Here is a 72,089-nt window from a genome sequence, read left to right as displayed (position 1 = left end):
TCTCGAAGATACAATTTCCCCGCGCCAACTGCACAGCCGGGTTCACATTTCAGTCTGTTAAGAGGAACCAACATAGTTGTCTCCACTGTTCTGCATAGGATTTGCTGGGATAACTATGAATGCTTCCCCAGGAGACAATGCAGTTGTGCAAACTGGGCAAACAAGAGGAAGAAGCTCCCTTTCGAGATATATGTAACTCGAATAATGACCTCTGTTGACCTGCTACACAGAATTAACCTTCCTTTCTAACTCTGAGAGTTGACTTCCCTATTGTTTTCATTGTCCCTCCTTGCTCCTTTAAAACATCTCTGTGCTGGAGGCCTTGGTGTCCAGGATCTCTTATTCTTCATGCAGTTTACTCTGGTTAAATTTCACAACTTCACACACATGCTATTTCTATCAAGAAAGGCAAGTAAGTGATGTCAGATTGAGAAAGCATGCTTTAAAGGTGCAAATATTGTATATTATAAATATGCACTAACATTTTGGAATAGTAACACTCCTGGAAGTGCATAAAATCCGGTGTACGGGGGTGGGGGGGTGGGAAGGAATGCGTGGAGTTTTCATTTGAAACATACAGCCATTTCTTTCCTAAGATTTCCTTTCTTCCAGATTTCTTAGTCTACAGTTCCTCATATGAAAATGTTCCTGCTACCTCATGGAAATATTTGCATCCTAAACAAATAATTTCTGAGATTCTTTAAGGCTAGGAGAGATACAGGCTACCTCTTTTATTTTTGAGGTTTTCAGAATATATTAGACATTCTTTTAACCCTAAAAGTAGATTTAAAAATTGTTTTGAAAGGTTACATTTCAATAATTGATGCCTTTAACACAAGAAAATTACAGCACAAAACAGTTGTGCTAGTTAGAAGATAATTAAAAGATTTAATTTTAAAGTCCAGTGTATACTAAAGGCCATATTGTTTTGTTATGAATCTCTTTCTCTGATGCAAGACTCTGGCCAGCAGAGTCTGCCTGTTGTGACCGACGATGAGAATAAATGCACAGGCGACAACAGATCTCAATTTTAAATTTGGATGAGGGTGTTTTCTTTTAATCTCAGCAGAATATTTTTGTGCAACCTCCTTATGAGGTGATGTCAAATGCCTAAATTCAAGGCCCTTCATAAATAGGGGGCCGGGGCCAGCTGGCTCTCTGACTTCCTCCTCTCCCTCACCACAGGCCAAGAATATTTAGTTAATAATTGAGGAAGTATATTACTATTTAGTAATACACAATGAATTAAAGACAATCATCATCAAGTCTTCTCCATTCCTGTTGTATAATCAAACCCTCTGAATAATCCTTGCTTGGTTTAAGTACAACAAAGGGCAGATTCTAAGGCCAGTTTCTCCCCCAACTGCTGAAGCTTCGGTTTTCCTAAGCTATTTTATAGGTGTCAGTTGGACCTGTCTTTTTTCAATCATATGCTCCTTATAAAGAAACTCAATTTATCCTGAGCTTTTGCTAAAAATGCTTATTAATATTTTGGGGTAACTCCCATTTAAACTGTTTATTTTCAGATTTAAATGGGAAAGCAATTTTCAAAAAAATATATATTTTATTGATTATGCTATTACAGTTGTTCCATTTTCCCCACTTTATTCCCCTCCACCCTGCACACCCCCTCCAACCTGTTCTCCCACTTTAGTTCATGTCCATGGGTCATACATATAAATTCTTTGGCTTCTATATTTCCTATACTATTCTTAACCTCCCCCTGTTTATTTTCTGCCTACCATTTATGCTAGTTATTCTCTACACCTTTTCCCCTCTTCCTCCCACCACTCCCCCACTGATAACCCTCCATATGATCTCCATTTCTGTGATTCTGTTCCTGTTCAAGTTGTTCGATTTATTTGTTTTTGTTTTTATAGGTTCAGTGGTTAATAGCTGTGAGTTTGTTGTCATTTTACTGTTCATATTTTTAATCTTCTTTTTCTTAGATAAGTCCCTTTAACATTTCCTGTAATAAGGGCTGGGTGATGATGAACTTCTTAAACTTGACCTTATCTGTCCTTCCATTCTAAAGCACTTTATCTGCCCTTCCATTCTAAATGAAAGCTTTGTTGGATAGAGCAATTTTGGATGTAGGTCCTTGCCTTTCATGACTTGGAATACTTCTTTCCAGCCCCTTCTTGCCTGTAAGGTCTCTTTGGAGAAATCAGCTGACAGTCTGATGGGAACTCCTTTGTAGGTAACTGTCTCCTTTTTTCTTGCTGCTTTTAAGATTCTCTCTTTATCTTTAATCTTGGCTAATGTAATTATGATAAGCTTTGGTGTATTCCTCCTTGGGTCCAACTCCTTTGGGACTCTCTGAGCTTCCTGGACTTCCTGAAAGCCTATTTCTTTTGCCAGATTAGGGAATTCTCCTTCATTATTTGTTCAAATAAGTTTTCAATTTATTGTTCTTCCTCTTCTCCTCTGGTACCACTATGATTCAGATGTTGAAACATTTAAAGATGTCCTGGAGGTTCCTAATCTTCTCATTTTTTTGAATTCTTGTTTCTTTCTTCCTTCTGCTTCAAACCATTGAGTTGAGTCCTGGTTTCCTTCCCATCACTGTTGGTTCCCCGTAGATTTTGCTTTATTTTACATAATGCAACCTTCACTGCTGCCCGGGTCCTTTTACACTGTTGAAGTACCCGGTGTGTTCCTGGAGCATCCTGATTACCAGTGTTTTGAACCATGTATCTGATAGGTTGGTTATCTCTTTGTTGCTTAGTTGTATTTTTCTGAAGTTTTGAACTGTTCTTTCATTTGGGCCCTTTTTTTTTTTTTGTCTTGGCGTGCCTGTTACATAGTAAGGGATGAAGCCTTAGTTGTTCACCAGGGTGGGGCAAGCCGTGTGGCTGAACTGTGACACTGTATGTGGGGGAGGAGTTTGAGAGGGAACAATGGTGCTTGCTCCTCTCTCTGCCAGATTTTAGTCCCTTCCCCCGCTTCCCCCCAAGCAAACTGGGCCCTTCTGGTGCTGATTCCCTGTGGGTGGGCTTGTGTACATTGTAGGACCCTGTGGGTCTCTCTAATGAACTCTCCTGTGAGGCTGGGAGCTTCTCCCAGCACCTCAACCCCCACAGGTGTTTTCAGTGAGAGGCTTTGAGGCTTTATTTCCCCGAATAGGGACCCTGGGTTGTGGGTCTGTCTCGCTCCCCAGTTGTTCCTCCTGGTTTATCTGCCCACGAGTGTAGGACATACCTCGCCCAGAGTCCTCTCCTGGAGGCTGCCCACCTCCACCCCTCCTGCCCGTTGGAATGAATGTTTCATCTTTAACTCCTTGGTTGTCAGACTTCCATACAGTTCAATTTTCTGTCAGTTCTGGTTGTTTTTTATTTTTAAATTTGTTGTTGTCCTTTTGGTTGTGCGAGGGGGCACAATGTGTCTACCTATGATGCCATCTTGGCTGAAATGGAAAATATATTTTTTGTTTATGTCATAGGATATACTATTACATGTATATACATTTACACAAACACATATATTTATAGCTGTAGAAATATCCTGAACTCCATGCCTGTGAACACAGACACTATCACTGTTAGCCAAAACATAACATACACATGTACACATGTATAAGCAAATGTCATTCACTCAAATTGATGCCCATAGCCTAGCGGCATATCCCCCATCCCTGGGCACGATGATGACAGGCAGAAGCATTGCACTGAGCATGCATAAGGCTAGTGAGACAATCAGATGGAGTGGGGAGCTCTCCTACCCCTCTCCAGGACCTGAATGGGGGTGGGGCCAGGGGAAGGCAGGCACATGTGCCATAGGGGGCAAGATGGCAGCAGGGGAGGTGCTGTAGTAAAGAAACCTGCCAGTCTAGCTTGAGGAAAAGAAGGGATTGGTTTGGGGCCAGACCCTCCCCAGAGTATGCAGAAGTTTGGGCTAAGAAAAGCACCTGGTCCAGCCCTCACAGGAACTACTATAAACCTGGGGGAAGGAAGGGCCATTTTCTTGCCCACTTTGCGAATGTACTGGCTGATGTGTTCACAGGACCTTCTGGCCCTGGAAGCCACGTGGCCAATGGTGGTGCTGGCCCCACACACGGGTCAGAGGAAGGAGCCTGAAGCTGGACAGCAATGGGGAACAAGCCAGGCTACCTGGATGATTGTGCAGCAGCTGCTTGTGGTTCCCAAAGGGTGGTATTCTAAATGGGAGAAGGAACTCGAGACATGCCTTTGGTTTTGGTGTGGCTGAAGGCGGTTGGGCTTTCCTCTGGTTTTCCAGAAGGGATGGGCTTTTGACACAAGAGTCCACCATTCTCCTAGATTGTGCAGCATTTGAATAAAGACTGCTTTCTTTTCTCACCAACCCGTGCCTCTGGAATTTGCCTACTGGTGGTGGCCAGCAGCTGAACTCCCACTCTGGTTCGGTAACAAAATGCCTCTGATTTGAAAACACCCTGTCTCAATTTTAGTAGCCCAGAAGAGATGCTCATCCATCTGCCTGTAGTTTGTAGCTGAAACCACCCTTTTGTGTAGACAGCTTGGCTGTTCCATGGTGTTGATGAAACTAGATATAGTTGGACTTAGATCATCAGTCATCTTGCTTTGGGAACTACTGGGTCAGTGGGTCACGGGAGAGAGAGGGTAGATGGTGCAGCAGAGGTCCCCAAAACAGCAACAGAAAAAGGTGTAGGGACTGGGGTCTTCCTGGAAGGCTGAGCAATCTCTCTATAACCTCCTCTGCTCCAGGCCAGCCAGGTGGTTCAGTGAAGAACGTTTAGGTGGCCTGAGTCCTAAGTTGAGCTTCTCTTTTTTGTAAAGGAGAAAGAGCCAAGTGGAGATGTAATTTCAGCAGAGATCGAAAAAGAGGGCAGAGAAAGGACTGTTTAGAGAATAAAAGGAATTGACAAATTTATTCCCTATTAAACACAGAAAAACAATTTTGAATGTCAACCTTCCCTTTCATACATTTAACAACTTATTAAGCAAGTAAGAACTATGTATTAATGTTTCTTTTAAAAGTTACACATTTTAAAGAATTTTTTTCTTCTCCCCAAAATACACTCCACTGAATTAATATGCCTATAAATTCCCCTGCATATAGACAGAAAGCCCAGGTGGCCTTATGTGACGTTTTTCTGAAAAAGAAAACTGAGTTGTCCTTTTAAAATAATCAGTTGGTAAGTTGAAAACAATGAAAACAAAATTAAATATAAGTGAAAAAAGATATTAGATCCTAAAGCTTGAACTTTATCTTCTCCCCTAATAACTTAAATGCTACTTCGTCTAGGTGGGTGTTACCACCTGGTACTACATTAATTCTGAATGACACAAACACAAGTTATTATTAGGAACATTAACTGTTCTTACTAAGTTGCAGAGCTGTTTTTGGTTGTCTGTTTGGTTTTGTAACTGGATATCTAGGTGGCAATTTTCTAGGGCTTTATGGCCAAGTGCTCTGATGCAAAATGAAGGGCTCAAGTTAGAATAAACTTCAAGATCTTTTCTTATTCTAAAATGACGATTATCGCTCATAAAAGTTGGAAAGTTTTATAGCAACATTTGCAACCCACCCTCCCCAAATTTCTTTTATTTCTCTTTAATAACAAATGAGGGATATATGCCTGAGAGAATTCGTGATTGTTTACTCAGACAAAGCTAGTCATCAGTGAAAGTTAGTGACTGTGTGGCAGAGAATAAAATGGCAGTTACTTGGCTTTCACTCCCAAACTTGAAATTAAAATAAGAAATAGTTCCTTTCAGAGTCTTTAAAAAAAATTTCACTAGTGTGAAACTTCAGTAGTTGCAAATGAAGGGTCTTTAGCTTTGCCACTTGGACTCTCTGAGAAGCAGGTGCTTGAGGCATGGTGGGAAAGGTTTCTTTCTGGGAAAATAAAAGCTGTGAGGACAAAGGGGAAGGAAGCTGGAATGGGCAGGGGAGCCAACCAATCCAGTCAGAGTTGACAGAGGTGAAGCACAGCTTGGAGGAAATATCTAGGCTTGGCCTCCTCCTGCTTCGGTCATTGCTGGGAGCTGCCCGGGAAACAGTGGGACCCCAGGGGAACTGTAAGCCAGCTGGAGGCTCAGCCATGTGTGCTGTTCCCTCTGGGTGACAAATGGTTTGGGACATCAGAGAACCTCCAGGGACTCCATGCCAGCCCCACTTTTATCATGTTTCTAGGGGAGCCTCCCGTTTCATTCTAAGACCCCTCAAATATCACCCATTTCCCTGACCTTCAGCATCTCCCACTCCCCAGGAAAAATCTAGGTTCTTCTCACTCTGTAAAATATCATATTCTTGGCTTGCCTAAAACCAAATGGGCGCCCATGTCTTTCCTATAGTAATTCTGGAAACTTATTGATATCTGCTATTTTGAGGGCTGCCTTTTTTTTGTAGGATAGATTCCTAAACATGGAATTTTTAGGTCCAAAATCAGTGTATTTTGAATTTGAATATATAGTTTCAACATTATGTCCCACATCCAAAAGTATGAGAATGTCTGACTTTTCACACTCTCCCCAGCCTGGAAGTTATCAATCTTATTAACATTTTCCAAGCAGAAGGACAAGAATTAAGTTTTGTTATTATTTTAATTTCCTTTTCCCTTGCTACTGGCCAAATTGAGCAACCCTTTGTATGTTTACGTGACATCTGTACTTACTTTGATCCACTGGGTGATTTGTCTTATTGATTTATAAAAGTTTTAGGTAAAATAAGGGATCTTAATTCCTTTTTATGTGTATATGCTGCAAATATTTTCTTTTAATCTACCACTCATCTTTCAATTGCCTGTCGGCCAACAAAGACACAGGACCCTGTCCCTCAGCTCTTATTCTTATGGGGGCACTGGATGGAAGACAGACAGGAATAATACAACTTGATAAAGTTATACATAGATAATATATCCAATAAATGCCAGAGGGGTAACTTCTCATATCTGCAACAGGAAAATTTGTTTTCACATTAAAAACACTTTTTAATGGGTAATGAACACAACGTAACTCCACAGAAGGCCGCTGGCATACTTTTATCATGAGGTCAGGCAACAAGATCACTGCTTGTAGATTTTGCCAGGGCTTGACCACTCTTAACCTCACTCAACTTTCCCACTTCTGACACGTCTCAACCTACCACTTCCAAATTCCACTTTTCTTCAGAGTGTTTCTACCCACCCTCCTGTTTTCAAAGGAATAGTATTTGGTAGTGATATGGAGATTTTGGATAGATCTCCATTGTGTCCTGAGACTCTGAATATACCCATTCGAGACATCTGAGAAACCTTAGTTGCTTCAAATAGTTGACTATGCAGAAAAGAAGTTTCAGACTTTAGTATATTAAAATAAGAGAGCCTGGTTTCCTGTTCAGCATTCAACTAATTTAACACATATTTGAACGTTATATCCATGTGTTCATGGAACTTACATCTTAACTGGGGGAGAGACATTAAATTGGTGAAAATATAAGGTTATATGTCTGATGATGATACACACTACAAAGAAAAATAAGGCTGCATAAGAGAAATGTTATGGGTTGAACTCTGTCCCTCAAAAGATGTTAGAAGTCTCAGTAACTGTGAATGTCACTTTATTTGGAAATAGGAACTTGGCAGATGATCAATCTATATGAAGTTATCAGGGTGGGTCCTAATACAATATGACTGGTATCTTTATTAAAAGGAGGAAATTGGGACACAGGGACAATGCCATGGAAAGATGAAGGCAGAGACCTAAGTGATGCTTCTACAAGCCAAGGAACACCAAAGATGGCCAGGAAACTAACCAGAAGCTGGGGAGAAGCATGGAACAGACTCTCCCTCACAGCCTTGAAATCAACTCTGCCAACACCTGATCGCAGACCTCTAGCGTCTAGAACTGTGAGACAATAAATTTCTGTTGGGTAAGCCACCCACCTGTGGTATTTTGCTAAGGATGCCCTAAAAAATAATGCAGAGAGGGAAAGTAAAATTTTAGATAGGGTGGTGAAGGAAGTTCACATACGGTTGGAGAACAAAGTCAAGCAGGTAACCTGGAAAAGCATGTATCAGGCAAAGGGGACAGCAAGTGCAAATACCTGCTGGTAGAAGCATGCTTGGCAAGTGTGGGGATCACCAAGGTCAGAGTTCCTAATACATAGCAAATGGGGGAAAGTGGAAGGGGATAAAGTTGGACAATGTAGGGACCTACTGGCCATATGTGACCAGTAAGCTTTTTCTTGGGGTGAGATGAGAAGCCACTGGGGAGGGCTGTGGGCAGAAAATGACATCACTATTGTCATAAGTAGTCTTCAGTTTTCCATTAGGCAGAAAACAAGTTCCAAGTTCCCAATTTATGGTTTTGTTTATGCATCTGTATTAGCCAGGACTCTTCAGGGTGAAAGGGCAGATATCCAACAGAAACTCTCCTAAACAAAAGAGGGAAGTTGTTAGCTCACATAACCCCAAAGCTCAAGGGTAGTCTAGGCAGAGCTGGGGATCGACATGGGGATCATACCATGAAGAATATCTCCTTTTCCCCGTCTTTCAGTTCTGCTTTCCTCTATGTTGACTTTATTTGTAGGCAGGCTTTTATTGTTATGTGGCCAAAGAACCCCTAGCAGCTCTAGACTTTCATGCTTCTTAGTATTAGAAGAAATCTCAGGGAAGATTCTTTCTCTCCTATCACCCACAGAATTCCCCTAAAGGCTGATGGTTGCTTTCCTCCGGTCATATGCCTAGGCCAACAGTAATCAATGGTGATCTCTAGAGATAATTATCTGGCTGACAGGGCCGGATCCTATTTCTATTTCTGTGGCCAACAGCAGGGCTGGATTACCCAGGTGGATGAGGAGAATTTAGTAAATGAGCTGTGTATGTCAGGGCCACCATGTCGTAGAGCTTTGGAACTCTAATTCGAGTTGTGGCCTATACGAATGGAACCTCCTGGAGCAGTGCACCACACAACCCTGGAGAGGCTTCCATGGCAGTCTTTGGTTCTGTAATCTGAGGAAGGCAGAAAGGGAGCTCTGTAGGCAAAAACAACAGGCATCTCTCAGTTTATCTAATTACAAAGCTAGTCAGCTATTACTTGAAGAAGGGACTTACTTTTTAAGACCATGACAAGGTCTTGGCTAAGCTTTTGTCTTCCTGGAACAAAATATTACTCATAAAATACAAATCTACCATAGATAAGTAAATACATTTATTTTATATTAGGGGGAAATATCCCTAATATAAATTTTGTAGTGGTTTAACATTTTTGTTTCTACAACTTCCTGATGGAAAAGAAGACTTTTTAAAAGGTTGGTACAAAATTTAAAGATAAGTTTTTGAAGTTCTATTCCAGCATTTGCTAAGCGAAGGACAGAGACCTGTGTGCACTGCCGGTGGGGAGTTAAAACTTGGACACTGTGGTCCAGGCCCTCGATCAGCCAGAGTCCCAACAGGAAACAAATGGAGCACACAGACGAGGCTAGTTTGACATTTTTATTAAGACAGAGGGACTGTCTTCAAAGGTGTGTGTAAGCATTTGGCGCTTCTCAATGAACTCTTTAAAAATTAAAAAAATAATTTCAATTACAGTTGACAAACAATATTATATTAGTTTGTGTACAACATAGTGATCAGACGTGTATATAACTTACAAAGTGGTTGCCCTAATAAGTCTAGCACTCATCTAACGCCACTGTTACGACAATATTAATGACTCTATTCCCTATGCCGTACTTCACATTCCCATGACTGAGTTTATATCTGGCAATTTGTACTTCTTAATCCCTTCCCCTTTTTCCACTCATTCCCACAAACTCTCTGCCATTCCCACAAACCCTCTCCCATCTGGCAACGATCAGTTTGTTCTCTGTATCTGAGTTTGTTTCTGTTTTGTTTGTTCATTTGCTCTGTTTTTTTAGATTGCAAAGTGAAATCACATGGTATTCATCTGTATCTGACTTATCTAGGTCCATCCACGTTGTCACATGTGACAAGATTTCATTCTTTTTTTGGCTGAGTAACATTCTATGACACATATGTGCCACTTCTTACCATTTTCTGTTGATGGACACTTAGGTTGCTTCCATATCTTGGCTGTGTAAACATGCAGCAGTGAACACAGGGGTGCCTATGGCTTTTCAAATTAGTGTTTTGGATTTCTCTGGATAAATGCTCAGAAGTAGATTTGCTGGGTCATGTGGTAGTTCTATTTTTAATTTTGTGAGGAACCTTCATACCGTTTTCTATAGTAGCTGCATCAGTCTGCATTCTCATCAGCAGTGTCCTCCTTCCTCCAGATCCTCTCCAACACTTGTTTGTGGATTCACTGATGACAGTCATTCTGACAGGAGTGAGGTGATATCTCATTGTGGTTTTAATTCCCATTTCTCTGATGATTGGTGATGTTGAACACCTTTTCATATGTCTATTGGCCATATGTATGTCCCGTTTGGAGAAATGTCCATTGGGGTTCTCTACCCACTTTTTAATAGATTTTTTTTGGTATTAAGTTGTATGTGTTCCTTAAATATTTGGGACATCACCCCTTATTGGATGCATCATTGGCAAATATCTTGTCCCACTTTGTAGGTTTTCTTTTCATTTTGTTGGTTTCTTTAGCTGTGCAGAAACTCTTTACTTTGATGTGTTCCATTTGTTTACTTTTTCTTTTGTTTCCTTTGCCCAAGGAGACATATCCAAAAAAAAAATTACTAAGAGTGATATCAAAGAGTTTACTGCCTATGTTCTCTTCTAGGAGTTTTATGGTTTTGAGTTTTACATTTAAGTCCTTAATCCATTTTGAGGTTACTTTTGTATATGGTATAAGAAAGTGATCCAGTTCCTTTTCTTTTTTTGCATGTATCTCTCTAGTTTTCCCAACATCATTTATTGAAGAGACTGTCTTTATCATATAGTATATTCTTGCTTCTTCTGTTATAGATTAATTGGCCTTGTAGATGTGGGCTTATTTCTGGGCCCTCTATTCTGTTCCATTGATCTATGAATCTCTTGTTGTGCCACTACCATGCTTTTTTTTTTTATTACTATAGCCTTGTAATATAGTTTGATATCAGATAGAGCGATACCTCCAATTTTGTTTTTCTTTCTCAATATTGCTTTGGCTATTTGGGGCCTTTTGTGGTTCCATATAAATTTTTGAATTATTTGTTCTAGTTATGTGAAAATGCCATTGGTATTGTGATAGGGATTGCATTGAATCTGTAGATTACTTTGGGTAGTATGGACATTTCAACAATGCTAATTCTTCCCATCCATGAACATGGTATATCCTTCCATTTTCACCTCTCATTAATCTTCTTTTTATTCATTAATTAACTTTCATGTAAGAAAGATATACCGAGCAACTACTAACTATACTATAAAGCCAGGGGATAAAAACAAGTATGAATGAAACTTGTTTTCCTTCCTCGAGGTGCTCCCAATCTAGTCGTGGGGGGGGCAGATAAGAAAACACCTGGGAACAAAGCAAGTGGGAGTGGGGAAAAGGAGTGTCCATTCCAGACATCTGAATGAAAACGTGTGTGTAAAGATATACATTAAGTACAGTGTATTGACTTGATTTCCAAACAGCTGTGTATGGTGCTCCAATGGAGGTACCAAAAGAGGAAAGAAGAGAAGGAACAGGAGGAGATGAAGAAAAAAGAAAAGAAAGAGAAGGAAATAATGACATCGTAAGCCCCTGGCTCCCTAACCATTTCCTCCTACAACACACACACAGTGGGTAAAGGGGTGATGCTCACAGATATGCTATGGCCTGCTGGACACTTGAACTAGGGGCTGTGTCTTAGATAAGATACTTGCAGTTTCTGGTATAATACTATAACTCCACCCTTTTTTCTTCCATATTAGCACAGGGATAACCTGGAATCATCTCTGATATACACATATAAAAGCTAACTATTTTCAAACTTTGGTTCTTTAATTCTGATTCAGAACAGTTTGTGCAGAGGTAACCCACCATAACCACATGACAATTATGGCAGGTCTTACTGGGTCTTGTGTAGGAGCCACCATCAATTTTCCTTCTTCACACATGTGATTTTGTGCAAGTATATAGAACATTTAGCAGTGATAGCCCCAGAATGGTTGATGGTCTATTTTCAGTAGGTGGTAGGGAACATACAAAGAAAAAAAAAAACTAAAGAAATGATAACTTCTGCATTGAAAAATTGGCAATAGAAGGCCACAGTGAGCCCTGGCTGGTGTGGCTCAGTGGACTGAGCACCGGCCTGTGAACCAAAGGGTCACTGGTTCGATTCCCAACCAGAGCACATGTCTGGGTTGCGAGCCAGGTTCCCAGTAGTGGGGTGCAATGAGAGGCAACCACACAGTGATGTTTTTCTCTCTTTCTTTTTCCCTTCCTTCCTCTCTCTAAAGGTAAATGAATAAAATCATTTATTCACTTGTTTTAAATGAATTAAAAAAACCCCACACACCACAGTGAAAGCCAAAGAGCAAAATAAATAAAACTGCAATTACACTAACAGAGTGAACACTTTGCCTCTTGTTTTTTCATGGAACTGTGTGGTAGACACCCTTTTAGCAAATGAAAACCTGCCACTTAACAGGTATTTGACACTGGACAATTTTATTAGTTTCTAGTGCTTAGTCCATAAAAACACATGGGCAGTATTAAATATTAAAAATCAATAGATAACTAACTTTTAGACCTAAATATATATAATTGAGTATATTTTTAAAAGAAGTAATTGAGGATAAGTACACTATATTGAAAAGTATGAGGCATTCAAGTTCCTCTTACTCATTGACAATAAGTTCTCTAAAATCAGGCACCTCTGAGGCTTGACTATTAGATGTGCAGTGGAAACTTTTCACAAGGGTAACTGTTCCTCTGAAGCTTGAATTTCTTCACGGTCTGACATTCTGCTGGGTCTGGTTTGCCCCTCCAACCAGGAAGATTGAAAGCTGATATAGCATCTTGTTGTTAATTAGCAGGTGCCCCTTCTGGACTCACAACCTTGCAAGCTCATGCCTCTCTGGGAAGAGAAGGGCCCCCTTCCTCAGTGACAGCCCCAAACCGGCCCACACCAGCCCCGCTCATCTGCCTGGCCTAGCATATTTGCATAGTGCATACACTGTACAACCAGGTGCCTTGTTTCTGGTGCCAAAAACCATGACTTTTAGAACAATGTACCAAACACTTTCCAATGCTGGGCTCTTGGCCAGGAACTGACAATAAAAAGAGGAGTAATATAGACTCTATGTTTGGAGTCTGGGAGCACGGCCGTGTAAACAGACTGCCACAGTAAGACCCTATAAAGCGATCAAAGAGAAGCACACAGATTGCTATAGGAGCACACATAAGGACTATTCATTTTTCTTGGATGGGGCTGTGGTCAAGGAAAATTCAGAAGGAAAGAGGCATTTGAATTGGGGTCCATAGGGTGGCTAGAAATTAATAAAGTGGGAAAAGGGTGTTGGTATTTTTGGTGACAAGGACGAGCTCAAGTCTCTTCCCATACCCCCAACCATGGGAAAGCCTTGGGTTGAAGCTTCACCACTTTGATCTAGCCTTGGGTCCCACCTTTTATCCTGAGTTTGTCGTTCTATATCTCTTTTTGCTTTTGAAGCCACCCAGACAAGCTCAGCAGAGGGGTTTGTGTAAGGAATGTAGTACACAGTGTTCTCTTGCCAGGACTGTCCCCTGCGCAGCTCTCTCGGGAGTCTGTGGAGGCAGTAGGTGGCTGGTCAAAGGCCAGGCATTTGGGAGCCTGGCCAAATCGTCTCCTTGAAGATACAGCACGCAGGACATTCCAGGAAGTGAGAGCAGCACAATCCCACAGTATATTGTTTGCCAGATGAAAATATCCTTATTGCCAAACATAGACAATTTGCTATAGGTGTGACTTTTGGTTATGCAATAGAATTGTGAATCAGAATGTAATGTTTGAAAGACCTAGACTGCTTATTTCCCTGGAAGGACTCAGTAAGTTTTGCCCCAAAAAGCTGTTCCAAGACCACAGACTACATTCCTAACTCTAGTGAACCTTTTCCCTTGTTGGCGTGTCCTACTGGTTGCCAAAATAAGAAGGGACCATGTGCATAATAGCATAGCTCCACACAAGCAACTGCCGCTCAGAAAAACAACTCAGTGTGTGTCCTTTGGGCAGGGAATCAGACAGGGAGAACTGTGGTACTCAGGCTGCAGCCGGATCGCGGCAGGTGGGGGAGCTGGAGGTAATGATGGAGCTGTTTATAGAGTTTGTGGAGGACTCCAAGCTTCACTGAGCACTGCTGTTCTGCACAGCATCTACGACAACAACAAACCTGCTGATTGTGTTTTTACCCATTAGTTTCACACTAGCCATTCCAGGCCACACACTCATAAACCAGGTTCTCCTTTGATGACCCTGTGTTGACACAAAAGGTGGTGGTGAGTTACCCAGCACCAGCCCTCAGAAACTGCCTGAGGGCCTTCATTGCAACAATCTGATAACCACAGAAAGTACTGAGGAGTACCTCCCTGCCCTTGTTTGTGATCTTCCCGTGCCTGAAACCCTCTTGCTGAGTTCCCAGTGACTGGGGGATGGAACAGCCTGGCCTGCATCAGTACCAGGAAGAAGTCATTAAAGAGAACCTGAGACAAACCCAAGGACACTTTGTAAACATGAAAAGAACATTTCTACAAAGTAGGCAGGCACGTTAAAACACGTCAGGTCAAAGAATAAAGACCAAGGGCAGCCAGAGAAAGTCGAGGGCTGTGTCAGCCCGTATTTAAGGATCCCGCCAAAGTGGGATTGCATGTTGGTCATTGGGAAAGTATCCCATACCAAAACATCCTCAGTCGCCCTATGAAGACTTCAGATTCTTCACATTCTCTCGGAATGTGAGAAAGATAGCATCATTCCACCAGTTGCCTGCGCCATAATCTGAGAACCATCGCTTCTTTCTTTTTTCATTACCTTCCTCCCACCTCACTATCAATCCATCAGCAAGTCACCTCCAAATTATCTGTTGATCCAGCCTCCTTTTTATCTCTTCCATCACCCCAGGCCAAGCCACAACAACTCTTGCAGAGGCAACCTCAGTAGCCTACCTACTGGTTTCTACATACTCTCTCTGGCTCCCCTCTACCTCTGACTTCTGGGTGAAGGAGGCCTTTCTAAGCATTAATAAATGCAAAAATTATAACAGAAGAAGTTCTATAAGTTTGATAACATAAGAGCTTAAAACTTTAAATGTAAAAAAAAAATAACCATACATATTCCTTAGCAGTATGAGTGACAGGGCTAGGGATGAGAGAACTTTTACTCTTTACAATATCTATTTTTGTATTATTTAATGTGTTCAGTGAGTATGCACATACTTAGAAATTTAAAATGACACAATGTTATAAACAAGCAAAAGTAAAGAACAAACTGGAATATTTAATACAAATATGACAGACTTAATATATAAAACCTCACATAGATTAAAAAGAAAAAGACCATCAAAAGTATTACATATCCATAAAATACGTAAGGAAAATTTATACTTTGAAACAAACTACTAGGTTTTTAAGAAAAAAAAGATTTCACTAGTAATCAAATAAATAAAAATTAAAAGTGAGAAAATTATTTTTTGTCTATCAAGTAGCAAAACATTTTTAAAAATTTGATAAATCTGTTACTTTTCATCCACAGTCATGGGAGTACATAAGAATTTTGGCAATGTTACATATTTTAAAAGTTTACAGTCTTTAATGATTTTATTTCTAGGAATTTATCATAAGGCAATAATCACAGTTATGAACAAAGATTTCAACTATACTGGTTCATCTAAGAATTGTTTATAAAAAGCCCTGACCTGTGTGGCTCAATTGGTTGGGTGTAGTTCCTCAAAGTGAAGGGTTGCTGGTTCAATTCCCAGGCAGGGCACATGTCTGGGTTGTGGTCCCAGTCTTCATTTGGAGCATGTTTGAGAGGCAACCAATTGATATTTCTCTCCCTTTCTTTCTCCCTCCTTTCCCCTTTCTCTAAAAATAAATAAAATCTTTTAAAAAATTATTATTTATAAAGTCAAAACTTGGAGACAATATAAGAATGAATAACAAGGGCACTGTTAAATTGATAGTGTCATATCTATCAATAAGATGATTTATAATTTCAAAAATGTTTATGAAGGCTTAATATACTACAAATATATATTTTCACAGTTAAGTATAAATTTACCATAATTCCAATGAAAATACTTCCAACATTTTTAATAGAAAAACTGATCCTAAAAGTCAAATGAAAAAATAAACAAGGATAGCCAGGAAAACTCTGGGAGGGGAAAAGAACAAGGAGAAAGTCCTGGGACCACCAAATATATATATTTGAAAAGATGTTTTAAACTCACAATACTTAAAAGAATGTGGCACTATGTCACTGAGAGACAGAGGGAACAGTGTAGACACAAAAGACATACATGAGTTTATCTGGTGAAAAGGAAGCATCTCAAATCAAAAGGGAAAAGGTAAACTAATGAGTAAATGATGGTAAGACACTAGATAAAGATAAAGAAAAAAGTTGGATCCATGACTTTGTAACATTTATGTCCTCCAAAAAAAAGTAAAAATTGAAACTATAGAAGAACACAGAAGTACTAGGAGAAAGCTAAGTAGAATAACTTTAAAAAAAATTTTAAAATGAGTCAGCCTTTCAAATGATGACTCAAATTCCAAAAGCTGTAGGTGTAATTAATAAGCTTGACTATTTAAAAATATATTACAAAATTTCTGTTGTACATGGCAAGATTCCACAAGGAAAGTCAAAGCAAAAACAAACTGTAAAAGGGTTATGACATAGAGCTCAAAGGGCTAATTTCCCTTCTGTATGTGGAGCTCCTAAAAATTAACATGGGAGACATGCAACCTATAGAAAAATGGGCAAAGCTATGAAAAGACAGCTTACAGCAAAGTACATAAGATGATTCTAAAACTATGAAATGATGCTCATCTTCACTAGTAAGAGAAATGCAAATTAAGACTATACCGGAATACCATTTTTACTTATCCAATTGACAAAAACCCCAAAACTTGGTAACACAGCCTTTTGGCGAGACGGCACAGAACTGAGTTCTCTCATAATAGCTGGTAGGAGTGCAAAAGACCACAAACCTTATAAAGGAACTTAGCGGCATCTATCAAAATTATAAATTCATGTACCCTTTGACATATAAATTCTATTCTGGGAATTTATTTATACATTTGCATGCAAAAAATAATGTACAATGCCAACAATTTAAGCACAGGTTGTCAGAGCAAATGATGGAATAAAACTCAATGCCTGCCAATATAAGACTGGTTAAATTGACTAGTATCTAGCTATATAAAAGAAGGAATGGTAAAACACTATGAACTCAGATGGAAATATTTATAAGAGAAATTACCAGGAAGGAAAACCATAGTGCAGGATAACATGAACAATACACTATCTTTTATGTAAAAAGGTGGGGAGAGAGTAGAATTTATATTCATATTTGCATATATATGCATACAGGAAGAAAAGGATACTGTATTAGTTAGTTATGGCCATAGCACAAATTACTCCAAACCTTAATGGGTTAAAACAAATAATACTTATTATGTCATATGGTTTTCGAGGGTCAGGAATCTGGAAGTGGCTTTGCTGGGTGGCTCTGGCTGAAGGTGCCTCGTGAAGCTGCAGTGAAGTTGTCAGCTAGGGCTGCAGTCACGCTGAAGGGCTAGAACGTCCACTTCCAAGCTCACCCACGTAACTATTAGCAGGAGGCTTCTGTTCCTTGCCATATGGGCCTCTCTGTAGGGCTGCTCAGATGACATGGCAGCTGGCTTCCCACAGAGCAAGCGATGGGGGTGGGTAGGGAGAGCAATAGATGTGGATGGAGAGAGACAGCTAGATATCCCACGATGGCGAGTGCAGACCTTATAACCTAATCTCAGAAGTGGAGTATCACCACTTAGGCTGGACTCTATTTGTTAGAAGCGAATCCAGGTCATGCCCATGGGGAAGGGAATGAAAACCAATCTTTTGAAGGAAGGAGTATCATGGAATTTGTGGACGTATTTTAAAACTACCACAGATAACATACTAACTAATGATAGTGGTTACCTAGAGTTTGTAGTGGAGTAAGGGGATGGGCAGATGAGGAATGGGTAGAAGAAAACTTTTCACTTGTATCTCTAATTGTGGTAAAATACACATAAAACTTACCATCTTAACCGCTTCTAAGTGTACAGTTCTGTGATCAAAACCAACTCCATGTCCCATGCCCCAGATTTCATTTCATTTTTGTTTCATGCTGTGACCTTTGACTTACCTCATTGTCCTTAGCAAGCATATCAAAGCCTTCTAGCCCTGGCTGGTGTAGCTCAGTGGATTGAGCACAGGCCTGTGAAGCAAAGGGTTGCTGGTTCAATTCCCATTCAGGGCAGATGCCTGGGTGGAAGGCCAGGTCCCCAGTAGGGGGACACATGAGAGGCAACCGCACATTGATATTTCTCTCCCACTCTTTCTCCTTCCCTTCCCCCATCTCTAAAAATAAATAAATTAAATTAAATTTAAAAAACCCCAAAACTTAAAAAAAGCCTTCTAGTTGATGATTATGGGTGTTCTTAAAATATAGTCATAAACAATTTTGTTAGCAATGGCATGACAACTGAGATAAACATCATACTGGTGATCGTATTGATTATAAACAACACCACAAGACGATCGGCAGTTACGGGCCCTGGTGCTACTGCATTCTTTGTTACTTTGTCTTGTCACTCATTAGTACCTGAGTTATAGTATCAAAGAAGTACAGCAACAGGGGTCGGTGGCAGAGAATAATCGTTTAGTAAGTAACTTACCCTGCATAAACCGTTAGGTCCTACGGAGTTGCCTGCATTGTTCTTTGGTCCGAAGATACCTTTTGGTTATAGTGGCCCTTACGCTTTTACCCCAACATGAGACAACTTCTGCGGCATTAGGTACATTCACATCGTTGTGCAACCATGACCACCATCTGTCTCCAGAATTCTTTTCATTTTGAAAGACTTAAACTCTACCCGTGAAATGTAACTCCCTATACCACTCTCCTCCCAGATCCTGACAACCACCGTTCTAATTTCTCTATCTATGAATTTGATTACTCCAGGTCTACCTTATATAACAGGAATCCCACAGTACGTGTCTTTTTATGACTGGCTTATTCCATTTAACATAATGTCCTCGAGGTTCATCCATGTTGTAACGTGTCAGAATTTCCTTTTTTAAGGCTGAATAACATTCCCTTTATGTGTGTGCCACACTGTCTATCCCTTCTTCGGTCAGTGAACATGTGGGTGCTCCTACCCCTCGGCTATTTTGAATAATGCTGCTATGAACATGGGTGCCCAAGTTCCTCTTAGAGTCCTCACTTGTATATTTTTATATTTAATTTTTTTTCACTGTGGAAATTGCATTAGTAATCAATTGCTGTATAACAAACCACCCCTAAAGTTGATGACTTGAAACAACAATAATTTATTATTTCTCTTCTCTGTGGGTTGGCTGGATGGTTCTTTTGCTTGTTTATCTGGCTTCCAAAACATTCAGCTGGGAGATCTGGTGGGCCCACAGGCCCGAGTTGGCTTCATTCACACGTGTGGCAGTGTGTCTCGGCTCTTGCCTGGTTCTCCTCCCCATGCCACCTCTTATTCTCTCGTAGGTTAGGCCAACTTCCCTCTATGGTGGACTCAGAACCGTTGAAGAGGGGAGAGCAGAAGCTGCATGGTTTCTGAGGCTTACACCCTGGAACTCACTCAGTGTCACTTCAGTGACCTTCTACTGGTCACAGCAAATGTCAAAGTCGGTTTGGATGAAAGAGGTGGTAACTAGAGTCTGCCTCTTGGTGAGAGTAGCTGCAAAAAGATCTGTGGCCATTTTTAATTTGCCACAGGAATATATTACCTATTCAAAAAAATTAAATAAAATGTTTATGTAAGCAAATCTTAATGATGTGGGAACATTCATGACATATATTTTAAACAGCAGAGAGCAAAATTGTAAATGAATTACGTTTTATATCTGTACTACCTTTGTCTCCTGACCTCCCTGCTGCCTCCCTGACTACCCCATTTTCAGTTTTTTCCCCCATTATTTCTCTACTAGAAATAATGGCTCAATGCAAAATGGCTTAAAAGGTAAGAAATATAGATTATTTCACATAAAAATATTCTGAGGAATTTTTCATTATGTGAAATAATCCAGCTCCAATGGCATCTATTCACTCAGGTCAGCAGGGACCCAGAGCCACGTCAGCATTTCAGCTTGATTCTTGGGCTCGTCTCCCTCCTGGATGCAAGATGGCTGTTTCAGTTTACATTTAGAAATGACAACCTCTAGAGCAAGAAGAGGTAGGCATCTTACTTATGTCTCTGTGCCCCTCTTATCTCTTTCTTTTGCAAAAAAAAAAAATAATATATATATATATATATATATAAAGTTTGGGAGTGACCCAGTGACTAACCATACGCCCTCTATCTAGATTCAACAACTGATAACATTTTGCCACATGCTGCAATTGCTGACTTTTTCTCCTTAACTCTGTCATATAGGTATGTCTCGTATCTGTATCATATATATAGCATATATATCTTTTTTCCTGTATCACTTGCAAGTAAGTTGTAGACATCATGACACTTGAACCCTACACGATACAGCTTATATTTCCTAAGCATAAAGATGTCTCCTGTAGAACCACAGTATCATCACACTTACAAAAAATTAACAAAGCTTGCTCTGACAAGTATGGCTCAGTATGTTGGGCATCATCATGCAAAGCCAAAGGTTGCTAGTGCAATTCCTTGGTCCGGCACATGCCTGGGTTGGGGTTTGGTCCCTACTGCAGGCATGGTCTGGGAATGTACAAGAAGCAAACAATCAATGGTTTTTTCACATGGATGTTTCTCTCCTTCTCTTTCCCCCTCCCTTTCTCTTCTCTCTAAAAATAAATAAAATATTTTTAGAAATATAAAAAATTAGCAAAATTACCTTACATTACTTAATGCAGTCCAAGTTCAAATTTCCTCACTTGTCCCAAAAATGTAGTTTTTCGCTTATCTGTTTCAAACCAGAAGCCAAACAAGTTTCATATATTACATTTGGTTTTATATTTTTTTAGTACCTTTTAATTTAGATTATTCCCCCAATCTGTTTTCTTATGGCATTAAGTTTTTCTTTCAAATTATTTTGATATGTTTCCTCATGGTGTCATTTATCTTGTTCTTATCTTTGTATTTCTTGTAAACTTTAGATTTAGAGGCTTCACTAGATTTATGTTAAACTTTTTTGGCAAGAATATTTCATAAGTGATGTATTGTACCTTATGATCTCCTTTCATTCGTGAAGCAGCTATCCCAGAAACCCCACAGAGAGCTTTTCCACAGGTGCCATTGGTCAAAGCAGAGGAACACGCACTGTCCTGGATCAATCTAAGCACTGAACACCATGCTTAGATGTGCTTCTGGGGCTGAGGGCAATGCCTGGCTCCTCTGAAGGAGAAAGGTGGACACATGCAGAAAAAGGGTTCTAACAGGCAGAAGAAGGAGGTGGCCTCCTTTCCCTGACCCTTCTGTGAATCAGCAGGTTCTGTTGGTGCCTCCTTCACCCCATCTGATAACCACCCGAGGTTCTCCATCTCCACCACTGCACTTGTCCACGTCACCAACAACCCTGGCCCGGTCTCTGCCAGAAGCTCCGAACCTGCCTCTCCCTGCTTCCAATCTATTCTCCAAACAGACACCAGCGTTGTCTTTGGAAATTTAAGTGGATTATGTCAAAGCACTGTTTTACTTCCTCCAGGGGCTTCCCAGTGCACTTAAAAAATCCTGAAATCTCAACTTGGCCTACAAAATGTCACATAATTTCGCCCCTGCTTACCTCTCCAGTCTCACAGGGTCCAACCCTCCTACACATTCAGTAAGTGCCAGCTACACAGGTTTTCACTGTTCTTTGAATGGACCGAGCCCTTTACTGATTCACGGCTTTTGAACTTCAATTTCCTCTTGTGGAACACTACTCTCACTCTTTGTCTGACAGCAGAATATAGTAGTCGTTATGGGCTAAACTGTGCCTCCCCTACCTCCCAATTCTATGTTGAAGTCCTCCCCCTAGTACCTCAGAATGTTATTTAGAGATAGGGTCTTCAAAGATGTAGTTGGGGGAGGGCCTTTATCCACTAGGACACAGACACAGGTGGAGGGAAGCGCGTGTGAGGATACAGGGAAGTGGCCGTCTACAGGCCAAGGCTAGGGGCCTCCGAAGAAATGAATTCTGCTGCCATTCTGATCTCTGTTATCCAGCCTCCAGAACTGTGAGAAAATAAGTTTCTGTTGCTGAAGCCACCTCGTCTGTGGCACTTTGTTATGGCAGCCCCAGCAGACTACCCAGTAGGGAAGCAGCTGAATTCCGGAGCTGGCTTCCTAGGTGTAAAATGTGCCTCTGTCAATTACTAACAGTGTAACTTTGGGCAAATTACTTAGATTTTTCATGCCTTGTTTTTTTGTTTCTGTAAAATGGGCACAACAGCAATAGTACCAAGAGAGTAACAGCCATCCAGTTTGCCCCAGTCTGAAGGGTTTCCTGGGATGCAGGATTTTCTGTGCTAAAACCTGAGCAGTTGCCCTAAACAATATGGTGCCGTGAGACTGAATTAATGCTGTTAGAAGAATTCATAGTACCTGGTAAGCACTCAATCAATAACAGGTATAGTGTACTATTAATAATATTTCAGATCTTAGTTTAACTATCATTTTCTGAGCGATACTTTCTCTGACCCCATAATCTGGATTAGGACTCCTTGTAAAATTCTTTCATAGCTATTCTTTTTTTGGCAGTGGTTTATCAAAATCCAATCTCCTTATTTTCAATGATAACAGGACCCCTGATTTCTAACTGGGCACATGGTTGCCTGGAACAAAGACTATTTCCCAGCTTCCCTTGCAGAAGAGTAAGTTCTGACCAATGGGATGTTAGACGATGTGCTGTGTACAAAGTCTAGGTTGTACTCTTAAAGCAGCAGGCTCTTAAATCAAGGAAGCTGTGGATAGAATTCAGGGAGTCTGTAAACTTGAATGGAAAAAAATTTACATCTGTATTTTCACTAACTGCTAACAAAAATGTAGCATTTTCTTTAACTATGAATATAGGCAACAAAGCATGAAGTATTAGGTTGGCCATAAAGTTCGCTTGTTTTTTTTCCATAAGATGCCTCTAGTAACACTTAGTTGTCTTTAACTTCATTTGAAACAATTTTGTTAGATTGTATGTGACAGCTGTCATATTAGCATGCATTTAAAAAATTTATCAAAATCGGTGAATTTTTGTGTAGCCATTTTAATAGTGAAGATGGAAGAAAAGATGTAACATTTTCATCCTATTAAGCTTTATTATTTCAAGAAAGGTAACAATGCAACTGAAATGCAAAAAATGATTTGTGCAGTGTATGGAGAAGGTGCTGTGACTGATCAAGTGTGTTAAAAGTGGTTTTCGAAGTTGCATGCTGGAGATTTCTCTCTGGATGATGCTCTACAATTGGGTAGAAGTTGAAGTTGATAGCAATCAAATTGAGACATCAACTGAGAACAATCAACATTATACCATGCAGGAGATAGCCGATATACTCAAAATATCCAAATCAATAAAGTTATTGGTGAAAATGAAAAATGTGTTTTTTATTTTATGGAAAAAACCATGCAGACTTTTTTGCCAACCCAATATTAACGGCGATTATGTTTTTCTCACCAAATATAATCATTTTGCCACAGGCCGCATTTTCATATCACGTAACAGTTTTACAGATATGTAATCTATTGTTCACTATGAAAATTGAAGTTAGACTCACTGCTAGATCTCATTATTTAATGCTTAAAGCAACACATATATTGCTCTATTTCATGGCATACACATGGTTAAGGACTCCTTCCTGTCTTAAAGAGAAGAGCATCTTGTCCTTTACCCTTTCATTCTTGCTACTGGCTGGCATGTGGAACCGGTAGTGGGTCATCTCGAACACACAGGTGAGGAAGAGATAATGATGATTCCAAAGTGTTTCCCCTGGTTGTGAAAAGGGGGCCATTGTCCGGATAAATGAGGAGATTAAGGAGTTAGTTTGATTTGGTTTTTAGACAGGCGGATTTTGAAATAATGGCAAGATGTCCAGATGGAAAAGTCCAGCTGGGCAGGAGATCAGAGTTGGAGATGAAGATGAGTGATTTTTTTTAAATGGAGCAGGTTAAAGCTGATATGAAAACACTAGTGTGTGTCTGCCAGAGCTAAAGAACAGAAGCCCAGAGGGAAAAGAACATTATGCAAGAAACAGGACTGAAGTCCTGCATAGGCTGGAGAGGCAGTCTCAGGGAGCAAAACCAAAGCAGGGTGAGTTGGCTGGAGTTCTCAGGCCCAGACAACAGAGTACTGTCTCTTGGGTTTAATGAGAAACATTGAGCTGTTGTGACTCACAACTGCAGATAGCCAGAGTTGAGATTGAAAGGTAAATAGAGGCTATATCACGGGGCTTTATCCAACCCCCACTAAAGACTGTCAAACAGGGAAGGACCATGATCAGATGTACATTTTAGAAATAACCTGTCCGGCTGCGGCATGAACAGTTTGGACAGATGTGGAAGAGGTGTCAACTGGGATCCAGATGTCGGCGGCTGGCTTGCACCATGTCGGGTGCAGCAACTGGACTCAACTCTAATATTTGAGGGGCCTGAGAATAAGAGTACCAAAGCAGACTCACATACTAGGTGAGTAAATATTTAAAAGTTATAAAACTAGTAAACGGTCCAAATATTCGCTATCCTCCTATCTGGATAAACTGATCTTCAGAAGGACCTGGAAGGACGGGGACAGGCTGGCGGGAACGGCTGGATTTACCCGGGCTTTCCCGGAACCCAGAAGGCAGTAAACAGCAAGGGGGCGACCCCGGTGCAGAGAACCACAGCGACATCTGGCGCTTCTCCAAGCGATGCCGCAGGCCCGCCTTCCGCCGCTGAGAAAAGCGCTGTGGAATCGCCCGGGGGCGTGGCCTGGCGTGATCACGGCTGCCGGCGTGGGGCTCGAAGACACGTGACACCGGTGTCATGGCGGCTCCCACGTTGGGTTCCGCTTGGGGCCCGCTACGTGTCGGCGTACCTGGCCTGTGTCGCCGCCGGTCGCCCCGGGGTCTGTGGGCGCGCGCGCGGCGGCTCCCGGGGTCCTCGGGTTCGGGGCGGAGCGTGACTGCAGCCAGCGGGTCGGGCGTCTCGGGCACTGACCGCTACTGCATGGAACTGCTGCGGTGAGCCAGCCCGGCCTGCCGCCGGCGAAAGGGCGGGGAGCAGCCCCGAAGGGCACGGGCGGGCGCGGCGGGACTCGGCGGCTGTGGGTGGCGGGCGAGCGGACCTGCTCCTTTCTTGCGTCCCACTGCGTGTGCGCTCGGGTTGGCTCCAGGTGAGGTTGTGCTGGAGAGCGAGGGAATGGGAACTTCTTAGGCGGGTCACGAAATTGTGGCAAAAGTGCCTTCGTATGTCAGCTTGCTCAATCCTTAATAATGTTTACCCAGTTCAGCATTCTGCATGCATGGCTTTTTTAAGTTTAAAAGACGACTGGTATTTAATTGTAATTACAACAATAGCTAACTCAGTTCTTTTTATGTGTCAGGCACTACGCAAAGTAATTTACAACTTCAGTTGACCCTGAACTACTGCTTTAGGAGCGCCGGTACCACCCTCCGTCCCCCGCCCCACAAACTCTTTGAAAATCCCAGTATAACTTTTGACTTCTCCCATACTTTACTACTAATAATCCAGTGTTAACCGGGAACCTTACCAATAACATGAACAGGTGATTACTGTAATCTAGAGAAAATGTTAAGATATTATCATAAGGAAGAGAAAACACGTTTACAGTATTTATTGAAACTCCCCCCTGCGAAACCCATATGACCCAAACCCGTGTTGTTTAAGGGCCAGCTGTAATTTACTTAATCTTTATTACAAATTGTGATGGACAAGTGTAGACCTCCCACTTTGATTATGAAGATGAAAGCCTTTAGAACAATGCCTGGCGTAAAGCAAGGGCATTGCGAATACAATATAAGCCATTATTATCTCATTTAATGGACTGGGGAACCGAGGTTTAGAGAAACAAGGGATTTACCTGAGGTTCTCCAAAATAGCCTCATAAAGTCAAGGGCTTGATGACAAATTTCTTTGCCTTGGTAACAAAAGAAAAGCCTGGCACATGGGAATCGCTGTTAATCACTTGTGGAAGGAAGTCAGGTGAATCAGGTTTGCTAACACTTCTAGGCAGGGGCCTGTGCTGGAATCTAGGCTTGACTGCAGAGGCCGATGGCTTAGCATCCCCCTGCCTTTCAGCTCAAACAATGGTAAAAATGCTCAAAGTGCCTGGCTTTAAGGACTGCAGAAGTGTTAGGATATTTAAACTATCTTGGATTTGATTGGGCTAGTGAATTCAATTTTTAAAAATTCATTTTAGCATAACAGCCAAATTCCCATGTGTTTTGTTTTTAATCACGTTTTTAATAGTGTTCCTCCCCACCTTATTTGTTGATTACTTATGGGGAAACAAGATAGCAGTAGTGGAAATCAGGGCGTTAAGAATTTTTAAGTCAAAACTGCTATAAGGCCCTTGCTGGTATGGCTCAGTGAACTGAGCACCAGCCTGTGAATCAAAATGTCAGAGGTTTGATTCCCATTTAGGGTGTATGCCTGGGTTGCTGGCCAGGTCCCCAGCTGGGGGCAAGCAAGAGCCCATCAATCAATGTTTCTCTCCCTCTTTCTCCCCCCTTGCCCCTCTCTCTAAAAATAAATAACATCTTTTTTAAAATATATATTTTATTGATTATGCCATTACAGTTCTATTTCCTCCCTTCATTCCCCTCCACCCTGCACCCGCCTCCCCCACTATTCCCTCCCTTTAGTTTATGACAACGTATCTCAAGTTCTTTAGATTCTATATTTCCCATACTATTCTTGCCCTCCCCCCTATTTTCTACCTACCATCTATGCTACTTATTTTCTATACCTTCTCCCCTCTTCTCCTTCTCCCACTCCCCTGTTGCTAACCCTCCATATGTGATCTTCATCTCTATGGTTTTGCTCCTGATCTAGCTGTCCTCTTAGTTTGCTTTTGTTTTAGGTGTGGTTGTTACTAACTGTGAGTTTGCTGTCCTTTCACTGTTCATGTTTTTTATCTTCTTTTTCTTAGGTAAGTCCCTTTACCATTTCATATAATAAATTGGTGGTGATGAACTCCTTGAATTTGATCTTATCTGGGAAGCACTTTATCTCTCCTTCCATTCTAAGTGAAAGCTTTACTGGATAGAGCAATCTTGGATGTAGGTCTTTGGATTTCATGACTTGGAATACTTCTTTCCAGCCCCTTCTTGCCTGTAAGGTCTCTTTTGAGAAATCATCTGACAGTCTGATGGGAACTCCTTTGTAGGTGACTGTCCCCTTATCTCTTGCTGCTTCTAGGACTCTCTCCTTCATTTTAATTTTGGCTAATGTAATGATGATGTGCCTTGGTGTGTTCCTTCTTGGGTCCACCTTCTTTGGTACTCTCTGAGCTTCCTGGATTTCCTGGAAGTCTATTTCCTCTGCCAGAATGGGGAAATTCTCCTTTATTATTTGTTCAAATAAGTTTTCCAATCATGGCTGTTCCTCTTCCCCTTCTGGTACCCCTATAATTCGGATGTTGGAATGTTTAAAGATGTCCTGGAGGTTCCTAAGCTTCTCCTCATTTTTTTGAATTCTTGTTTCTTCATCCTTTTGTGTTTGGTCTTTTTTTTCTTCCTTCTCGTCCACTCCTTGATTTGAGTCCCAGTTTCCTTTCCATCACTATTGGTTTCCTGTGCATTTCTCTTCATTTCAATTAGTTTAGCCTTCATATGTTCCTCTAATTTGTGACTATAATCAACCAGTTCTGTGAGCATCCTGATCACCAGTGTTTTGAACTGTGCATCTGAAAGTTTGGCTATTTCTTCATTGCTTAGATTTATTGGCTCTGGGGCTCTGAGTTGTTCTTGAGCCATGCTTTGATCTCTTTGTGCCTGTTATGTACGAGGAGGTGTTTGCCAGGGCGGGGCAGTCCAGGTCGCTGGTTTGTGATGCTGTATGTGGGGGCAGGGTCAGAGAGGAACAATGGCGGTCCCCTCTGCCACTTTCCGCCACTGGGGCCTGTACGGTCTGTCTCACCGCTTCGCTCCTTCACCGGTTTATCTGTACTCGAATGTGTGACTGTGGTCAGCCCTCAGTGAGTCCACTGCCTTGTGCCCTCAGTGGGTCCGCCCACTACTCCACACCTGGGATCCGCCTACGGCTGCCGGTGCACCTTGGTTGCACACCTGGGTCAGTCCAGTGGATCAGTCCAGTGGATCTTTCCTGCCCGACTCCACTCTGCTGCTGGCTCTGCCCCTCTTACCGGTTTGGCTGAAGGGTTTGTTGTTGTCAGACTTCCATGTAGTTCAGTTTTCTGTGGTTTGGCTGGGTTTTTGCTGCTAAAACTTTGTTGTTTTTAAACTTGGTTGTGTGAGAAGGTGACGTGCTTCCACCTACACCTCCATCTTGGTCGAGGTCCCTAGGAATAGATCCAAGAACATCTTTTAAAGAACTCCTACAAGGTTATATTTATTTTTATATACTTTAAAGTTACCATTCTTTGATTATAAATTTGTTACCAAACTGAATCATTTGTACCGTATCTACTTGTCCAGTGAAATTTTTCTTTAATACTAGTAGTGTCCCAACTTTCCTAACTAGAGGTGAGTAATCATTGTTACCAATTTTTTATATTCTTCCAGTAATAGTCCATAGATATCACATGATACCTTTTTTTCAAATATCTATTTACGAATGGCCAGGTCCTTACTCTGTCCGTGTTGGTATTGGAGTAGAATGGAGGCTGTTGACTCTAGTGATTTAATTAAAAGCCTGGATTTTGTAGGCAGACCTGATCTGAATTTATTATTTCTAGCTCTGTCACTAGTGAAAGTTACTTATTTTAAGATTCAGCTTTTTCCTCATTTGTACATTACCACCCCTATTCCTTATAGCTTGCTTGCAAGGATTAAATGTGATGATGTATGTAAAAATGCTGGCACATAACAAATGTTTAGTCAATAGTTAAAAAAAAATGAACGTGAAAGGGAATCGAGAACTTGTAGCTTCTAATTTTCTGGAGTTTGTGCAGGGTTGTTTTGGATATGTATCTTAGGCAAGGCCTCCAAATACCAGAAAAGCTCCCAAGCCATAGCTTCAGGTTAGCCAGCCAGGGTTCCTGGGAAAATCTCAAGCCTAATTTACATAGGCTTCTTGGGGTTCTGTTTTGAGGAACTGTTGCCTCAGGCCGTGGGATTGGTGCTGTACTAAGGAGGTGCTAGTGAAAGTGCACCTGGTCTCCAGCCTCCTCCAGCCTCACTGGGGAAACAGTTCTTCCTTTGCTTCCGTGGCACAGGTCCATGGAATTAGCACAGCAGTCCTAACATCAGATATGCTTATTTCTCACGTGTGTCTCTTCCTGCTAGGCTGAGGTCCATATCTGTGGCTAGCACAGTGCCTAGTACATAGTAGGCACTGGATAAAGGTTAGAATCAATGAATGAAAGGCTGTTGGACCTGTTGCTTTGTAAAGCCATTAGACTGTGGCATTTCTTACTATCAGGGACCGTTCTTAGGTAACTCGTACCTTGGTTAGCCACTTAGGATATCCTTGTGTACCAGTAAAAAGTGTTCGTAACAATGATCCTGAGTGATGAAGAAATGGTTAAGTAATTAGTATATCCTACTTTAATGTAAGGGAGTAGGCAATATTGTTTAGAAAAATTTCCAATGAAAAATTAAAAAAATATGTTAATAGCGCACACACTTAACTGTGTATAGTATTTTATTTCCCAAAGTTTGTTACAGTTTTATTATGTCTTCATTTCATTTTTTCATTTCTCTGTAAGAAACATGAAGGACTTCACCTACAGGGTATAGTTAGAAGACATGAAATAGGAGGTTACCAAGCCTTATTTTGCAAGTCGGAAATAGACATGGCTGGTATCATTTATGTCAGTAGGTAAGTTGAATGGTAGAAATTAAAATTGTAGTTTTGATTCCTATTCAGTGCTTTTCTGTTGTTTCATACTACCAAGTGTTTTCAACACTTGAAGTTCACAGACTTTTAACAAAATAAATTACAAAATATTTATATACATTTAAAAGTACAAACTATAGAGCTGTTTTACTCACACTGTCCATTTTTTTGTAGTTGACACTGCTTATAGGGAGTTTTTTTAGTAGAGCTGAACGATCTCTTTTTTTTTTTTTTTGTCTATGTGGAAACAGTTGAGGAAAATTATAAAGGCAGTGGCTAGAAGGCATTTAATTTCTCTGTTAGGTACGAGACAAAGTGCAAAAAATGGGAGTGGTCTGTATTGCAGTACCTGAAGTCCGTGGAATGAGGCGGGACCCGTTTCATAATGAATACTATTTTATAGGAAATAATGTTATAACAAGGTTCTAGCATATTACAGTAAAAGTCATGTTGATAGGCAGTCTGATAAGTTCTTTATACTCAAGTCATCTTAGATGGATACAGTAAGGACATATTTTAAAACCTATTTTGAAGTAATTTCATATTTATATAAAGTTATAGAAACAGTACAGAGTTCCAATATACTCTTCACCCAAATACCCTTATTAACATTCCGAACCATCTGAGAATAAGATACAGACGTGATGTCCCATTACTTCCCTTATGTTTTAGTGCACATTTCTTAAGGCAAAAAGATTCTCTCCCATATAACCACAGTACAACCATCAAAATCAGGATGTTGAAACGGGTCCAGTGTCACCATCTAATCCACAGAATCGATTTGAATTTTGCTGATTATTTTATTGTGTCTTTTATACGTCTGGGATTGTGGGCTACATTTAGTTGTCACATCTCTTTAGTTGTCTCCACTCTGTAACAGTTTCACATTCTTTTCGTAGCTTCCATAAGTGTGACATTTGTAAAAGAGCAGATCAGTTATTTCACAGACTCTCTCAGTTTGGGTTTACTTAATATTTCTTCGTGATTCATATGCTTTTGGCAGATACTTTGTAGAAGTGCTGCTGTGCTTTACTCGGCAGCACCTCCAGCAGCACCTCCAGCAGCACGGGACACTGATTTACCCAGTTACTGTGGGGTGAAATTTTTGTTACTTGGTTGACAAGGTCTCTTTCAGGTTTCTTCCCTGTAAACTTAATATGAATGTTAATTAGTAAGTAGTGCATATTTTGTGAGGAGATACTTTAATACTGTGTAAGTATCCCATTTCTATCCAACTTTCACCTGTTTAACATTTCTAGACATTTATTGATTTTTTTGTGTGTGTGAATCATTTATTACTTTGATCGTTATCAAATGATGATTTAAAAAATACCATCATATTTTCTAAATTTATCAGATTTCTATTGATAACAGTCTCATGGAGTCCTGTTATAGTCTGTTACTATCATTACTTTTTTGACGTTCAGATTTTCCCAGACTTGGCCGAAGAAAACTGTCGAGTCATTTTTTTTGTCCTTTTACAAGCTTCTTCATTCTTTTAATATTTCTTTCTGTTCAAGAAGATGTTTCAGGCTTATTTTGCATTTTCTGTGTCCCAGCCCTGGAGTCAGTCACTCCTCCAAGGATTTCTGGTTTTCTTCAGCAGAGAAAGGTTTTTAGAAACGAAGGGGTAGGTGTTAGGTGTGTTCACTGATACTGGCACTGGGGTGGGAGGAGTATCATTGCTTCTAGACTCACGGCAGACGCTGCTAGGAAACGTCAGAAGTGTTTGTGAGTGCAGGTGCATCTCAGTGAGCATGCCCCACACTCCTGTATTGTTTTTGGTCTTTATGTCTTATGTGTTTATGTATTGAAAACCATGGTTGGTACTAGTACTTGCTGGAACTGTTTTCTTGATTTCTACTTTGTTACCTCATTTGAATGATCACAAAGTGATTCTGAAACAATTAAAATTATAAGTACTATAGACGTCAAAAAATTGGGATTGATTATTTTTTATTTTTAACTGGTCTGAGATTATGAGTAGATACATTCCAAGTGATTATAATGAAATAGATATAGAATATAAGAAATTTCAGGCCCATTTTGAATTGAAACCTCACTGTTTTCAGATATTCTGGGCAGTATTTTTTTTGGTGTGCGGTTTGGAAGTCAAAAGTAACTATCTTTTTTCCCCCCTGTTCATTATAGGAAGCGAGATTATGAAGGCTACCTATGCTCCTTGCTGCTTCCTGCAGAATCCAGAAGCTCTGCTTTTGCCCTGAGAGCCTTCAATGTGGAACTTGCTCAGGCTGGTATTAATCTACCTTAATTATTTGCAAAGATGCTGATATAATGTGTTTAATGCCGAACAATAAAGAAGTACAGTTGTGATTTATATGTTAGATGTGTTTAAGGACTTTGCTACTGATTTTTTTCTTCTATTTGGCTTAACAATTCAATTCCAAAAATAAAAGTAGCTAATGCACTTATTGTTTCTGGAAATACTATTGTGGAATTTTTTTTCTTTTTCTAAGGATATTATAAAATTATGCAATTAACATTGCACATTTTTCTGTTAATTGAATAGGTTAATCAGAGTATTACTGCTTATCATTTCCAGCATTTGCATATAGCAGTTTTTTTAAACATTAAAAATTTTTAAAAAATATTTTAATTATAGTTGACATAGAATATTATTAGTTTCAGGTGTACAACATAGTGATTAGACATTTATATAACTTACAAAGTGATCACCTTGATAAATATAGTGCCCATCTGGCATCACACATGGTTATTATAATATTATTGACTACATTCCTTATGCTGTACTTTACATCCCTATGACTATATGTAACTACAAATTTGTACTTTTTAATTCCTTCACCTTTTCCACCCATCGCCCCTAAGCATCCTTTGATGGAAGGAAACAACGTAAGTGTCCATCGACGGAAGAATGGATAAAGAAAATGTGATGTGGTGCATGTGTGTGCACATACACACACTTTCTGGAATGTTATTCAGTCATAAAAAAGGAAATCCTGCCATTTGCAACAATGTGGATTGACCTTGATGGCATTATACTAAGTGAAATAAATCAGACAGAAGTCAAATAACCATACGATCTCACTTATATGTGGAATGTAAAGCAAGACAAGACAAAACAAAACAGAGCCCCAGACTCATAGATACAGGGACCAGGTTGGTAGTTGCAGGAGGCAGGGGTGGGAGGTGGGTGAAATGGGCGCTCAGAAAGTAGAAACCTTGTTATAAATGAGTAAGTCCTGGGGATGTCATGTTCAGTGTGGTGACTATGGTGGATGCTATATTGTGTATTTGAAACTTAGGTAGTGGAACGTGAAAGTTCTCATCACAAGAAAAAAAGTTTGCAACTATGTGTGATGGTATGTTAACTGCACTTTTGTGGTGATTACTTCACAGTATATACATGTACCAAATCATGTGTTACACCTGAAACTAAGATACTGTTATATGTCAATTTTATCAGTTTTTTTAAATTTACCCCCCATATTTAGAATGCATTGGTGATTCTTTCCTGAACCTGACAAGGCCATTCTTAATTAGTAGTGAGGGCGACTGTCAAATAATTGTTAAGTAATTACTTGGTGAGTAAAAGAATGAGTTTATCTACACTGTTCATGCTGTGAGGTTTCCTGTCTGTGGGTTTTGAAGGATGTGTAGAGCGTGTGTTCAGCACCACAGCCACCAGGACTGCTCCTCACGGGTCCCTCTGTCGTTGCCTTACCCCCCCCCCCCCAATCTTCTTGTGTCCCTCTGATTCCTGGTTGCTTTGGAGTTCGTCTCACATAAACTTTTCCATCTGTGAACATGTTAGTATGTAGCTCTGAAAGATAGCTCACGTAAAAAAAACCACAATGTTATTATCATACATTAAAATTTTACCTTAATATCATTAAACATCCGATGTTCAGATTTGCCCAGTTGTCTCCCTTTAAGTCAGGATTCAAATAAGGTCCACATGTTATGACTAATCTAGTTCTTAAATTTCTTTTTGTTTACATATTTATTATTTTTTAAAAGATTTTATTTATTTATCTTTAGAGGGGAAGGGAAGGAGAGAGAAAGACATATCAATCTATGGTTGCCTCTTGTGTGTCCCCTGCTGGGAACTGGCCTGCAACCCAGGCATGTGCCCTGACTGGGAATTGAACTGTGATTCTTTGGTTCTCAGGCCCACACTCAATCCACTGAGCTACACCAGCCAGGTAGTACTTAAATTTCTTTTAAACTAAATGTTCCCCCTTTTTCTCTTTGTATTTTTCCTGTAGTTGTTTCCTAGAATCTCTCCTGTTTTTTGAGTAAGCATCAAATAATTGGCACCTTTTACTTAGGAGACTCATAATGACAATAGTTTAACTCCAAGGGAACATTCAAACAAAGGCATAGGATAGGATTAAACTTAGTTTTTGGCTAAATTGTGTGATTATGTGGTCACAAATACTGATTTTGAGACTGTAAACAGTGCATTTATTAAAGTTTTTAAACCCTATGTGTAGATTAAGGATCTGGTTTCTGAGAAGACAATCGGGCTGATGCGAATGCAGTTTTGGAAGAAGACCGTGGATGATATATACAGCGACAGTCCTCCACATCAGCCTGTGGCCATCGAACTGTGGAAGGTAAAGACATCTCTCCTTTTCATTTCTAAGACTTGTATTTGACCATACTTTTTGATGCATACAGTGGGTAATAATGATGGGCAGTCTATCCTGAAATTGTTCTGGGGCTCATGTAATGTTCAGATACACGTTAGTTAGTTTGAACAGAATTTAAATTATCCACCAATAATTTGCACAGATCTTTGGTGTATTTCTTTATTGAAGGAAAAAAGGGATCTGGTCTCTTTATGCTATAAATCATTTCCCACATACTTGGTTTCAGAATTTAAACCCTGTACATTTTGAAGCAATGGTAGGTACACTCTCTGTTCTACCTGTGAAGGGAGACATGCTCTCATTACTGTCCAGACACAGATCTAAAATAGCCTTTCTAGTTTGATAGAATTGCCTATTTGTTGACGAATTTTAGGTACTAGAGAATAGAAACCTGTGAGCCAGAGTATTATTGGTATAGCTAGATGTGTGTAGTGTAATTAGTTTTACATTAAAGTACTTACGTGGATCCCTCATGCATAAACAACCATACATAGTTTAGAAATATGGTAAATTATGAACGGAGGAAGGGACTTAGGTGCCTTTGTTACTGATTTGTGTCCCCACCTTAAAAGGATGAGATCCAAAAGATGGTTTTTGTGGCAGGAGCCGCTGCCAGACCTGACAGTGGTACCCTCTTCTCAGGTCTGCACCGGCAGAGGCAGACCCGTGTCTGGGCCCCAGATTGACTCCACAGAGCCCCAGTAAGGACGAGAGCCAGGCCCCGCACCGGGGACTGAGAAGAGAAAGTGGATGGGAAGCTGTGAGTATTAGACTAGCTGTTTACCTCTATTCATCCCACTTTGACAACGTCAACCTAGGTGACTCAGTTCAAAGGAAAGTTTCTCTGAAATCCGGAAACTATTTATTATTTTATACACACCCCTGACTGCAGGAGAGGTTTATGCTAAGACCCGCATGGAAGGTTCCAGCCTTTGTCAGGAAATACAAATCTGAAATTCTTTAACACAGATTTATCTCTCCTAGGCACGTCTTTAAAAAATAAATAAAAGCCATCTGAATTACAGAATGTTCACATGTGTGCCAACGTGTACGGTTTTATAGTAACTGCTTACATCGTGATGAACATTGGCCAGCTTTTTGATGTGACCAGTGTTGAAGGTTAATATGAATATTTGAAAGAAGCTGGTAATGTTGAGAGCATCTGCCCTCATTGTATCTTCTTTACCCAGCCTCGTTCTGCAGGAGCGGGTGCCGACCGTACCACTGCCCAGTGGAATTTCCCAGTGAAATTTCCCGCTGGTTCTCTGGGAGGGTCGGGACCTTTAGAAGACTGAATAGAGAGGGGCAGCAGAGCATTGTCCAGAGAGCACGTTCCTGGCCGCACTCTTTCACTGGTGCTTTCGCAGTGCAAAACAGTTGAATATCTGTAATTTCTTACGTATTTCTGTGTTCATTAATACTTTATGTTTGTAGCCAGGGTTTTTATTCTGTTTTACTTCTGTTTCCAAAGTTTTAATACCTTATTCAGCTGGTTTTCAGCTTCTGACAAATATTTATTTTTTACCTTGATTTTTGATTTCCCTCAGAATTCAATGAAGAACTATATTTTGTGGTCAAGGAACTCCAGCTGTTATAACTTCAGCCTTCACTAAAGGGAGTCTGGCTTTTCAGTGGTTAGATATTTGTTGAGTACTTTTATGTCCCAGGGATTGTGTTTGATGGTGTGGTTACAAAGATCAAGCGCACCCTGCCCCACTCAGACGTGCACAGAATAAAACGAGATCAGGACTCTGTGAAGACCGAGGAACCTGCGGCTGGTTCCTGGGATTCGGGAGGGAGGCTTGTGGGGAGGTCCCCTGTGTAACAGCAGGAGTGCCGAGGACATGTGGGCACCACGTCCTGCAGCCCCGGTAGCTTCTGTTGGGTTTCTGCCGAGCAAAGGGGGCCCTGTTCTCCACTCTCTCACCCTTTGTCTCGTAAATGTGTGCCGATGGGCATGGAGCTAGCCTTTACATTTTTGTCGGTGACATCATGGAGTCTTAGTTGATGTACAGGATATTCCTAAGACTTTATGTTTTATGACTGTTACTGTTGTGAAAATGTATCCCACTTAGTGTTGATTTGGCAAGAAAGCAAGTGTTTTTAAAACTTTAGAAAAGCTTCAAAATTAAAAATAGTATAATAAGAACACCTCTATACCCAGATTTACATGTTGTTATTAATTTATTCCATTTGTTAATTATTCGTACTGTTCACTCATGTGTCCATGTGGGCCTGTGTTCCTGCTTTCTTTCTACACAGATAGATAGATGTATGTGTACTTTCACACTTTTAATGTTTTTTCTGAATCACTTTTGAGTGTAAGTTACATATATCATGGCCTTTTATTCCTAAATGCTTTAGTATTTCCTAAGAATAGGGACATTCTTACATAACCAGAACTGTTATTCACTTTAGCAAGGTTAAACAAGTGTTTGATATAACACTTTCATGGAATTTTCCGTTCATATTCCAATTTTGTCAGTTGACCCAGTAATGTCCACTGTAGTGTTTCTTCCCTTCCAGTGCAGGATCCATTCTGGGGTCAGGTGTTGTTTGTCATGTCTCTTTAGCCTACTCTAGTCTGGGGCGTTTTTGCAGCTTTGTCGTCTGTGACACTGGCGTTTTTGAACAGTATAACCCCTCTAATTTTTTTTCTTTTCATAGAACATTCCTAATTTGGGATTTGTGTGATGTTTTCTCATCATTAGATTCAGGTTGTACACTCTTGGTCATAATATGCATAGATGGTGTCTTCTTTTTTTTTAACTTTTTTATTGATTATGCCATTACATTTGTTCTATTCCCCCCCCCATTCCCCTCCACCCTGCATACCCCTCCCCCACCATTTCCCCCCTTTAGTTCATGAACATGTGTGTCAAATTCTTTAGATTCTGTATTTCCCCTACTATTCTTACCCTCCCCCCTATCTATTTTCTATCTACTGTCTATGCTACTTATTTTCTGTACCTTCTCTCCCCTTCTCCTCCTCCCACTCCCCTGTTGCTAACCCTCCATGTGATCTTCATTTCTATGGTTCTGCTCCTGATCTAGCTGTCCTCTTAGTTTGCTTTTGTTTTAGGTGTGGTTGTTACTAACTGTGAGTTTGCTGTCCTTTCACTGTTCATCTTTTTTATCTTCTTTTTCTTAGGTAAGTCCCTTTAACATTTCATATAATAAGGGCTTGGTGATGATGAACTCCTTGAATTTGGTCTTATCTGAGAAGCACTTTATCTGTCCTTCCATTCTAAATGAAAGTTTTGCTGGATAGAGCAATCTTGGTTGTAGGTCTTTGGATTTCATGACTTGGAATACCTCTTTCCAGCCCCTTCTTGCCTGTAAGGTCTCTTTTGAGAAATCAGCTGACAGTCTGATGGGAGCTCCTTTGTAGATGACTGTCCCCTTATCTCTTGCTGCTTCTAGGATTCTCTCCTTCATTTTAATCTTGGCTAATGTAATGATGATGTGCCTTGGTGTGTTTCTTCTTGGGTCCACCTTCTTTGGGACTCTCTGAGCTTCCTGGATTTCCTGGAAGTCTATTTCCTCTGCCAGATTGGGGAAATTCTCCTTTATTATTTGTTCAAATAAGGTTTCCACTCGTGACTCTTTCCCTTCTGGTACCCCTATAATTCGAATGTTGGAGCATTTAAAGATGTCCTGGAGGTTCCTAAGCTTCTCCTCATTTTTTTGGAATCTTGTTTCTTCATTCTTTTCTGTTTGATCATTTTTTTCTTCCTTCTGGTCCACTCCTTTGATTTGAGTCCCAATCTCCTTTCATTACTATTGGTTTCCTTTGTATTTCCATTCAATTAGTTTAGCTTCCATATGTTTCTCTAATTTGTGACTAAAATCAACCAGTTCTGTAAGGATCCTGATAACCAGTGTTTTGAACTGTGCATCTGAAAGACTGGCTATTTCTTCATCGCTTAGATCTATCGGTTCTGGGTCTCTGAGTTGTCCTAGAGCCATTTTTGGTCTATTCGTGCCGTTAAGTAAGCCATTTTTGGTCTATTCGTGCCGTTAAGTGAGCGGAGCGAAGCCTTAGTTGTTTACCAGGACGGGGCGACCCAGGTCGCTGGTTTGTGACGCTGTGTGTGGGGGCGTGGTCAGAGAGGGAGCAATGGCGGTCCTCTCTGCTAGCCCAGCCCGTCCAGTCACACCACTCGCCCGGGCCTGTTTATCCGATCGGAATTGTGCGAGCCTGCTGCCCCGCGCAGGCTTCCCTTCTCGCTGGTTTATCCGCACGCAGATGTGCGACCCACCAACTGCAGACAGCCCGCTGGGCCTCTTCCCTGTGTGCTCCCGTAGCTAGCCCGCGATCAGCGCCTTCGCACTGCGCACCACTCGGGGATTTTTTCTTGCCAACCTGCTCCGCTGCTGGCTTCGCTCCTCTTACCAGTTTAGCTGAGCATTTAGTTGTCTTTGGACTCCGTATTGTTGATTTTCTGTGTGGCTTGGTTGTGTTTATTGTTAAAAATAGTTGTTCTTAGATTTGGTTGTGCACACAGGCAAGGTGGTTCCACCTACATCTCCGTCTTGGCGGAAGTAGATGGTGTCTTCTTAGGGTATCACACCTGGAAGCAAATTTTGTTCATTTGTTCTGTATTGGCATTGTTAATTTTCATCATCCAGTCAAGATGTTTTCCCACTGTATAATCCACCGTACAATTCTCCTGGCACCTCTAGGACAATGCAGGTATCCTACTCGTTAATTGCCCTTGAAACTTATCATTCACTTATGCTTCTTGTCAGATTCAGTCTTTACTAGTATGATTACAAAATGATAGTTTTCCAATTCTAATACTCTGTCCACATTTACCAGTTGGCACTCTGCTATAAAAGCAAGAACTCTCACTCTTGTATGTTTGTTTGTTTATTATTATGATGGACTCATGAATTGCTTTTTTGCAGTAGTTTATAAGTCATTTTATTATGCTTAATTATTTTGGTGTTCAAATACTCCTGGATTTGAATAGTGGAAGCCCTTTAACTGGCTTCTGTGTCCTTATGACATGCCTCTATTTTTTTTTGAGCACTTCATATTTTCTGGCACAATAAAATATTCTAGGGTTATCTCGAGTCTCTCTCGCCCCACCTCTGGAAATCACCCATCTCTCTAGAGCTCTGCTTCTCTGGGGAAAATGCTTTCAGAGATCACAATCTGGGCACAGGTGTACTGTCTTCTACTGGAGCGTCTCTGCTTGCTAAGAAAATACTGTGCCTGGCAGATTAGTTTCTTTGGAGTTTTAGTTACTCTGTTTTTTTTGAGTAGTGGTTCTTTTCATTAATTAGAATGTGTATCCAATTGAAAGAAGTTTGTGCATAATAAGTAAGCATAGATGTCAGGGTATATCATGGTACAAGCTCAGTATTTTATGTAGTGGAAAAGTTCTAGATATATTATCTTGGAAATGTTTTGAAATGTTTTCTAGGGACATTTTCTTTTCCCCTGGTATTTCTTTAACACAACAGTTTATCTGGTGATGAATTATGATAAATATTTCCTTACCTAGTTTTGTATTCATCCAGGTCTGCAGAAGTCATTTCTAATACTTTCTAAAAATTTATAATGCTCTTGTTTTTTTAGGCTGTCAAAAGACATAATCTGACTAAAAGATGGCTTATGAAAATCATTGAGGAAAGAGTAAGTTGAAATTGCTCATCTTAAGTTTTTTTTTTCCTTTTTTAATCCTGAAGCTAATTTTCATCAAAATTTAAGTTGTCATACACATGCCTTTATATACTCTCAGTACTTGGATGTCTGTCCAAGTAGTAGAGGGACAATGGAAAGTCTGATGGTTCTAGTGAATGGAATCCTGTATTAAGTTCTTAGAACTGAGTTCCATTCTAGTTTCAACCAAGCCTGCAAATTGCTCAGTGACCTGGACTTACCTGTGGAATCCCTGACGTGTTGTTGGCTCATTGTCCTCATTGGTCTGACATTTATCATGCACTGTTGTCATGAAAATGTAAGTTTACTTACCTTTATATGGTTGTAATCCAGTAATAACCATGAGCTATAGTAATAAAATTATAAACCAAAATGAGATAATGGCTTAACCTGAAGAAAAATTGCTCAGTTGACCTACAGAGTTAATTAGCATTAAGAAAATCTATTTTACAGGTGTCTCCTGTTTTGATTATGTAAACAGAACTAGAGAACTCAAGACAGAAATAACTTTTCTGTTCAATGGAAAATAACCCTTGGCATTTGTAGGGAAGGGTATTTAAAAGTAAAGGACTAGGGTCTCCCTTGCCTCATTGGTTTATAGATTGAACGCAATGCCTAAAAAATTCCAACTGCCTTTTTTAATGGAAATTGATGAGCTGACCCTAAAGTTCATATGGAAATGCACGGGACCCAGAATCACCAAACCAGTCTTGAGAAAGAAGAACAAAGTTAGAGAACTCCTATTTCTCAATTTCAACACTTAACTACAAAGTTACGGTAATCAAACTGTGTAGTATTGGCATAGGATAGACATATAGATCAATAGAATATATTGAGAGTCCAACAATAAAGCCATTTATTTATAGTCATTTGATTTTTGACAAGTGTGTGGAGATAATTCAAGGGGAAAGAAGAGCCATTTCAACAAATGCTAGGGCAACTGGGTGATAGCCATATGCGAAAGACTGAATTTGGACTCCTACCTTATACCATATATAAAACCTTAACTCACAATGGATCAAAGACTTAAATGTAAGAGTTAAAATCATAAAATAAGAGAAAGCATAGGCATACAATTTTGTGACTTTAGGATGGGCAGTAATTTCTTAAATATGATAACAAAAGCACAAGCAATAAGAAAATATATAATTGGACTTCATGAAAATTAAAAACATCAAGAAACTGAAAAGACAATCCATAGAATAGGAGAAAGTATTTGCCAGATATGTATTTAATAGGGACTAGTATCTAGAATATGTAAAGACCTTTTACAACTCAACAGTAAAAAGGCAAATAATCCATTTTAAAAATAGGCAATGGACTTGATAACCATTTCTTGAAGCTAGGTATACCAGTGACCAACAAGCAACTAAAACAATGTTCACTATTTTTTCATTGGGGAAATGCAAATCAAAACCATAATGGAATACCGCTCCACACCCGTTGGGATATGTGTTGATTATAATAAAAAAGATGTTGGTGAGAATGTGGAGAAAGTGGAATCCTTTATACATTGCTGATGGGGATATAAAATGGCACAACTGCTTTGGAAAAAGTTTGGCAGTTCTTCGAAAAATTAAACAAAGTTACCATAGACCCAGCAATTTCACTGCTAGGTTTGTACCCAAGATGGAAGCTTGTCACACAAAACTTGTACACAATGCTTATAGCAGTATTGTTCATTAATAGTCCAAAACTAGGCCCATGCCGGGTAGCTCAGTTGGTTAGAGTGTTGTCCTGATATGTCAAGGTTGCAGATTTGATGCCTGGTCAGGGCATCAAATAGATGCCTCTTGTATGTGACCAGATCACATACAAGAAGCAACCAATGAATGTGTAAATAAGTGGAACAACAGATCACTGTCTCCCTCTCTCCCTCTCTCTGTAAAAGTAATAAATTAAAAAAAAAATTTACAAAAGTCCATAAGTGGGAATAACTCATAGTCCATCATTGAATGAATAAATACAATATGATATATTCACACAATAGACTGTTATTCATAATTTTTTAAATTAGAAAGAATGAAGTAATGGGAGATCCAAGATGGTGGCAGAGTCAATGGAAACTATATCCATCTCCTCCCAGGACCAAACTGGAAGTACAACTAAAATATAGAGAAATCAGCTTGAATAACCAACTGAAGACTAGCTGAGGAGAAGTCTTAAAACCAAGAATTTACAAAAGAAGCCTCATTGAGACTGGTAAAGAGTACAGAGACACAAAAAAGGGCTGGACCCACTCCCACTGGCAGTGGCTGAGGTGCCGGAGGTATATCTCAGCTTTGGGCAGCTTCCCCTTGGTAAGCGTGGGGTCTCAAGACCAAGCTGGGCCCCATAGCCCAGAGTACAGAGCCTGGAACAGGAGTTCACATAACACCTGGCTGGGAAAAGCAGAGGTGTTTCTGTCCACCAGGGAGATATGGGAGTCTGCTAGGAACTCATGTGCCCTCTTAAAGGGTCAACACACAGTATCTCCTTTGTAGCCACTCACCCTGTGCTCCAGTGGTGGGAGGGCAGAGCAGACTAGAGTTGTTCATGGAGAGACGGGGGTTCGTGGCACTGGGAAGAGAGCAGAGGGGTAAACTGCCAGGATCCCCTGTGCTGAGTCACTCTACGCTCTACAGATACTGTCTTAGGTGGAGCATGCTCCTCAGTGCAGCATCAGCCTGGGGAAAAGCAATTGTTCCACGCTCTGGTCTCTATGTTGCCCTCCCCTGTGGGGCTTCTACTCTGCTAAGGAGTCAGCAATAGGATACAGAGGTCTGGACAGAATCTGGGACAGTCTGGACTGTGTGGCTGGGGCAGGGGCCACACCACCCAACTTCCCCCATACCTGAATGGCACCTTTCCTTTTCTCCACTGCCAGTGGCCCCTCCCTGCTGAGATCAGGCTCCTGGCAGGATCTGGGACAAACTGAGGAGCGTGGCCCTAGGATGGAAAATTTTCCCTCACACGCGTGACTATTCACATGGCCAAATCTTGGTCTGTTTAGGCCTGCCAAGCTGCAGGCCTCACCCTGATGACTCCCTAAGACCCTGGCAAACCACAAATAAGTGTGAACACCCAGTGAGTGCCAGATTGACTTGGGGCATTTGCTGAGTGGCTTTAGATTCAGCACTGGCACCAAGATTGAACCCATATAGATCAGGAGAACACCTCTTGCCCCTACCTGGTGACTCACTGAAAACCTATTGCATGCAACGCGAGTATCACCAGAGGCTTTTAGTGACTGGGTCTAGCAGGCAGCTGGCAGGGGGAGGCAGGTGGAGGTAGACCTCAGGGTTCCTAGGAACTTTTGTTGACCTGCTCCCTGGTTCAGTGCTGGTAAAAGTGAGCCTTGGTGTGCAGCTTGATCCTTCCTGTGCACATTCAGGCTCAGCAGAGGCAGCCACAAACTGTGGATCACTTTGTAGCTCCAAACAGGTTTCCAGGGCCAGTCACAGGCAATGCCGACATTGACCACCAAAGAGATCCCACACCCGTTAGCGAGCTTCAGACAACATCAGAGCAGGATCCAATTAGCCTGACAAGTGGCATATCCAAACAGGTCTTGGCAGACAATATTCTGCTGAGGCAGATACCACTTTGAGTTGTCACCACCAGCACAGCAGCTTGTTCATTGTGGTTGGGGTTGGTCCTCACCATCAGCCAGCCTGAGGGCTGACCTCACACACGAATAGGCCAAAAGCAATCAAGACTCAGTTTCAACAGGAGGGCCCACATAACCCACACAAGGGACATTCCTGGAGCACCCAATTCAGGTGGTCAAGGAGACTGCCACAGGGCTCCATATGATACCTACTACTATAAGGCCACCCTCGTAAGAGTGGGAGTCATAGCAGATCTACCTAATGAAGTTGTATTAGGTAGATTTGTATTTTTATATACATAGAAATAAACACAAAGAGACAGTCAGAACCAGGAGACAAACATGCCCCAGATGAAAGAACAGGAGAAATCTCCAGAAAAAGGGCAAAATGGAGACAAGCAATTTGCCATATACGGAGTTCAAAACAATGGCTATAAGAATGCTCAAGGAGCCCTGGCTGGTGTGGCTCAGTGGATTGAGTGCCAGCCTGTGAAGCAAAGGGTCACTGGTTTGACTCCTAGTCAGGGCACATGCCTGGGTTGTGGGCCAGGTCTCCAGTAGGGGACACATGAGAGGCAACCACACATTGATGTTTCTCTCCCTCTCTTTCTCCTGCCCCCTCTAAAAATAAATAAATAAAATCTTTTAAAAAAAAAGATTTCTTAAGGAATTTAGAGGAAGCATGGATGGAATTAATGAGAACTTAACCAAAGAGATAGTAAACATTAAAAGAATGTGGATACCATACAAAATAACCAGTCAGAAATAATATAGTATCTGAAATAAAGAATATACTACAAGGAATAAACAGTAGGTTGGATGAAGCAGAGGATCAAATCAGTGATTTGGAAGACAAGGTAGAAGAAAACACCCAACCAGAACAGCAAAAAGAAAGGAGGAATTTTAAAAAATGAAGGTATTGGGTTGGCCAAAAAGTTACTTTGTTTTTTTTTTCTGTATGATGGCTCTAGTAGCACTTAGTTGTCTTTAAGCTTCATTCAAAACAATTTTGTTCTATTGTGACAGCTGTCACATCAGCACGTATATTTTAAGAAAATATCAAATTGGTGAGTTTTTGTGTAGCCATTTAAATATTGAAGATGGAAGAATATGCAACATTTTTGGCATATTGATGCTTTATTATTTCAAGAAAGGTAAAAGAGCAACTGAAATGCAAAAAAAGATTTCTGCAGTCTATGGAGAAGGTGCTGTGACTGATCAAACATGTCAAAAGTGGTTTGTGAAGTTTCATGCTGTAGATTTCTCATTGCATGACACTCTATGGTCAGGTAGACCAGTTGAAGTTGATAGTGATCAAATTGAAACATTAATGGAGAATAATCAGTCTTCTACCATGTGCGATATAGCTGACATACTCAAAATATCCAAATCAATAATGTGATTGGTGAAAATGAAAAATTGTTGGTTTTTTTTTTCTTTTCAGAAAAAACCATATAGACTTTTTGGCCAACCCAATAGTTTCAGGGACCTTTAGAAAGCATAACAACCTCTGTATCATATGGGTACCAGAGGAGAAGAGAGAGAACAAAGGATCAATAACCTACTTGAAGAAATGATGACTGAAAACTTCCCTAACTTGACAAAAGATACACAAGTCCAGGAAGCATAGAGTTCCAAACAGTGAGCCCAAAGAGGTCCACAGCAAGACACATCATAATTAAAATGGCAACGGTGAGAGAGAGAGAATCTTAAAAGCAGCTAGAGAAAGATAGTTACCTACAATGGAGCTTTCATTAGATTGATTGTCAGCTGATTTCTCAACAGAAACATTTTAGGCCAGAAGGGACTGGCATGAAATATTCAAAGTGATGAAAAGCAAGGACCTAAAAACAAGACTGCCTTACTCAGCAAGTCTATTATAAATTTGGAGAAATAAAGAGCTTCCCAGACAAGGAAAAGCTAAAGGAGTTTGTCATCACCAAATCAGTATTACAAGAAATGTTAAAGGGTCTTCTTGAAGAAGAATGAGCAGGAGGAGGCAGGAGGAAAAGGGAAGAAGACAGAGAAGAGGAACATAGTTGAACATAGTTATACAGAATAAAATGGCAATAAATACGTACCTGTCGATAATCAATTTAAATGTAAATGGTTTAAATGCTTCGATCAAGAGGCGAAGGGTAGCTGAGTGGATAAGGAAACAAAACCCCGGTACAGATGCTGTCTACAAGGGACCCGCCTCAGAAGGGAAGATACACAGAGACTAAAAAGTAAGGGATGGAAAAAGGCATTTCATGCAAATGGAAATGAAAAAAAAAAAATTTGAGTAGCAATGCTTATATCAGACAAAATAGACTTTAAAACAAAAGCTATATAGTAAGAGACAAAGAAGGACACACATAATGGTAAAGGGAGCAATCCAACAAGAAGATACAACCCTCATAAATATTGATGCACCTAACACAGGGGCACCTAAATGTATAAAGCAAACATTGGTGGACATAAAGGGAGAAATGGGCAATCACAGTAGGGGACTCTCACACCCCTTGATATTAATGGATCGATCTCTGAGACAATCAACAAGGAAACAGTGGCCTTAAATGACATACTAGATGGATTTAATTAATGTTTTCAGAGCATTTCATCCAAAAGCAGCAGGATATACATTCTTTTCAAGTGCACATGGAATATTCTCTAGGGTAGACCACACAAAACAAGTCTCAGTAAATTTAAGAAGATTGGAATTATAGCAAGCATATTCTCCAACCATAATGGTGTGAAACTAGAAATCAGTCACAAGAAAAAAAATGCGAAAACTACGCAGAGACATGGAGGCAAAATAACATGTTACTGAACAGTGAATGGGTCAACAGTGAGATCAAGGAAGGCATCAAAAGGTACCTTGAAAATGAAAATGAGAACACAACAATCCAAAATCTGTGGGCCACAGCGAAAGCAATGCTAAGAGGGAAATTCACAGCATTATAAGCCTGCCTCAAGAACCAAGAAAAATCTCAAATAAACAAACTAACTTTACACTTAAAGGAGCCAGAAAAAAAGCAACTAACAAAGCCCAGAGTGAGTAGAAGGAAGGAAATAAAGATCAGAGCAGAGATAAACTATATAGAGCCTAAAAAACAATATAAAAGGTCAGTGAAACCAAGAGTTGGTTCTTTGAAAAGATAAACCATATTGACAGACCTTTAACCAGACTTATCAAGAAAAAAAGAGAGGACCAAAATACAATCAGAAATGAAAGGAAGAATAACAGCTGACACCAAAGAAATACAAAGGATTGTAAGAAAATATTATGAACAACTATAAACTAACAAATTGGGCAACCTGGATGAAATGGGTACATTCCTAAAAACATATGATCTTCCAAAACTGAACCAGGAATAATCAGAGAATCTGAGTAGACAGATTATAACTAGTGAAATAAAAGCAGTGATCAAAAGATTCCCAACAAACAGAGGGAAGTCCTTGACCAGTGGCTTCACAGGAGAATTTTACTAAACATTCAGAGAATTAGCACCTAGCCTCTCATACCAGAAAATTAAAGAGGAGAGAAGATCCCAAGCTCATTTTACAAGGCCAGCATTACCTTGCTTCTGGTTCTAATTTCAAAACCAGATAAAAACACTATAAAAAAAGAAAATTGTAGACAAGTATTCCTAGCGAACACAGGATGCTAAAATTCTCAACAAAATATTAGTAAATTGGATCCAGCAGTACGTTAAAGAGATCATACACCATGATTAGGTGGGATTTATTCTGGTGATGCAAGATTGGTTCAATATCTGCAAATCAATAAATGTAATATACCACATAAACAAAATGAAGGATAAAAATCACATGATCATAGCAATAGATGCAGGAAAAGCATTTGATAAAATCCAGCACCCATTTATGATGAAAATTCTCAGCAAAGTGGGAACATACCTCTACATAATAAAGGCCTTATACGACAAACCCACAGCCAGCATCATATTCAATGGGCAAAAACTAAAAGTGATTTGCTTAAGATCAGGAACGAGACAGGGAACTACTTTCACCTCTTAGTCAACATAATAACTAAGTGTCCATCAGTAGAGGAGTGGATCACAAAGCAGTGGTACATCTATAGAACAATACTACTCAGCTGTAAAAAAAGAAGGAAATCTTTCTTTTTGCAATAGCACGGATAGACGAGAGTATTTTGGTAAGGGAAATAAGCCAGTCAGAGAGAGATGAGCACCATATGATTTCACTTACATGTGGAATCTAATGAACAAAATAAACTAACAAAAAAGAAGCAGACTCATAGCTTTCAGAGGGGATGGGGTGGGGGGCTGGCTGAAAAAAGGCGAAGGGATTAAGAAAAAAAAACAAACCCAACCCGATAGACAACATTGTAGTCACTACCACAGGGAAATGGTCGGGGGCGGGGGGAGGCAGGAGAAGGTGAAGACGGGGTGAGTGGTGATGGGCAGAGACAGAGACGTGACCTGAGATGGTGAAAACACAATACACTATACAGATGATGTATTATAAAATTGTATACTTTAAACCTATATACTTTTATTAACCAACGTAACCCCAATAAATTCATTTCAAAAAAAGGAATTAAGTACCAATGAGTGTTCCAACATGGATGAACCTTGGTAACTTGCTAATTGAAAAAAGCCAGATAGCCCTGGCTGGTGTGGCTCAGTTGGTGGGAGCATTGTCCCATAAACTAAAGGGCAGAGGGTTCTATTCCCTGTCAGGGCACATGTTTGGGTTGCAGGTTCAGTCCCCGGTCAGGGTGCATGTGAGAGGCAGTGGATCAGTGTTTCTCACATTGATGATTCTTTCTCCCTCCCTTCCTCTTTAAAGTCAATAAGCATGTCCTTGGGTGAGGATAAAAAAACTAAGGAAAAAAAAAGAGAGAGAGAGATGCTGGAAACAAAAAGCCATGTATTGTGTCATTGCATTTTACAAAATGCCTGAAAGACACAAATCCACAGTAACAGAGTAGGTAACCAATCACCTTGTCAGGAGATGAGGAAGTGCCTGCTTCATGGATACAGGATTTCTCTTTGGGATGACGAAAGCCTTCTGGAATTAGATAATGGTGGTAGTTGCACAACTTGGTGAATATACCGAAAACCACTGAATTATATATTTTAAAGGGGGAAATTTTATGGTATGTGAATCATATATCTTCCTCCCGCCCCGTCGTCCTGGGATCATTGCTGGTGTCGTTTCTCCTGATAGAAGAGGAGGGAGGGTATCACCTTGACAATAGAGTCTGTGTTAATGTATTAGTATAAAAGTGGCTAGACTTTACTAGGATTCACATTTTTCTGTTTCTTGAATAGGGCGACTAGAGTTTGTTCAGTTCATCAGTCCTGTTACTTTACTGAGCATGCTTTATTTTGGGGGTGAGGGGCTGGTTATGAGTCTCCTTTGTTTTTCTGGGCACATTTTCCTTATTGAGAGCATGGACTTAACTAATCACATTAAGTGATATGCCTGTGACTGAGTTTCTTCACCTGCAAAATGGAAAAATGTCTTACTTTGTTGTCTTTTGTGGAATGCTAGGATTAAGAAGATAATGTCTAAAGTGCTTAAAAGCAAGACTTCAGTAAAGCCGGTTTGTGAAAACTCGGACTTTCTAAGGAGTTAAGCATTAAGCCAGCCTGTGTTCATGTGATTTGTGCACTGATGTTCATCCCTAGGTGTTACCGTGAGGGGTGACCCATAAGATTGAATGTCTAGAACTTTAATATTTTAATTTTATTTTAACCTTACTGTATACTAAACAATGTACACTTAATATTTTTATTTTTATTTAGCACTTTTGGGCAAAATATCTTGTCTTTATAAATTTTGATAACTGAGCAGGTTTATTTGCCTTTTGTTTGACTGTAGGAAAAAAATTTGGATGACAAAGCATATCGCAATATCCAGGAATTGGAAAATTATGCCGAAAACACACAGAGTTCTCTGCTTTATTTAATACTAGAAATACTGGGTAAGGTTTTTTCTCTTTCATATTTCTCTTTCTGAATAAAACAGCTTTAAAACTTCATTCTTTCACAATTTGACAGGCTGACCAATTTAACATTGAAGTTTTTTTTTTCAATGAATTAACCTGTATGTAAATAAACAGGTTTTGGATTATTTTTTCTTTTTCTTTTTTTTTGATCAAGAAGGTGAATATAGGTCTTTCTTTGGAATGCAGACTGATCAAAACACTTGGGCTCTAATAAAAGCACTACAGCTGCCTCATGGGAATGCTGTGGTTGATAATCTGGTAATTGCTGTGATTTTGCTTTAAGCGTCTCCAGCAAATGGGAAGGCTCGTAGCTGTCCTCTTTCTTCCCTGTCAGTGCTACTTCCCCACGTTAAAAAAAGGAGAAGAAACAAACCTGCATTTCTAAGTTTTTATGAAACTTTTCTTTAAAAAACAAAAACACACTAATGTAGGTGGTACTCTTTCTCCTCTGACTTTATTCTAAGTTGGTGAGGTCTTATTGTAATGAGGAAATCATTTGGGACAAGGACAATCCATCCATTCAAAGAAGGTAATATATTTTTTGTCACCCTCAAAGAATAACTAGCACAAGTCTCTATTGAACTTCCCAGGCCTGTTCTTCCTGCACATTTGGTGCAAGTTTGCCAACACAATGAAAGGAGGGAGCAAAGAGCAGAATGTTTGCTAAGCATCTGCTTAAAATGAGGTCGTATGGAAATTGCACTGAGGAGAAGAAATGAAAGACTTGTAATGTTTTTCCATGATAGCTGATTAAAATTCCCAATGTGTCCTTAGTGTGCTGAAGTCTGAGGAAAACTCTTGTATCTAAAAGTTGGAGTTCAGAAACCTGCTGGTGTAAATAGCTTGTTTTCATGCCCATTGATACCCATAGATCCTGTTTTTCAGATTGGGGTAAATTAGGATCAACAACTAATTTTACAGGTTTAGGTGGTTTATCTCTGCTGCTTCTGCTGACTTGTTAGGCATAGAAAGAGAAAAGAGCAGCCCTGTTGTTTAATTTCTCAAACCCTAGGTATAAAGGATCTCCACGCGGACCACGCTGCGAGCCACATTGGAAAAGCACAGGGCATTGTCACTTGCTTGAGAGCCACGCCGTATCATGGCAGCAGAAGAAGGGTGTTCCTTCCCATGGATATTTGTATGCTGGTAAGGCTGTTATTGTATGCTCTGAATAATTTGGCTCAGAAATAAGGGAAAGATGTTGTCTCTTGGTTCTTGTTTAGTCTGGTCAAGTAACTGTTTTGAAATGAATCCATACTGCCCTTTGCTGCTTGGTAATCAAGTGAGAATTGTTATCAGTCTGGCATTTTAGATGTCTGGTGGAGCTGTGAGTGAGAAAGTCCGGAGAACCTTACTTGGTGTAGCTTCATGTTGATGCCTGCCCTCCTTCCAAGCAGTTAAAGTGATTCGGGTTAGCCTGTTCTTTATTTTAAAGGAGGAGGTAATCCTTAAGAACATTGGTTATGAGAAGTTTTATTTTCTGTATGAGATTCATTAGTGTCTATACTTTTAAACTTTGTATATGTTTATTTTGTTGTTTGTGTATTTTTTTTACCTACAGCGGTTGTTAATTACCGTCCTGTTGCATATTATTTCAGGAGAGAGAGAGTGTGTGTGTGTGTTTCTGTGCACAGACACAGACATACATGCACATATATGTACACATGCGCATTTTTAAAAACAAAATAGGCATTATACTGAACATACTGTTCTCTCACCTGTTTTCTTGAGCGAAGTTAGTTTTAAGTATGCTTTTTGATCGCTACTATAATGTATTTTTCAACACAGCATGGTGTTTCACAAGAGGATTTTCTGCGAAAGAAGCAAGATAAAAACGTAAGAGATGTGATATATGACATTGCCAGCCAGGCACACATGCACCTAAAGCATGTAAGTAGCCTTTTTTTTTTTTGGCCAGATCATTTGGAAAACTATCATATCTGCTCAATAGAGCATAGCATGGTTGTACTGTTACTGGCTTGGCAGTCCAAATTCCATCTCTCATTGAAATCACAGTGGATTTACCTCAGGGACCATTGTACACTTTTTCTACTTCTAAAAAATCCCCCTTTCTCCCTCTCAGCGGATGTGTTCACCCTTCAGTGAGTCAGTCAAGCCTGAGCTTCCTCAGTTAGGCTCCTCTAATCCATCCAGTCCCCATTTCTCTCTCAGGGGACAGTGTCTTTCTGCCTCACAAGGCCGAGGCCTCTCCCACCTTCCCAGGACCTTGCACCCCCAGCAGTCCTAACTGGTGTGTTCAGTGGGCCTCTCCGATGACTGGCTTCTTTTAGCTTCTGGTTTGTTGACGCTGCCTTCTGAAGTTACAGGCAGCCTGAGGACCCTTCCGTTTATTTTTCCCTCACAATTAAGCTTTTTGAATAAGTGGTGTGTATTTGTTGTTACCTCGGGGCCCTCACTGCCCTGACACTGTTTATCATGCTGTAATTTGGCTTCGATTCTGCCTACTTTAATAATAATCACTAGTAAATAATCTTCTGCCACATTTAAAGAGTGTCTGATTTAGGAGAGGGTAGAATCAACTAGGTTTGATAACGGATTGGACTGCGGCAGGATCAGGAAGAGGGAAATTTGAAGGCTGCACAGAGTTCAAGTAGAGATGGTGATGGTGCCATTCAGAGACTATAAGAAAAAAGTAATGGTGCTCTGGGAGCTGATCAGTGCATTTGAGACTAGCTGCTGCACACCATCGAATGCCAGAGGATTGGAAGACATGTAGGGAGATGGGCTACTGACAAATGCAGGACTGTGACTTTGACAGGAGGTCAGAACTGGAGAGAGAGATTTAGGAATTGTTCACCTGGAAGTCTGTGGTTAAAGCTCTAATATTGGGTGGTGTTGCCCAAGGAGAATGTACATCTGCGTAAGAGGACCAAGGGCGGAATCTTGAGGCCCAACTCTGTGCCCCAGGTAGAAAGAGAAAAGGCCATTAATTAGGAAGAAGAAGAAGAAGGAAAGCAAGATCGAAGAAGTAGGAAAACTGAGAGTCAGTGTGCTAGAAACCAAGAGAGGAGCAAATTCCACAAAGGGGGAATAGCAAAATTGCGCATGGCATAGGGAGATGAAGAGGAAAGAGGCAGGATGATTTGTAAATCATGGACCATTTGTAAGAGAGTAATTTTAGTAGATGAAGGTAAAACAGAGGGTAGCGTTAAGAAGCACATGAGAACACAGAGGTGGTTTCTCACAATAGAAATGAAGACCTGGAAACAGGAGTGGACTGGTGAGTCCAGGATGATGGGCGTCGGCCTGGGGGCAGGGGGCTTCATATCCAGAGTGGCAGGGAGGTGTTAGATAGGTGAGGTTCGAGTCGAAATGTGGAGGCCTCTGAAATACAAGATGAATAAATAGTTGAGACTTCAGCTGTCAGGGATGTAAGTCAGAGAAAATAAGAATAAAGCAATGACTTAAGAACATTCATTTGGCACGCGGTGTGGAACAAATTAAAGGTTGGGGAACACAGCAGCAGAAAGGATCATTAAACAGGCAGTAATGATGATCTAAGCTGGGAAGGTGCTGGGACTTGTTAACCCAAGTATTTCTTCATTCACTCCTAACCACAGAGCTAGAGGGTCACAGTTATAAGATGTTAAAAGGCACCTGGAAAATGCTAAAGTCCATTTGTAACCAAGAATGGAGTTCTTAATACAGTGTTATTTCCTGAATCGGTAGACTTATGAAATTCATCGGAATGTGCAGGAGATGAGAGCCGTTTTCCTGCTTTGGAGAGAGGCCCCGCCGTGTCCTTCCACTGCTGATGCTGCTCTGTGTTCGCTTTCTGAGGGGCCTGTTTATCTCCAGAAATAATTCATATTTCAAGCCAGTTTCCCTTTATCTTCCTTTTTAGGCCAGGTCCTTCCACAGAAGTGTTCCTGTGAAAGCGTTTCCTGCTTTTCTTCAGACGGTAAGTAGATTAACAGAGGTGGCCGTTAATTAACGAAGCAGATGTGTTTGATCTTTTTCTGTTTCATACGGTTCCCAATGCAGTTCTTTAGTTTAGTTTAGTTTGTTTTTGTGTCTCTTCCTTATGGTGGGTTTTGTTGGTTGCGTCCCCTTTTTGGTGATGGTCGTGCCTGCGTTTCCCAGAGGTGAGTGAGTGGAGGAGGTAGGAGCAGCGACGGCAGCCAGATCGCATCAGTTTGGATCTGCTTGCCACTTCCTGGCCATGAGAGCTTAAGGTCCTTAAACACCATGTTCCTCAGTATACTCATAGGAAGAATGGGAATCATATGAGAAACTATCTTGTAGGATTATTATTAAAGAGTGGGAGAGAAACATCAGTGTGTGGTTGCCTCTCATGTGCCCCTCTGTTGGGAACCTGGCCTGCAACCCAGGCATGCGCCCTGACTGGGAATCGAACCGGCACTCTGGTTTGCAGGCTGGCACTCAATCCACTGAACCACACAAACCAGAGCAGAACCTGTTTTTAACTTACTTTTTAAGTTAAACTTCCACCTGGAAGGTCATGGACTTTTTGTCTGTTTTGTTCACTTCTGTGAAAAGGGTTGTTCTTAACTCTGGTTGCCCATTAGAATCACTTGGGAAGCTTTAACACAAACAAACAAAAAACCAAAGCAATATTGGGCCCCTCCCCAAACCAGTGAAATCACAATTATCTAATAGGTGGATCCAAAGATTGATACTTTCTAAAAACTCCACCAGTAATTGTAAAGTGCAGCTGGACCTGAGAACAGTGTGCTCCCTGAACCAGTGTGGGCCTTACCTGGAAACTTGTTAGAAATGACCATGGCCCTGGCTGGTGTGGCTCAGTGGATTGAGTGCCAGCCTGGGAACCAGAGATTGCCAGATCGATCGCCAGTCAGGGCACATGCCTGGGTTGCAGGCCAGGTCCCCAGTAGGGGGTGTGGGAGAGGCAACCACACACTGATGTTTTTCTCCCTTTCTTCTTCCCTTCCCCTCTCTCTAAAAGTAAATAAATAAAGTCTAAAAAAAAAAGAGAAATGCACATCTGGGGCCCCACTTAGGCCTGGGGCTGAGCCCAGCTCTCACTTTCCCGGTCTGCCACGGGAAACTGGCAGGACTACATGGCAATTCCTGAAGGACAGCTACTGTCCGCATCTTCATTCGAGCTGGGTACATCTCTTCTTCTTTGTTTTATATATGGGGCATCTGTTCATTATTTTGTTCAAAGAAAAGGTTTTTGCTGTTTAAAAACTATTTGAAAATTACTAGTCTGGGGTCTGGTATACTCTTTAGAGATAAAGCTTTAAGATGCCATATTCAGAAATTGTAATGTCTTTCAGAGGTTTCAGTAAATTTGTTACATTGAACAGTGCATTGACCATTAGCCAAACTTTCCTTTGAACCAAATACTAATTTGCAAATGTCTGGTTAAGCTCTAATTTGAGGTCACATTCCATCTGTATTTTAATGGAATTTTCTAATTGTAAAAGGCATACGTTCTTAGAATAGAGATTTGGACAACATAAAAAGAATATTAGAAGAAAATAACTACCATCTGTAATTCCAGGATGCAGAGACAAAAACCGCTTATTTATCCTGTTTGTTGTGTTTTAATGAATTTTTGTGTATAGTTGAAATCACACTTCGTATCTCAATATCCCACTTATCAAGCATTTAACCACTTCATTAAAAATATTTATAAATACAATATTTAATGGCTGTGTAACATCCTATTATGTGCCTGTACATTAATTTCATTAAGTATTCCTTACAATTAGATATTGTAAAACTATTAAAATGAGATCATGGTTTGATTCCCAGTCAGGGCACATGCCTGGGTTGCAGGCCAGTTCCCAGCGGGGGACACACGAGAGGCAACCATATATTGATATTTCTCTTCCTCTCTCCTCTTTTCCTCTAAAGATAAATGAATAAAATCTTTAAAAATAAATAAATAAATAAATATAATGACATTACATGTTGGAACATTTTAAAAAAGCTATTAAAATGGCCATAGTGCAGTTTTTAGAGATAGAAAGTTAATCTCAATATATTAAGTGATAATAAAAAAGCAGATTACAGAACATTATGAATAGCACAAACCTTTTTCTCAAAATGTAAAAGAAAGTGCACTAAAATATCTTCATTGTTTCTTTTATTCTCTTTTGAAATGTTTCATATTTGATATCTACACATGAATATGATCTATATATATATATATGCATGCATTATAAAGCATAAATACACTCGTATTGAACACCCATGAATTCATCACTCAATCCAGGAACTAGAATGCTACCATTGAGTTATACTGCCTCTGTTGTCTTCCTCCAAATAGCTGTCCTTAATTTTGTATTTATTATTCCTTTGTTTTTATTTCAAAAACACTTCTCCCCATTTATCATATTCCTAAACAATTTGTTGCTTCATTCTGTTTTTGAGCTGTATAAAAATGGGTCATTTTCTGTTTATGTCTTCTAGGTCTCTCTCACACACACATATTCCTAAGATTTATCCATACTGCGTATAGCTATAGTGCATTTATTTTACTGCAGTGTAATATTTCATTGTGTGAAGTTTATTTTTTTTATTTTTATTTTTTTGGTTTAAGAACTTGTGGGGTTTTTGCTAGTATAACACAAGACAGCTGTGCACAGTCGTGCACACATTTCCCGTTATACATATATATAAGTTTAGGGTTCAAAAAGCAGATACTGAATTTGTATGTACGCTCATCTAGGAGAAAAGCCAATTCTCTGTTCTCTTTTTGCTCCTCCAATACTCGAGAATGAATCCACAAGCACATCTCTGTTGGATCACACAGGTTGTACCTCAGGGCTCTAGGGGGCGCTGTGCACACGGCCTGAGGAGGGAGGGGTGCCTTTAGAATTGTGCAGGGCAAAACTACGTGGCTTCTGTTTAATAAGAAAGTTATTGAAATAAAATAGTTCATAAATTAGGACAAATAAGTGAAAACTATAAAACAACACTGTCATTGTGAGTGTTTTCCAACCTTGCTCTCCCATCACGGTGATAGTTTTAAGTTTTATGTGATCACATTAAAAAGCATGGGTCACATGCTTTTTAGCATGGGGGAAGCATGGGTCACATTTGTAGGGACCTGTGACTGTTCTCTCTGGGTGCAAATCATTTTCTAGCAAGAGCATGAAAACCCATTAAGCTTTTCCACAATGTAATTTTTTAAACAAACAGCTTGAGCCCCTCCTCATGGCACAGTGCACTTTGTGGTGGTTGTTCCTTCTCCCTGATCGAAACATCCCTTCTTGTTCTGCAGAGTCTAGTAATGCAACCTGCAAACAGCAGTTGCTCCGGTCTCCTTATATTTTGACCAGAACAGTAAAAGTGATGATTAGAATTGGCTTGATGTTTCTAGTACTAGCTCTGTGATCTTGTCCTACTGGCCTAATGGAAACTTCCTAGAACATATCTTTTATTTTCTCTATCCCTTTTAAAATTCTCATTTAAATTCTTAGTTTGTAGAAGACCATCTCAATAAAAGTAAAATAGCCCTAATACTTGTAATTTTTCTTTAGCTTCTTTTAAAGACTTAATCATTTCATGATTTCATGACCATTTTTCTCTTTTTTCCAGGTTGCTCTGGAGGACTATTTAAAGAAAATTCAACAAGTGGATTTTGATGTATTCCACCCATCTCTACAACAGAAGGATACATTACTCCCATTATCTTTGTATATTCGGTCGTGGAGAAGAACATATTAAAAATAATTGCATGGCACTGATATTAATTTACTTTTATTAGTTTTACAAAAGTTAGGGTTAAATTAGTTAGGGTTCTTGTTTATAAACAGCAAGGTACTGTGTACTTAAGGAGAAAACGAATGTATTGGGTGGGTGTGAGTAGCTCACAGAATTGATACAAAATTGCCGTGGGGCTTGGGTGCCAGAACACCGGTGAGATTCTTCCACGGACACAGCTGTTGTCACCACCACCCAGACACTGTCTGCTACACCATCCCTGTAAAGCTGCTGCCCCAGGAGGGAGCATCGCCTCACCAGCAGGGGACAGAGAGGAGAAATGTCTCTTCCCTTCCTCACCCTTGGAGAAGGAGCAGGGAGGGGCTCAAGTAGTGCTGGCTGTGCTGGTGGACAGTTAGAACTCACAAGTCCAGTACAGCTGCAAAATGAGTTTATTTAGGGGTCCAGGGGGTGGGTGAAGTTAATATCTGAGGAGTGTCGGTCACTACGTTGAGGGTTTTATACTCCTGACATTTCATCTTTACAATCCTGTGAAAACTTATGCATGATAAAATCACTTCTTTAAGGTAAGACAGTTGGCTGTCAAGAGCTGGAACCCTAATTTGACTTGACTTTATGGCTGCCTTCTCCGAAGCTTCTACTTTCCTGCTAATGCCACTGCTTCAGACCTCTCATTGCACATTATTGTGGTCATGAACAAAGTCATGTTTACACAGTTTGTATTAATGTAAAACAAAGTTGTATCAAATGTTCGTTAAGGGGTACTACATTCTTAAAATCTAGTATACCATTTGAGCTTCCCACTGATACACTTTGGGCTATACATACACTTCCATAAATGTTCTCATTTGATCTTTAAAACTATGAAATAGTTTTTGGTAATTAAAAATTTAAATTATAAATTACACACTGTTACAAAAACAAAATTGTTCACATACTATTAATGGCAACTCTGGACTCTGGGTGAGTCTCTGACTCCCAAGGTCTGGATGGTGCCACAGTTTTCCTGTTCCTGCCTTTCCCGTGGTCGGGTCCCCTGCCCATTCACACCACTGGGGGCACTGTTCCGCTGTTTCGCTTAAGCCTTTGGTTTCAGCTATGAGTTAGTGCCTACTACAGTTGTGAAGTGGTGATGGCTTAAAATACTGTGCGTTTTGTTTTGTTTTGTTTGTTTTTTGCAAATAAAATTTAAAGTGAGAGCTGCTTATGGTTAAGAATCCCCCAACACCTAGAATGGCTCTGATTTAGAGCAAGTAGAGATTAATGTAAAATTGAATGACTGTGCAATGTGTTTGTATATGTTAGTATATTCTTAGTTGATACTGATGCTGAAAGAATAGCCTCTTGTTTAATTCTGTGGCTTTAGAAAGCCTTTTAGCTTATCTGGACAGGCAAGTACAAGGAAATGGGACACATTTCCTCTTGGGATTCTGAATGGTTCAGGGTCGAAGAGGTCCTTAGAGATAGTCTTTGTTAGCTTTGTCTGTGGGTCTTCTAGGTTAAATTTGGCAGCAATGAGCTGCTAAGCATCTTGGTTCTTGACTAAGGACCTTCTTAACAAGAAGGGTTTAAACTCTATTGGATTACTGGATTCTTTACTGGCTCAGAAGCCAGTTTACTATTAAGTAAATAATTTCAAAATACTTTCTAAGCCATTTTAAATTTGATGTTTAGAGATTTGAATGAACTAAAGTTTCCAGTCTCCTAGAGATTAAGATGGGATCTTATTCAGAGACACTTACTGTAGTGTTCGCTTCCTGGCATGAAAGATACTCCCTTAAATGGTGCCAACATTCTTTTTCATTTTTCACATCTCTGGGGTTTTTCATTAGAGCATTTTTAAAGGAGTCGGATACATTTTCAAAACATGTGAGATGTATTTTAATACTGAATATGTGGAGTGTAATAGATAACAAATATTAAGTATAAATTACAGATTTATCTGAATCTGTAAGTAGGTCAAGTTGCACATTATTACAAAATATGTTTTCCATAGTTCCCAATCAGCCAGGAATATTCTTAATCTCCTTCTGGTTAAATCACCCCTTTTGTTGAAATTAGTGCTGACATTTGCTGAGCATGAATTTGGACATGTGGTGTGCTCTGTAGTTATGCATTAATCTTCACAGCAAAGTAAGCCTTTATTTTCCAAATGATAAAACTGCCTCAGAGATGTTAAGTTCAAGGTCACACGGCCATCAGAACTAAACCTGGATGCCAAGCCCATATTACTTTAATGCCAAAGCTCACAACCCATGTATTACCATTCTCAAGATTGTAAAATAAATTGCCAAGTTACGAAATTCAAGGGCACAACTTTTTTCAAAAAAATTTGCTACATAAATTTTAGGAAAGTATGGTTGCTACATAAATTCCAACTATAAATTAGGTCAGAGAGAAATAGGCAAAGAAAGCTGATACTAAGTGCTGGTCACTGGGCGGTGTGCTCAGGAGGGGCACGGTACCACTTTGGAGGACAAAGGTTTCCCGGCGGAGCTGGCATGTGAGGGGCCGCAGGAAGGTTGGGTAGGAGCCAGGGTTTGGGGAGGGGATGTAGGTGGGAGATCCTGACTGAAGGGGCACTGGCACCAGAAGCAGAATGGAGAGTCCGTGTCAAGACTTAATTTTTTGGCTCTAAAGTAAAAGGAACAGAAAATAAGAATAATCAGATTTCTCAGGAAAGTTCGTGATTATAAAGTGGCCACATCCCCTGGCCTAGTGAAACATTTTAAATTAAGATAAAAGACCTGGGTATTTTTATTTTGCCTGTTTGACAGATCTCTAGGTGCCCTTGGATTTGTTTTAGCTCATAAATAGAATACGTCTGCAGATACCTAGTTGATTGCTTTGTTGAGAGCCACAGAGTTGTAAACATTATGCAGGTCGTTACTGAAAATGAAACATCTTACTGATCACAAAACCACAGGCTCCCAGAATTGGGAAGGATGTCGGAACTGGGAGGTGGGTCGGAGGACGGGGGAGGAGTTGGGGGAGTGACTGTGAGACTGTGTTAAATAGAGAACTTGGATGCCACTCTACCTGCTTTTTTCTATAATGGACATATAGTTCTTGGGTAACTGGAAAGTTGTTTCTTAAAAATTAGGACCCTTCAATGGACATGAATTTTCTCACCAAATCTGTATGTACCAGATAAAAGAATTTGTTCAAAAACAATGAATGATATTTGGCACAATAAATTACTGAGTGTGTAACTCATTCTGTAGTAAAGTACATGTTTTCTCCCCCAAGTATTCTCCCCCAAGAAATACTAAACAATAGTATTTCTACTATTGTTTATATGTCTGTCCCTCACCTCACCAAATTCTTTGCAAGACAGCATTTTGCGTATATAGTAATATTTTGTGTGTTTAAACACAGGCCTATAGATTGAATTTTCCAGAGAGCAAGTTCAAGAGATTTTAAAAACTAAGATCTTTTATGGGTTCTCCAAAGATTCTTTAGGACCTCATCATTAATAATTTGAGAAGCTATTTCATTATATTTTGTGTTTGTTTCTTGTGGCAATGGTTTTATCTCATGTTAATCTCCAAGTTGAATAATATGTTGCGAAAGTTCTCACTCACGTTAACATGAAGATACTTCCTCTACCCCTTTCTTGTGAGCTATTCCATATGGCTGTTGGGAGTAGATCTGTGTGAGTCTTGGTGTGGGGCAATGATGATATACACTGAGAGAATTTTTTTAATACAGTGTTTATTTTTACATAAATAATTTACATGTGCTTTTTACAGAAATATTGGGGGAAAATAAATACAAAAGTGGGAAGGAAAAATATTTTATTGTATTTTTTCATTACCATTTAGTCCCCTTATGCCTCTCTCCCCTGAAAAATTACCATACTGTTGTCTGCATCCATGAGTCCAAGAAAAATATTTTTTAAGTCAGCCATAATTTACCAGGTAAGAGATAGCCACTATTAACATTTTGGTAGGTGTCCTTCCACTTTTTCCTTAAAATATATGGAATATACAAAATTGGTATATTCCATATATGTTGTTAGTCTGTATCTTAGCAATACAGTGTTTAAAAGATCAGTTAGAAAAGTAATAACTTTTATTCTATAGAACATTATTTTAATTCAGTGGGTATGCGTTATCTCTTTTATTTTGCAATTATAATAAAATGTTCCTAAGATCTTCAGCCTTTCGAAGTCACCCTTTCTTTTAATAAATAAATTTGGGCTATAATCCCACATAATAGTCTGTGAAGAGCCCGTGTAATAACTTTGCCAATATTTATAAGGACTTACAGGGTGGTGGTAACACAGGATTTATGTACTCTCTCTCCTCAGTACAGTTCCATTTGCCTTTATTTTATGGATGAGTTTGAACATCTTTTCATGTAGATAAATGTCAGTTGTTTATCCTTTGATTTACTTCTTTCTACTATTTGTCCACGTCAAGATTATGAAAAACACCTTCTCATGATTTCTTTCAGTATTTTTGCATTTTCGTTTCTCACGTTTAGATCCACGTGGAGCCGTTTGGAAGCAGGATGTGCGGTGTGGATCCGCAGACGGGCTCTCGCTTGCCCCGGAGCATCAGCCTTCTCCAGCCCACACTCAGTGTCCGTCTGTGTGTGGATCTGGCCGGCATCTGACACCGAGGAGGTGACTTCTAAGGGAAGTGCTCTCATAGGGAGTAGTCACTCTCCACTTGATCATTTATTTATTTTTTATTTTTAGAGAGGGGAATGGAGGGAGAAAGAGAGGGAGAGAAACATCAATGTGTGGTTGCCTCTCATGTGGCCCCCACTTGGGACCTGGCCCACAACCCAGGCATGTGCCCTGACTGGGAATCGAACTGGAACCCCTTTGGTTTGCAGGCCTGTGCTGAATCTGCTGAGCCACGCCAGGCAGGGCCCCACTTGATTGTTTTTTTAAATAAGTCCTTTAAAAAAAGGACTGTGTCTAAAGTGGGGTATTCTGGAGCAGCAATCAAGTTTTAGTTGACCCCTTCTGCTTTATTTTTCACTGTCTTTTACTAGAACAAGGGGGAAAAGGTGTTTTTCTTCTTGGTTTCCTTTTTTTTTCCTTTTTCTTCTCTTTTCCCCTCTTCAAAAGCAACAGAATAGAAGAAGAGCTGAAACTGGATGCCTATAAGCCACACTGCAAGTCAGCATTCTTCCAAACGAAAGCTTGTCACATTGCACAGTTATAAATCATCTTGACTGTTTTCTTTTTTCTCTTGTTTTTGGATAGGATTTTCAATAAAACGGGATTTTCATTTTGTTTTCAGGTGGGTTAGCTGAGCCGTGAACCACAGTAAATAGGAGAAGTGTCAGTTTAGCTCCATCTAAACTAATACGCATTTAAACAAGTTTTTACGTTTCATTGAGTGTGAATGGTGCTGGTGCTGGTGAGGGCCACTTTCCCCACTCAAGGCACCGCCATCTGTAGAAGTAGGGCCAACTCACATTTAATGGTCGTGTGAGGAGTTTCCTGTGGGCCCTGAGTCAAGGTCCCTCCAGAAGGTATCCAGCCATGCAATATGAAAAACAGAGACATTTATTGAAGGAGATACAAGAAACATTGTACATAGGACAATGATGCCTCAGTCCCCTTCAAAGTAGGTACCTTGGACCTCACAGAGTTAATATTTTCCTGTATCTCATCAACAGTCTGAAATCTCTTCTTTTTCAAAGGTGATTTTAGTTTTAGGAAAAGCCACAAGTTGACAAGGTGCCAAATCTGGGATATAGAAGGGCTGAGTCACCTGGGTGAATTGATGTTTTGCCAAAAAACTTCATGAGACGTGATGCATGAACGGCACACTGTGATGAAGTTGCCAATCACCAGTGCCCAAAGTGGTGACCTGAATAATCTGAGTAGTTTCTGTGGAGAAATGTTCAAGCTTAATGCAAAATTTGATGCATTACTCTATTTGCTCAGTCATTGAATGAGCAGATTCGTTACTCTATTTGCTCAGTCATTGAATGTGATGGCCACACAGTACACATACTCAATGACATCTACCATCCCCACTGACTAGCATAGTGAAGTTGTCATTGTTCACACATGTGCATTGCAGTCCACTCTCCTTGGCTTTCAGGTTACATCCATGTCGTGCAAACCGTTCTTGTTAACAATGGTTGGACTTTTGCTAGACATACCTTTGTATTTAAGTGAGTTTTTTTGTAAACAGCATTCAGTTGGGTCATACTTTGTAATCCATACTGCCTATTTGTCTTTTAATTGGTGTATTTAAATCATTTACAGTTAATGTGGTTATTGATGTTAAGACTTGAACCTGCCATTTTTTCTTTTCTATTTCTTGTTCTTCTGTTTTACTTTTCTTGCTTTTTGTGATTGAACAGTTTTTCCGGAGTTCTGTTTTTATCTATAGTGTTTTTATTTTCACTTTATACTTATATTATTCTATACACAGCCATGGGTTTTGAGTGTATCTCCTTGCAACTTTTTTACTGGTTGCTCCAGGATATTACTTTATATATGCATAACTTATTACAGTCTAATGGTGTCAATATTTCATCAGTTCAAGTGTAGAAACCTCCTTTTACATTCCTTTGCCTTCCTCTGTTTATAGTATAACTTCTTAAGTATTTCCTCTACATACATTTAGGACCACATCAGTGTTACAATTTTTGCTTCAACCGCTGTACATGATTTTAAAAACGTAAGAAAGTACACAGTCATACACCTCATAACAACATTTCAGTCAAAGGCAAACTGCATTTCCAATGGTGGTCCCATTAGATTATGATGGAGCTGAGAAATTCCTACTGCCTAGTGATGTCGTTGCATCCTAATGTCAGAGTGCAGTGTGTTAATCATGTGTTTATGATGATGTTGGTGTAAACCTACTGTGCTGCCAATTGTATAAAAGTATAGCGTGTACAATTAAATATGCTACATAATACTTGACAATAAATGAATGTGTTACTGGTTTATGTATTTACTTTCTATGTTATTTTACAGTGTACTCTTTCTACTGAAAATGTTTTCTGTAGCACAGTATCTCGTGTTACACCGGCAGCAGCCTCATACATCTTGTGTTTACTGAGTCTCTGGATTGCATTATTTTCTTTTGTGCTCATGCTCAACTTAATGTGTTATTTTGTTCAACATGATCCCAGAGCATACAAAACCCACTGCTAATGTTGCCAGTAAGAGGCCACATTGGGTGATTAACATGGAAATGAAATTAAGAGGGATTGAGGACTACAAAGGTAGAAAATCAGAGATGGTTATAACTCGCCAGTCGGGCAAGTCTCATTCCACCAAACCTACAGTGGAAGAACAAGAACAAAGTGAGGGAAGCTGTTACAGGATTTGCTTCCTTGAAGGCAGACCAACAGAATTCGAGAAGAGCCTACGTGAGACGTGAAGAAACTAATAAGGACGTGGATTGAAGGCCAGACAGAGGGTGTCCCTTTCAGCACCATGATGGTCACAGCCGAGCAAAAAGTTTGTTCGCAATGTTGAGAGAAAAGGCTGGACCTGACTATGGGTTTGAGTTTACTGCTAGCTCTGGGTGGTGTCGATTGAAGAATCATTATTCTTTGTATAATGTGGAAGTGACTGGTGAGTGTGTGCATGTGGATGTGAAGTCAGCTGAAGAATTTTTGGAAACTTTTAAATATGCTGATTGTGGAGGGAAATTATTTGCCAGGGAAAATGTTCAATATGGATGAAATCTTTTTATTCTGGAAACAGATGCCTGAAAGGACTTCCATCCCTGAGCAGGCCAAGTCAGTACCAGGATTCAAGACTGTTAAGGACAGAAGTCTTGCTTAGGGGCAGTGCTGCAGGCTACCAATGGAAATCCTTTGTGAGCAGGCACAGTGAGAACCCCGAGGCCCTCAAGCATATCAGTAAACACACACTGCCAGTGACCTACAGGAGCAATAAGAAGTAATGGATGACCCAGCTCCTCTTCCAAGATGCCATCTGAATCACTGTGCCAGCAAAATGGAGAAGTACTGTTTGGAGAAGGGCATACCATTCAATATTTTGCTTGTTATTGAGAATGCTCCCAGACATCCTCCTTTTATTGATCTTCATCCCAATGTCAAAGTGGTGTTTCTCCTCCAACCACCACTTCTGTGATGCACCAATGGATCAGTGATTTACAGTAGCTTTTAATGCTTACAACTGAGGAGACATTCTGCCCCAGATGTTGCAGCAACTGAAGAAGACACTGAGAAAACAGTGGTGCAATTCTGGAAGGATTACAACATCTATGATTGCATCAAGACCCTTGCTTGGGCTCAGGGTGATGTCATCCCAAGGAGTCTATGAGTGACACTTGGAAGAAGACACTTAAGAGGTTCATCCATGACTTTCAAGGATTTGACAAGATAGAAGTGGTTGCAAATATCATCAACAAGGCTGCAGTTGAGATGAAAAACATCTTTACTCTGAATATGGGTGAGGATGACAGTGAGGAGCTCCTGGAGGTCACTAATGAGGAATTGACTAATGAGAAGTTGCTGGAATTGGATGGAACAGGAACACACAGTTGAAGGGGAGGCAAGAGAAAAAGAAACTGGAAGAGAAGAAAAAGAAGAACCTTTAAGAAAATTCACAATGAAGGGTTTAGCAGAAGCTTTCTCAGACTTTAACAAGCTCCTTAAAAAGTTTGAAAACATTAACCCCAATACTGAAAGGGTTTTCATTAATAGAGGAATGTTCATGTTGCAGTATCTATTTATAAGCAAATTTGTAATAAAACAAACACGCCAAGCAAACCACCACAGACAAATTTCTAAAAAGAGTGGCCCCTCCTCAAGAAGGGCACCAGGCAGGTCTTTCAGGACCAGGCCCTGCTATCAGAGGGGATGACAGTTCCATGCGTGTTAACGGCCCTGAACACTCTCCAGGGAGACAGAACGTGCAGGTGCAAGACAGTGGTATTGGTGATCCTGACCTTGTGTAGACTTAGGCTAATGTGTATGTTGTCTTAGTTTTTCACATAAAAAGTTAAAGAAATTAAACATTTGAAAATAGAAAAAGTCTAGGCATCCACTAATACCATCCTAGCTGGGAAGAGTCGGGGCGCCTTGTCACTGTTGCCCATTGGGCCCCTGCTCACGCCGAAGGTTGTGGCCTCACCGCCTGGGCAGTGGGTGGGAAGTCCAAGCTTCCCATGTGGTCTCCACTAGCACCAAGGGTCGGGGGTGGTAGGAACCTTATTGCTGTCAGGTTAGGATGACAGTCCAGCTCTTAACGGACTTCTCTGATGCTGCCTCTGTGTGGGGGGGATTGGTGGAGGGTTGATGTCCTTGGGGCCCTGTGATGCATTCTCGTGAGACAGGAAGTAGAGGCTCCCACGCCTCTTGTTGACTGGGTGAGAGCAGGGCCACTATTTTTTCTGTGGTTTTTAGCTGAAGTAAGTATTGTCTAAAAGTTTTCAGTCTTGTTAGGCTGCTCTTATGGCTGTTGGGCATTTTTTTTTTCATTTGCTTCTATTGGCATTTCCAGGTTGTCACCTTCTTCAGTGCCAAGGGTGGGATATACGAGGCTAAAAGAAAATCCACGGAACTCATCACCAGGTTGTGCCTTGGGTCCCAAAGTTCCTAGCTGGTCTGCCTTCTCATGCATTATATATCGTCCAGGATTTTCAGTTGCACTTAGTGGGAACAGTAGGGAAGTGTCCATCTAGTTGGCTTTATGCTTTTGGAATTGCACACAGATTTGTTTACCACCAGAATGCTAGATCCCCCATTAAAACAATGTGACACATAGTAGGAGCTTAACAATATTCAGTGACTAGCTGAATCCCTACTTTGCAGATTTGGTGAGAAAATTTAGGGAATTAAGTAATTTCCCCTAAGTTGCACAGCTAGTGATGGGAAGAACTGGGATTTGAACTGGAACTTGATTCCAAAACCTGAGCTCTCAGAAGCATCACTGGAGCACAGGTGATTCAAGGCCTATTTTGTTCTCTTAGAAGAGAGGAAGAGTGAGAGGGAGCCCCAACTTGAGACACTGACAAAGTGACGGCATGACAATTAACAATGACCTTGCATTCTACAAGTAAATGCCCAACACTCATCTCTCTTTCCTTCCACTCACTGCCAACCATCCTGCCTTCTGTCTTAATTCCTCCTTAAATCCTGTGCAAATGGAGCTGCACCCCAATTTCTCTCCTATGGCAACCACTTTTCAGCCCCAAGGACCAAATGCAACTGTGTCTTTACCATTCTCATCCTTTTAAAGTTTTCCGCGTTCGTAATGTTGTTTCCTGCTTCCTAAACTTCTCCCACTCCTGACTTCCAGGTCCTCCACCTTCTGATTTGCCCTCCACCCCACTGATTTTCTCTCTCCTCTGTCATTCCCATCCTCTGACTGGCACAGTTCCTTAAGATTCTTCCTTTCTCTTCATTGTCCAGTCTCATAATCTATTTATGTACATATTCTGTCAATTCCAGAGAAAAACAGATTGTTAGACTTTATCCGGAATCTTGTTGACATTAAGGTTTGAATCTTGGACTTTTATATCTGGGGTGCTTTAAGGAATTCAGGTTATCAAACAACTTTAAGAGAAGAAATTTATTTTATGTCTTTCAGTGCCATAGAATAAACTCTTAAAAATGAGTACTGATTTTTCTCTCCTTTCAAGATTATGAAAAAATATATATATACACACAAAAAACAAAACTAAAAGCACATAAAACCCATTAGTACAGAGGCTATATTTACATAAACTGGCCAAATGGCGCATAATTAATATACACTTTCTACTAAATAACAAAACTGTTATTGTCACACATAAGGATTAAAATGTGTCAATAACCAGGAGCTGGGCAGAGAATTTCTGGTGCAATAATTTACTTCTATGGCACTTCACTGTGCATTTCAACTGCAGCCAACCGAAAAAACATCTCTCCCACTCTTTCCTCTTTCCTCTGGTTGGTGGTTTTGAAGCATATCGCCCATGACTTTTCCCCCATCTAATCACCTTATCTTTGTTATTTGTCTAAGTCAGGGAGGACACAATTTTAGAAAAACAAGTAGAAAAAGCAATTTCTACAACAGAAAAACAACATTGGTATAACTCAGGTCACTTAGCAGTTAAATCAACCCTCCCTGCCCAGTAAAACCAGCTAGCTTTGCATCTGTTAGTGCAGTGATTTTCAAATGGTGCACTGTAAGAATTTTTAAAACATGTAATACCTGACTACTTAGTTAGGGGCTCTGACCTCTTTTCTCATAGGTTGTCAAAAAATGATGCCCTGAGCCCTGGCTGGTGTAGCTCAGTGGACTGAGCGTGGGCCTGCGAACCAAAAGATCACAGTTCGATTCTCAGCCAGGGCATATGCCTGGGTTGTGGGCCTGATCCCCAATAGGGAATATGCAAGAGGCAACCATACGTTGATATTTCTCTCCCTCTCTCCTTCCCTTCCCCTCTAGAAATAAGTAAATAAAATCTTTTAAAAAAATGATGCCCTGGCTGGTGTGGCTTAGTGGATTGAGTGCCAACCTGCAAACCAAAGGGTCGCTGGTTTGATTCCCAGTTTGGGCACATGCCTGGGTTGTGGGTCGGGTCCCCAGTGTGAGGTGCATGAGAGGCAACCACACATTCATGTTTCTCTCCCTCTATCTCTAAAAATAAAAAAATAAGATGGAATTTTTTTTAAATGACAACAGCCAACACAATAGCCAACAGGTGTGAATGAGTCAAAATTTTGTATTTTTTGGGTCACATTGGCAAAAAATATATTTTTTAGTGTGCTGCTGAATTTTAGTAATTAGTTTATGTGTGCCATGGGATGAAAAATGTTGATAATCCCTGTGTTAGTAGCATCCTCCCTGGAACAGTCTCCCTGCCTTCCCCGACCTGGCAGGCCTCTCCTCTCCCACCTGTCCTTTGGATCTCTCCAAAGCATCACCTTGCCCTGGGCAGTCTTCTCCAGACATCAGAGTAGCACACACCCTCCTTTGTACTTGGTTGTATGTGTCCCTATTGTGGTTATTTTGTTTTCGTTTGTGAGATAATTTGATTATTAGTAATTAATCTTCATTATTGTAGACCATAAGCTCTGTGGGGGTAGAGTCCACTTTGCATTTTGTATATCCAGGACTCAGTGCAGCGTGTGGTGCACAGAAGTTCCTCTGTCCTCACCGAGGGAGGAAGGAGATTCCGATCATGCATGTGAGGGAAGGTTCGGTGATTTGCTCAAAGTCACGCACCTAACAAGTGCCCTGCAGGGAAAGTCAGATGAATGCTCCTTCACCAGCACTTAGGCACAGTCCGCCAAATTAACCCCCAAACCCTACTGTGGGCTCTTTTTCAAGAGAATGGAATGCATTACAATTAAAGTAATTAATGGACACATGCAGCTTTTAATTTTTAACTAATGACAATATAAACCTTTGGCAGTTTAATTATATAAACCAAAGAAGAATATGTTCTAAGTTGAAATTAACCAAGAAAAAGCTGTCCTCCAAAATCACCATGGAAATAAAGTAAAGCAGATATTTTTCATCCTTTTTTTGGGGGGGGGAGAGGTGAGAGGTACAAACCCCCTTTAAAAAATTAACTTTAAAAATTTTTTAATTTGTATTTTTAGAATGAAGGGAAGGGAAAAGAGGGAGAGGGGGAGAGAAACATCAGTGTGGTAGAGAAACATCCATTGGTTGCCTCTCATATGCACCCCGACCAGGGACTGGACCTGCAACCCAGGCGTGTACCCCGACCCGGAATCAACCCGGGACCTTCACTTTGCAGGATGAGGCCCAACCAACTGAGCCACATCAGTCAGGCCAAACAATTAACTTTTATTTTAGTGTCGTTAACCAAAGTCCATAGATAACTGCGATGTCCTTAGTTTTTACCTAATGTCCTTTTCCTGTCCCAGGATCCCATTCGGGGTACAGTACATTTACCTGTCATGTCTCCTTAGACTCACTCCCCTTGGCCATGACAGCTTCTCAGGCTCTCCTTGTTTTTGGTGATTTTGACATTTTTGAGGAGTGCTATATTTTGTAGAACGTGAGTTCCTTCCGATTTGTCTGACGGTTCTCTCCTGATTAGATTAGGATTGTGGGTTTGGGGAGGAAGATGACATGAGTAAAGTACCATTCCTGTCACGTTATATCAAGGGCACGTCAATATTGACTCACCACTGTTTGAATCCCCATCACCTGGCTGAGGCGGAGTTTGTTAGCTTTCTCCCCTGTAGAGGTGCTCTTTCCCCTCCCCTCTTTCCCTGTTGTCCCCTTTGGGAGGAAGCCACAAGGAGCAGCCCACATTCTAGGAGAAGGAGTTATGTTCCACCTGCTTGAGGGCAAATTATCTTCATGTATGACTTGAAATTCTTCTGCATGAAAAATTGGTATATTCTCTTCCATTTTCTTATTCGGTTGTTTATATCAGCATGGACATGGATTTTTAAAAATACTTACAGTTTCCTTTCATATTCCCTTAAGGCTGCAGGACATTTTTCTCATGCCATCACCTGGCTATGACAATTGTTCTTTGCATTTTTCTAGCTGTTTCATTTCTCTACATTTGTTTCCTAGACCCATGTCTTCCATTTAAACTTCTATGCAGCCAGAAACCTATTGGCTGTTTAAAAATACCTTTGGCTTTCCTTTGACTTTCTCCTTTTCTAAGTGTTTTTATTTTAAATCACAGTTTACTGTTTATGCTCTTACAATGGTCTCATTTCTCCCCCTTGATCCCCCTCCATCTAGCCTCCCACCCTTCCTCAGGCAACCCCCACACCGTTGTCCAGGTCCATGGGTCATGCATGTGTGTTCTTTGGCTACTCTATTCCCTGTGCTGTACTTTCCATCCCCATGACTATTCTGTAACTACCAGTTTCGGCAGGGCTGAGTGTTTTTTGCTTCCTTATATTCCACATCACTTATTTGATTGTTAGCTTCACCTACTGTGCTGTTGATTCCCCGTAAATTGTTCTTTATTTCAAATAGTATATCTTTCCTTTCTGACTGGATCTTTTTTATGCTGTTGATGTTCTCACTAAGTTCACTGAGCATCCTTATAACATATTTTGAACTCTGAATCTAGTAGATTGTTTGTCTCCATTTTGTTCAGTTCTTTTTTTGAATTTTCTTCTGTTCTTTCATTTGGGACATATTTCTTTGTCTCCTCATTTTGGCAGCCTCACCATGTTTGTTTCTGTGTATTAGATAGAGTTCCTACATCTCCCAGGCTTGGTAGAGTGGCTTAATGTAATAGGTGTCTTGTAGGGTCCAGTGGCATAGCCTCCCCTGTTACCCAAGCTGGGTATTCAAGGTGTGCTCACTGTGTGAGCTCTGTACGCCATCCTATTTAGTTGAACCCTGATTGCTATTGGTTGTCCAAGGTCAGCCACTAACTGTGCTCTGTCCAGGGTCACAAAGCATATGCTACAAAACAATCCGTAAATGGCTGCTACTTGTGCTAGGCTTGGAGGTGTCCAGGAGAGGCCAAGCTATGGACCAAGGCTGGCTGCTGCTAGTGCTACGCCTAGAGGACAACTTAATGAGTGGTTCATTGAAGCCAGATGCTGCTTTTTTTGAGAGAATTTA

The 72,089-nt window shown here is 40.4% G+C and overlaps 1 protein-coding gene across 6 annotated transcripts; it reads left to right on the top strand.

Moving 5' to 3' along the window:
- The first annotated feature begins 24,977 nt into the window (after positions 1-24,977).
- On the top strand, positions 24,978-60,784 carry NDUFAF6 (NADH:ubiquinone oxidoreductase complex assembly factor 6). Of its 6 annotated transcripts, none has more exons than XM_037131085.2 (9): positions 24,978-25,210; positions 32,163-32,262; positions 34,490-34,612; positions 40,236-40,292; positions 49,762-49,864; positions 50,901-51,034; positions 51,677-51,778; positions 53,754-53,810; positions 57,443-60,784. In XM_037131085.2, exons 1-9 carry the CDS (start codon positions 25,014-25,016, stop codon positions 57,569-57,571), a joined length of 1,002 nt encoding a protein of 333 aa, XP_036986980.2. In that variant the 5' UTR covers positions 24,978-25,013; the 3' UTR covers positions 57,572-60,784. The 6 variants fall into 6 exon arrangements, with proteins under 6 accessions (XP_036986980.2, XP_053517003.1, XP_053517000.1 ...); XM_053661028.1 differs by lacking the exon at positions 24,978-25,210 and adding an exon at positions 25,311-25,362; XM_053661025.1 differs by lacking the exon at positions 24,978-25,210 and adding an exon at positions 29,871-29,993.
- Positions 60,785-72,089: the final 11,305 nt, after the last annotated feature.

The sequence above is a fragment of the Artibeus jamaicensis genome, unplaced genomic scaffold (genome assembly GCF_021234435.1).
Source record: "Artibeus jamaicensis isolate MK-2021 breed Jamaican fruit bat unplaced genomic scaffold, CSHL_Jam_final scaffold_916, whole genome shotgun sequence".
NCBI classification, from domain to species: Eukaryota; Metazoa; Chordata; class Mammalia; order Chiroptera; family Phyllostomidae; genus Artibeus; species Artibeus jamaicensis.
Note: the sequence above shows the minus strand (reverse complement) of the source record. Positions and strands in the feature narration are given on the sequence as shown.

Excerpts from the sequence above, each read along its gene's own strand:
- NDUFAF6 (XM_037131085.2), top strand. The coding sequence starts at position 25,014 with ATGGCGGCTCCCACGTTGGGTTCCGCTTGGGGCCCGCTACGTGTCGGC. Across the intron at positions 34,613-40,235 it reads TGGCCATCGAACTGTGGAAG|GCTGTCAAAAGACATAATCT; the intron begins GTAAAGACATCT and ends TTGTTTTTTTAG. Across the intron at positions 53,811-57,442 it reads TTCCTGCTTTTCTTCAGACG|GTTGCTCTGGAGGACTATTT; the intron begins GTAAGTAGATTA and ends TCTTTTTTCCAG.